General features: G+C 33.7%; 1 long non-coding RNA gene across 1 annotated transcript; it reads left to right on the forward strand.

The window, feature by feature from the left end:
* Nucleotides 1-15,759: 15,759 nt before the first annotated feature.
* On the forward strand, nt 15,760-42,694 carry LOC103890003 (uncharacterized). Its single transcript, XR_654356.3, has 3 exons — nt 15,760-15,943; nt 16,701-16,784; nt 41,366-42,694. It is a non-coding gene; the product is annotated as an uncharacterized LOC103890003 (long non-coding RNA).
* The last annotated feature ends 29,395 nt before the right edge of the window (nt 42,695-72,089 follow it).

Here is a 72,089-nt window from a genome sequence, read left to right on the forward strand (position 1 = left end):
TAATCTTTAGAGACTTAGTTGAATTCAAGTTCTACTTGGAAAGAATCTCTGGTAAATATAGGCTCACATTTTATCTATATAGTGACCAACTGTCCAACTATCTTTCTATTTTTATACATCTGAGCATTAAATAAATATTTGTGTTGAGTTGCTTTTATAATAAAAATGTTGTGAAGACACCATTATACCATATATTACTTCAAATCTTTTCTTTCTTATATCTTTTATAATACTTTTCATGATCCACTAGTTTTTATACTCCAAACAAACAAAATTACATTTATACCACTAGAAATTATATGGAAGCTTGCAAGTACAATTAAACATTGTTTACATATCTCACAGTAAAACTAGTTCATTAAACTCCTAAATTATAAACGTTGTCAGCCTATGAATAACCAGATAAAAGAATATAATTCTAACATCATCTTTAAAACATTTTTCATGGCAAACAGAATACACAAGCTGAAAAAAATGCATAAAACATAAACACATTGTAACAAACAACTATAAAGAAAATACCTGGCCGGGCACAGTGGCTCACGCCTGTAATCCCAGCACTTTGGGAGGCCGAGGGCAGATCATGAGGCCAGGAGTTTGAGACCAGCCTGGCCAACATGGTGAAACCCCATCTCTACTAAAAATCCAAAAAAAAAAAAAAAAAAAAATAGCTGAGCGTGGTGGCGCGTGTCTGTAGTTCCAGCTACTGGGAAGGCTGAGGCAGAAGAATCACTTGAACACGGGAGGTGGAGGTTGCAGTGAGCCGTGATTGCATGACTGCACTCCAGCCTGGGTGACAGAGTGAGACTCCATCTCAAAAAAAAAAAAAAAAAAAAAAGAAAAGAAAAGGAAAAAGAAAATACCTGCCTAAGCTACAATGTCAAGAAGTAGAACAATCTGAGAGTCTCAGAAGCACCTGTTGGTGTCCCTATCTGATTTTGCAACCCTCCCTTCATCCTAAAAGAGACCAGTATCTTTTCTTTCCTATTTAATTTTACTTCTACAAAGATGATTGGTTAATAATGTCTTATATACCTCCCAAACCACCATGTTGTTTAATTTAATTACCTTGAAGATTCTGATTTTTTTAAATTCAACTGTTCATTGGACATTGGCATTTTGATGACCTCCTGAAACTAAAACTCAGTATGGTCCAACATAAGCTTTTACATTCTACCCAGTAAAGACCACCCTCTTATATTTTATTGATACATCTTGTCTTTTTATTGATAGCATCAACTCCCACATTTCAAATTCTGAAGCCTGAATTTCTCCCTCTCCCTGATATATCTCTGTATAAGTTAAAGTTAAATCCTATTCTGCTTTCTTCTAAAATATTTTTAATAGTCTGTCTTTTTTTGTGTGTGTGCATAGGACTACCTGATAAAGGACTTCCTTATGTCTACTGGACTGTTGCATTTGCCACTCACTTCCTCTCCCTGCTCTAACCCAAGCACTTTAGTCTCTTCCGTTCCTGGACTTAACAGTCATTCTATGAATCACAATTCTAATAATGTTTTTTCTCTTTAAATCTTTACTGCCTCCCTTTCACTTGATAGATAATGCCCCAGACTTTCATTTTTCATACAAATCAACTCATCGGCTTGCCCAGTCTGGCCTCTCTCTCCTCATTTCCTGACATTCCCCTCCCCCCGACTTTACACTATAACATTACCAATGGTATTACACTGTATTTCTTTGGGCAAACCATAGTGTTTGCTGACAACACTTACCTTTTCTCTTCACTCTCCCATACTCCCTTCCCACACATAGTCACATTTCTAGAAACTTTATTATTCACCAGGAAAGACTATCTCCCCATGGGACAGCCTTCATCCTGGAAGACTCCCCTCCATGCTATCTTTGTATCTTGGATACATACTTCTATTTTTGCATGTATCACAGTGTCATAACATATTGTAATGCATTTCAGTGATATGTTTGTCACTCCTAACAGCTGTGAACTTGAAATTAGGAGAAAATGTTATGTATCTCTATATTTTCAGAGGTAACCATAATTCCTGGTGCACAGAAGATGCTCTTTCAATTCTTGTTCAATTGAATCTTTTCTTAAACTCTGTTTTCATGTCCTATTAATTCACATTTTATAATACAGCACGAGTGTTTTCCTGAGCTTCATTTCTGCATTCTTTCACTGTTTTATTGAAAATCCTGAAGGGGGCCCTTACAAGGTTGCAAGTGCTCAGGACTAACAGCTCAAACAACTACTAAATGACCTATAGTCAAACCATGTACTTTTATATGACTAGAAGGATTTAGGCCTATATTTATAAACACACTTTATTTTCATATTGTCTATTATACATAAGCCATTATGGAAACAACGGTTCTTTTTATCAGCTTTAAAATGTGTCTGGAGAATATTAACCACAGGTTTTCTCTAAGAGGTAAATATATATGGTCTATACAGATCATTAACATTTGCAAAATTGAGACGGTAAAGTCACATTTCCTTTGAACTTTCTCTGTTTTTTTTTGTCTAATTTATTTCCACAAATTACTCTTAGAAATGAGATATTTTAAACAGAAAATTTGAGACACGATTTTCTTTGTATCTTAATTCTATCTTTTTTTCCTGAAGTGAAAGAAAAACAAAACCTCTTATTTTTCTATATGCTGAAGAAAGATAAGGAGTAATGTTTATTTGTGTTTCTGCACTAAATTATTCTGACATGGAGATCTTTTCTTCTTCAAGGTGAGTATTTTTCTTTTTTGTGAACTGTCATGCATACTGCGGCTTTCTACTTAACTCCTTTCTTTAGATTTGATTGCATAAAACCACTATTTTATTGTGGATATTATGATCAAGCCTTGCTAATTGGTAAATTGTTTTTACTAGTTTAGTAAAATTATGAAAATAATAAACCTCATGGGAAGAGAATAAAACAGACTTTCAAAATCTTTTCTTGGTGTTCCGTTTTTCTTTAAAATACAGCATTAATATTGTATGGCAGTAAACTGTGTTATTCTAGTGCTGGTTTACTGCTGTAGTATTGGTAAGTATGTAAGAATTTCATATTCAATAGTGTTAAAAAGATTTCAATTTGTAGCTCGTCTTTGGCTTATATTTAATGGTACTCTATGTTGTAAAGGGAGGAGACACAGAGTAATAAATAGGCTCCTTACCACATTTCGTGAATTCGTATTTACCTAGGGGGAGAATTTAGGCAAATATGTAGGACAAACAACAATACCTTTGCTCATGTTTAAGACGATGCATGAATGTTATGGGAGCTGAAGTTGTGAGAGAACAGTAGCCTTTCCTTCACTTTTGTTTCTTTCATCATATTTTATAGCAGTTTATATATTTAGATTACAGTGTTGGAATATATGTAGCTGTTTCTTGGTGTCAATTTTGTAAAATTGACTGTCTATATCCCTCCCTCTCTCCCTTCCTCCATTTAACCTTTTCTTCCCTCCCTTATATTTATTGATTAATTATATTTATTTTTCCTAGAAAATATGGCTAAATATCTATAAATTCAGAGATAGCTGAATATATGTTTATAACTTGAGATATTCTCAAAATATAAAACAGAAATGCTTACCAAAGATGTGGATAACAAGCATGCCATTCTTTTTTACTGTATTTCTGTAAATATATGGTTGCTGAATAATTTCTTATGGCATACCACATTATTAAGTGTATTCACAATGTTGTACAACCATTATGACTATCCATTCCTAGAACTTTTTTATCATCCCAAACAGAAACTCCATACCCATTAAATTATAACTATTTTCCCTTCACCTTAGCCCTTATCCACCACCATTTCACTTATGTCCCTATTAGTCTATTTTATATATCTCATAAGTGGAATCACACAATATTTGTCCTTTTTTTGTTTTGCTAACTTCAATTAATATAATTTTCTCTAAGTTCATCCATGTTGTAGTATGTGTTAGAATGTCCTTTCTTTCTAGGGCTGGTAATATTATATTTTATGTATAGAGCACATTTTGTTTACTGATTCATCTGTTGATGGACATTTGGTTTGTTTCCACCTTTTCCAGAGTCTCACCCAAGCTTTTTTTCCATGCTTTGGATAGTCTATTTTTGTCTCCACGTGGAATCTCTTGCCCAAGGGTCTTAAGTTTTTAATCCCCTTATATCTTTAACAAGCAGTTTCTTCCTGATTTTCCACCTGCATTTTGAGTTATGTGAGCCAAAGATGAGCAAGTCAGTCCTTCAGGTGACTCTCAGGAGAGTTATAGCAGATACACACAATAATTTGCAAAGTCAGCTCTGTTCCCTCCAGTTTGAGGGAGAGAACCGGGGATCCTCGGCTACCGTCATTCAAGACCAAGACCAACATGTAACTAGAATGAAGGCAAGTAAAATACCACAACACTTTTCTACCATTTTAAAGATTTTTGTTTTTCTTGAGGTATTCTCATGGTTGCTATGAACCTTTGATTGTTTTCCAGAGCTCTGACAATGTTGGCTCAGACAGCCTGTGACATTTTTATTGTTGTGTCTTTCTGTAGTCGAGTAAGACCTTAAACTTCCTATTCTGCCATTTTGTTCCATGCTTCATATTTTTTCAGCATTGTAACTTATCTGGAAACGGCTTCTCCATTCCACACACTTCCCAAAGCTGCATATAAAAATCAGGACTTTTCTCCCTGAACATATAATAAGTTCCATTTTTCAATAATTTTTGATTTCCCCAATTCTTTCAACTATTAGTGACCCTTCATCTAGAATGTTTCTCAAATCGAATGTTGTTTTTTAAAAAGTAAGTCCTTCAATATTTTACCATTTTGCATTATCATAAATTACTCTCATATTTTCATTTTAAATATAGTTAATATTAGCAAACAAAAAATTAAATTATATTTCCTTAGTGGAGTAAGCATACAAGTATTATATTTCAAACATAAATAAAATAGATAAAAGAAGCTATGAAAATGACAAGCAGATACTAAATTTTATATTGACATGAAAGAGTCTTGGAATTTCTAAAGAAGTTTTGAAAAAAATGTTTGGAGTACTTAAACCTATCCAATTTTAAAACTTACTACTTACAGCTACAGTGATGGAGTGGTGGTGGTATTAGGATAGGCTTATAGATCAATAGAATACATTTGAAGTTTCAGAAATATACTCATCTAGTTATGGTGAATTTTTTTTTTCTTTTTAGATAGAGTTTCATTCTTATTGCCCAGGTGGGAGTGCAACCTTCACCTCCTGGGCTCAAGTGATTCTCCTGCTTCAGCCTCCTGAGTAGCTGGGATTACAGGCACCTGCCACCATGCCCAGCTAATTTTTTTTTGTATTTTTAGTAGAGATGGGTTTTCGCTATGTTGGCCAGGCTGGTCTCGAACTCCTGACTTCAGGTGATCTGCCTGCCTCAGCCTCCCAAAGTGCTGGGATTACAGGCGTTGAGCCACCGCGCCCAGCCAGTTATGGTGAATTTTTTTAAACAAGATTCTGCCACAATTCAATGGGGAAAAAACTTTTTATATCAAATGATGCTCAGATAACTGAATAGCCACGTGCCAAAGCATGAAATTGGAACCTTCCCTTACACCGTCTATATACATTTGCTCAAAATGGATTATAAGCCTAAATTTAAGAGCTAAAGCTATGGAACACTCAGAAGAAAATACAAGAGCAACTCTTTGTGACCTTAGGTTAGGCAATAGTTTCTTAGATATGACACCAAAAGCACAAGTGACAAAAGAAAAAAAAATGAATTGAACTATGTCAAAATTAAAAACTTTTGTGCTTTAAGTGATATCATCAAGCAAATAAAAGGACAACCAACAGAATGGGAATAAATATTTGCAAATCATATGTTAGATAAAGCTGTCCAGACACACAAAAACACTCTTAGAGCTCAATGGTAAATAGAGAAATAACTCAATTAAAAAGTGGACGAAGAATTTGAATAGACATTTCTCTGAAGTGCTTACACAAATGACCTACAATCACAGGAAAATATGCTCAAAATAATTATTCACAGGGAAATGCAAATAAAGCCACAATGAAATACTACTTCACACTAACAGTTTGGCACTCTGTAAAATTGTGAAACTTAGAGTTGCCATATGACCCAGCAATTCCACTCCTATGTATATATTCCAGAGAAATGATAACATATGTTCACACACACAAAACAAACACAAACGTGGTTAAGGGTGGCTACTTTAGATAGGGTAAAAAGATTTCTCTGGGGAGCTAATATTTAAGCTGAAGGCATAGTACAGTGAGAAAGCTCAGCATGTCATGTTCTGAAGGTAGAGTTTTACAGACTAAACGCAGTAAAATTATGTAACTCATGAGTGCATAGCATCTAAAATCATTTATTTAATGATTGGAAAAAATGTAATCTACATATAAGACAATGAACATATACTATTATTATCCCAGTTTTCTATTTTTATATAAGGATACTGAATTACACAGGATTAAATACCATTTTCCAAAATTATATAGGTTTTAGATCAAGTATTCACAAAGTGCACCATAGCAAAAGAGAGTATGCTACTGGGACTGTAACTGAATATTGTCATCCTCTGAATAGCTACTGACCAGCAAAATAAATAAAATATCAAAAAAGGGGAGTCTGAGCACTTCTAACACCTCCAACAACTGCAAATTTTCCAAGGGAATATTATTGTTCACCTGTATGAGACAATTTTGCAAACCTTATATTTAGTTTACCTAAACATAGCAATGTGCCTATTTTGCAAAAATATCTCAATGAAAATACTGTGCAGATGTTTTTATAAGCTGATTTTAAAAAGTTCATTAGGGAAGCAATTGTATAATAACATCCCTTTAAAGAAACAAATGGCATTGTACATACTGTCAAAGGGCTGAAGCATGAACACTGCTATAAAAAAGTTTTATTCTCAGAAGCTGGGTGAAAAACATTACTCTTAACATTTTTTCAGGAAGCTGTTAAGGTAATGAGCTCTTAAGAAGGGAGCAGAATATGTAGAAGTGGAACTACAAATGGGCAGTTCCAGTTTCTAAATAACAAACTTATACCCTTAAATATTGTAAACATACATACTAGTTTCAAGGCGAATTAAAATTGTAAAAGGGTAGACTTCTGGCATTTTCTGACAGCATGCCCCACATAAATAAGGAGTGTGGAAAGGGCAAGTAATGAACAAGAATTAGTTATTGAGAGTAATCAAATTGATTTGTAATCATGGGAGTTTCAACAAAACGTCAATGACAGATGGAAAAAAAACACAAAATACAAGTTTGTTCTCCGTTAAAAACAATCAGGCAAAATATTGAAAAAATGTTTTGTCTTAAAACAAAAATATCAATACAAGGGGTAATGCTTACTATTACATTCAAAACAATGGTGAAAGTGAGTTTTTATTATACATATTAATTAGGAATTTAATTAAATATCTACCATTAACAGAGTGTAATTTAACTCCATACCATGTTTTAGTTTCCAATGGGTAAACTAAATCTAAATAATTTTTAAAAAGAAAACAAAATTAAAAAGTACTTCCTCTATATATGGTTTTGGTACTTGAAAATGAATCTCATTCCATAAATTAAGGCGTGTATAAAAATTTAAATAAACTTAAATCTATCTTTCTATCCCACCATGTTTCAGGAAATTTTACCTTATTTATTATTAGTTCTTCTGCTTGAGGTCTGCAAAGTTCTGATGGCTTAACTTGCATGAAAGGCCCTAGATGGCCCCTGCCATTCATTCATATTGATGTCCATGCTGGTTATCGGTGAAATCCCCATCGCCCCTTCAGGCTGAATTGTCCTCCTGTCTCTAAATCACCCTCAAAGTTGTCAGAATCTTGAAAGAGACTTGTCTTTGGTTTATAGCTCCATAAGTCATTCTACACTCATTGTATGAGTCCCTGCTATCTCCCTGGGGCACTGCCACTGAGTTTTGCTTAAGTTTCTACAACCTGTGCTACAAACACCCTGAAACTTTTTCCAGCTTGGGAGAAAAAGATGACCTCCTATATGTGCCTATTGGCTCCCTCCTCTGGACACCTAATGTAAGCTCTAAATAGAGTTTAGCTTTTTTTTTTTTTTTTTTTTTTTCTTCCCCCAGAAGAGGCTTTTGTTCCCAGACATTACTATTTCAATTGGTCACATATACAAAAGTGATTCTTGAAATGTCTAAAGTATCATGCAGGGAGAGACTATTATAAGGTTCTTCTGAAACATTTCAGAAATTAATGGTTATATGGATACTGAAATATGACTAAAGACTTTAAATTGAGTTTGTATAACGAAATGAATAATTCTGTTATACACACATACACACACACACAAATCAAACCTGAATTTAGAATACAGAGAAACAAACATATATTTGCCATCAAAGAATAAGCTTCATTTTGCTTCATTTATAGGAGACAAATTGGTTTTATGAGAAAAAAAATAAATAAAATGATTTGGTAAAGCCTCAAGAGTCTCAGATATGTGCTCACTATTTGAACTCCTTTTCATTTTAAAATAAAAGATAAAATATTTTATGTCTATAAATATATTTGAAAATCGGAAATAAAAAAATTTAAGATAAATATTGCACAAGAAAAAAATTTTAAATGTTTTAATGTTTCAAATATACATATTTATATAAATTGAATTGAAAGATGATCTTTAAACATAAATATATATGTATATTAATGATAATACTGTTAAGAAAATTACTTTTTTTTGGTACTTAAGTATTAAAATAGAGAAAAACAGAAAATTTATAAAATGATAAAAATGCAATGTAACTAATTTGAAAGAAAATATTCAAGGTAACTCTTGCATTTTAATTAAGCAAACAAGTTTTAGATGAATTTAAAAGATGATATTTTAAAATAATACAACTTTTATGACTAAAACTGTTAAAAATATTTTATTACTTTTTAAATTAATTAATGTTACCTACATAAATACAGTACTGAAAATTCTGCAGGGCTCATTAGTTCTTTCTATTTTCTTAAGATATAACATTGGAATTTAGAACTTAAAATCTGAGATATTTCTTGTTATCTAATATGAGCATTTAATTCTATAATATTTTAAAACTTTCATAAATTAAAATTATACAAACATTGCTTTAGCTACATCCTACAAATTCTACTGTCTTCTCAATTCATTTCTAACATCTTCTATAGGTAATCAATTTCATTGTTTTCTTGTTTCTTATAGATATACTTTTTTTCATAAAAATAACCCCCCCAAAATTATATTCTTTTTCTTGTTATGGAAGAATATAACATGCTATGCAGTCTCTGTTTCTCCTCTTTTTAAAAAAATTTAAGGGTGTATCCTGGAAATCACTCTATATCAGTTTATATATATTTCCTTCTTCTAGTTTTATATTACCCAGCACTACATTGTGTGAATGTATCATATTTTAATTACTTTCCCAAATATGGGCAATGACATTGTTACCAATATTTTGTAATTGTGAACAAGACTGTAAGGAATAACCTTCTGCTTATGAAATTGTTTATTGTTGGAGGTGCGCCTTCACGATAGACTTCTATTTAATGAGATTTCTGGGTTAAAAGGCAAGTTCACTTGAGGTTTGTTAGGTCCTCTGGAAATGTTTTGCCACTGCATTTTCACCAGGATTGTGTAAAAGTTGTTTATTTTATTTTTCTGTCTAATTGCATTTGCTAAAACCTCTAGTAAAATGTTAAATTGTGGCAGAAATAGTAGTCAGACTTTCCTGGATTGACTAAAAAATGTCTCTAATGTTTGTTATGCATTTAAGATACTGACTTTAGCACTAAAGTATTTCTCAATTATGTTTTTAGATGACTTAAAAATTAAGAAATGGTTGTTAAAATTTATTGAAATTATTTGTAGCGTGTATGGGAATAAGCATATGTTTTTCTCCTCAGAACTATTGATACATTATATAATATTAGTGCATTTTCTAATATCAAACCAACCTTGAATTACTGGATTTAATTTCACTTAGTCCTTAGTCATTTCATATTATTTGTTATCTTATGCTCTCTTTTATGATATTATATTTAATATTTTTACATGAATATTTTTTCATAATATTGGTCTAAACTTATTTATATTTTCTTTATCAGATTTAAGAGACAATATTTTCCTTATTGTATAAAAGATATTAGGATTGTTTTATTTTAGAAATGTTTGGGAATAATTTATAGTGTATCAGTGCTATCTGCTCTTTGAAAGTTTGGCTGAATATCTTAACACAATCATATAAAGAAAAAAAACTTCATACGACAACCAAAACACATTTATTGGAGCAAAATGTTCATTTAGATACATACAATCCAAATAATCTATGAGCTTTGATTTCTCCAATAAATGATAAAATTAGCTAATCACAAAGATCATTTTAAAAGGGAGGTAATAGGTCAGGAAAGAGAAAATATGCTACCCTGCTAGCTTTGAAGATTGAGGATGGGCGCATGAGCCAAGAAGTGTAGGTGGCCTATAGAAATGGAAAAAGGAAAGGACAAATAGATATCTGCTAAAGTCTCCAGAAGAAACACATCCCTAAAACTTCTGACTTCTCAACCTATAACGATAAATATGACTGGTTTCAAATCATTAAATTGCAGTAATTCATTTTAACAGTCATAGGAAACAAATACAAATTTCCTGAATGGAGACCAACTAGATTCCCTATACATTTACCATTAGCTTCAAAAACTCTGTTGTGTAGTTAGGAAAACTGAAGGACTTGGTTTAGAAAGTGAGTGAATATATGCTATAAAAAATGATGTAATATTTTGTATAAGTGGTTTTCTCCAAATTAGCCAGAAACATAAGAAGATTCATCTAAGATTTTCTTTAACTTTACTGAGGAAAGAATCATGGAGCTTACAGATCCTAGGACTTTGCAAGACAACACTGAATGATTGTAGTTACAGTAAGCTTAAACAGGTGAAATTCTGAGTTTGGTCCTCATTTGTTGCCAAGAAAACAGATAAAATCTTTTGTACATTCATACTGTTGTTGCTGTTTTTTAATATTGCTTTTGCAACTGCACCTATAATTTTTAACATCCAGAATCTCAGAACTTAAGGTTTTATGTTTTTTGGAAATCAAACCACCTAAAAAGGCTAAATTAGATAGAAAAACATTGTTCACAAAGCAGCTCTTCAGTCATTATTTCGTTAAAGCTGATTTACACATTTCTCAGAATTTTAAAGAGTTAATGAAAAATTAATAGTTATTTAAGCTCAATTTACAAGAAAAATAATTAAACTTTTTAAAAATTAGATTTCTATGAGCAATGTGATTATGTTTGGATAGACTCATAAAAGTGCTACATTTATTATAATTTAGAAAACTGGTGGCATTTATATATCTAGGTATCACAGATACAAATATTTCCCAAGTCCTTTCTTTTGACAAAACTTCAAAGCAAATGCAGAACCAACTTTAAAGATTCCCTAGTGGCACAATTAACACTTCTAGATCTTCTTCTAATTAATCACTGGGGACACTTGACTAATGTGGATTTAACTCCTAATTCAAAAGTTTTCTTTAAACTATAGTACAACTTTAATTTTTTAAATAGTCACTAGTTAGAATTGCATAGCTCAATACTAATAACTTTATTTTTGAAGAGGTGAATTCATGTTAACATTTTACCAAGTGAAATGTCAACACCCCTTAGAGCTATTGTGTACATCAATGTCTACTATCTCTGGAGTCATTTTTTAAAAATCAGAGTTAAAATTAGTATTAATCATGCATTTTTCAAAGATGTAAAAGAACATATCAATTCACAGTTGATTAGTTTTTCCTTCAGAATTAATAAAAGCATCACCAAAGAGATAGTGCTACTTAAAATACATGTTTAAAAATTTGTGTTAATTTATTTGTAACTTGGTTAAAAAAATCCACATAGAATCATATTTCTAAAATAGAATTAAAGTAATTATAAAATATGACTTATTTTGTACTTTCTATCATTGTACATGTCTGAATATTAGATCAATATTTTTGTACTTAATGACTTTTAATCTACTATTCAAAGTAAGTTTATATGAGTAAACAGGAGATTGGTCCCTTATATCAATGACTTTCACACTTTTGAATATTCATCGATTCTATTTAGACTTTTATTTCAATTTTATATCCTTACACTGGTATATTCTGAGTCTTGAGGTTTAAGGTTACTCATAAGCAGAGGCAGGCATAAGTTTGCAGCAACAGGATTGTCAGTAACTTGAGAGCAAATCTAAATCCATCAATTCAAGGAATACAGAGCACCGACTATGTGGTGCTTACAAATCCTAAATCCTAGGACTTTGTGACTGTGTGAAAGGCACTTTTCTAGGATTTGGAGAAACAATGGTTAAAACACACACACACACACACACACACACAAACACACACACACACACAAAACATAGAGCTCCTGCTTTTATGAACCTTATATTCTAGTGACTCTGAGTAAGCAAAAGGACTCTCAGTAACAGGTTTGAAGAGAGCTACTGACCTCTGCATTTCTTCATGGATTAGGGCTTGTGCGGGCAATTCTTGCTCAAACCACACATAGATGATTATGGAATACTACTGTAATTCATAACATTAATTTACATTTCAAAATGAGTTATAAGATAATTTATATTAAAACAATTGCAGAAACAATCACCTGTGTGCAGTACTTCAAGAAAAGAATAAAACAATGTAATTACTGTGAACCAGAACATAACTACTAGTATCTAAACATTACTGCAAATATTAAAATAGAAGGCTATTTATGGTTGAAACCTGCATTATTCATTGAACCTTTTACCGTTTTACTATTTTATGGAGATTTAAAACTTCTTCTGGATAAAGAATGGAATCATATGTTGCAAGCCCTATTTTATAAGACAATAATCAAACAATACATAGACATTTATTTATAAATGTCTAATGTCACAGATAGTGTTATTACTTACAAAGTAATTTTTAACCTTAGATTTAGATAGCATCTCAGTATTAAGTGAAATGAACTGAAAATTAATTATAATCATTCTGGGGATAAAATTATGTTTTTTATAATATCCTCAGTTTATACCCACAATAACATAAATTATCTGGAAAAATCCCATTAAAGACCCATGTTATTCAACAAAAGTGCCTTACCAGTTGTTCTGCTAACAACAGTTATTTAGCAGGTTACAAGTGTAAATAAAACACATGAGTAAATTTTAGATCATAATGTGAAGGAATAATCCAAACAATGATGTCTAGTATTTTGTTGTATCAGTTGGCTGTCCTGCAATGATTCAACTAAGAACATTCTGTGCTTATTATCCAGTAAAGAAATGACAGAAGAAATTTGAGGGCAAAGGGAAACTACATTATGAGTAAAAGTAAAGCTTCACCCATGATAGAAAGAATTCCTAGGGCTTGGAAGAAGGATGAAAAATAAAGTAATGAAGCTGATAGGGTGTGAAAAGAGAGAGCTAACCCCAGTGGGACCTTGCCTTACGTGAGTTAACATTCAGAGAGACTGCCCAACTAAAATTTTAGCAAGCACCACCCATCTCTTAGTCTGTGAATTGCGTAAGTGTCAAGCTAGAAAACACACACCATTTAGTCTTTTTATAAGCATCACACAGTACTTTTACCAAAGTATTAGCGGAGTTAATTGGCTTTTCTTTTAGCATCTCTTCTTTCATGAACATTGAGAATAACTTGCATTGACCATTCAAAAGGGGTGATACTTAGGCACGTCTTGAGACTTTGCTGTATTCATAATAAAGTTATCCCATGAGGACACCCCTCATTTCTGCTAAACTGCCACTAATACTTTTAAAGTTTCAGGTTGTTGGCAAGTATCTGAGATAAAGAGAGAGCCTATGTGCTTAGTCCACCAGTGATGGCAGAAAGGAATGGCTCATGAACCTGTCTACATGTGGAGCTAAATGGAACCAACTCAGCATCATTCCCCCTCCCACTTGCCACACTAAAAATAAATAAATAAATAAAAGACTTATATTTCTGAGTCATGTTCAAAATTAATTAAAATGATGTTTGTATGAGTCCATTATGGCATTAAACCATTTCCACAAAGTAGTCTAGGGAAAACCTCATGTTATCAGATCCCTCTTGCATTCTGCCATTTCTGAAAAAAAGATGTTCATTGCAAAGTGATATGAGCACTGGAAACGTACTAATTTCAATTTGATTCTAATTGCATGAGTGACATGGGTAAGTGATTCTAAGCATTTGTTTTTTTTTCAGTAGTATGGAATTTAATTAGTTCTCAGTATGTTAGTGAAGATTGAATGAAAACATGCATATGTTTCCATGTATTATAAATATTTTAAAATGCAAAAAATTATTCTAATGAATATATAAATATGAAGCATAACAATAACAACACAATACCACCCATAAAGTCATCATCTAATTTAAAAACTAAAACATTAACACTTGAATCTCCCCCATTGCAACATCCTTCCCGACTTGTGTGTTTTTTTCTTTTGCTTTTAAAATTTTTGTTTTATCATATGTCTGCATAAGATTATATAGCTTTCCTTGTTTTAAGCTTTTTAAATAATATATTGTAGTTATATTATTTGTGCTTTGCTTTTTTTACTTAACATTATGGTTCTAAAATTCAGTAATGTGTTGGGCAGGTATAATTTGTTTATTTTTAATCTCTTTGACATTCGACTGTATAAATTTCAGTTTGTTTATTGACTCCTTTGTCTATAGATATTCCGCTATTTCTGTTTTTGCTGTTACAAAAATAATGCTGTTTTAAATTTCATTTTGTATACTTTTTTGAGGCATGTGTGTGAGTTATTCTAAGGTAAAAAAATAAGAAAAAATTGCTGGGTTATAAGATTGTCACATGCTCGAATTTACAAGATAATGCCAAATAATTTTTCAAAGTAATTGTACCTATTTATACTACCGGTATGAGTATATTGGTGCCCACATAGTTGCTTATCCTGCCAAAGTTTGGTATGATCGAACAATAATTTTTGCCCATCAAATGGCATAAAATAAAATCTCAGTGTGCTTTTAATTTGCATTTTCTATGTTTAAGAATTGTTTCTTTTTTAACCATTTATAATTTACTTTTGCTGAAATGCTTGCTTATTATTTTTGCTCCCCATTTTTTCCTATTGGATTGCTTTTCTCATTAATTTATAAGAATTTTATATGGTTTAGATACTAATTATTATATTACTGAAAATATCTTTATCAGTTTATTGTGTATTTTCTACTTTATGTCTTGTGATGGATAAAAGTTTTAAACTGTATTGTGTTGAAGTTAACATTTTTAAATTTTATAATCAGCATCTTTAATAATCTCTTTATAAAATTTTCCTTTACATAGATGTCATAAAGATGCATCTCTATAATTTCTTATATTTTTTTGGCATACGTACATTAAGTCATTTTATCATTTTTAGTAATAAATTGCAGTTATTTATGAAAAATTTTTAAAATTATATATGCTTTCTTTAAAAATTGATCTTAGCATGCTTCACTATGAAGCTTGAGGCTTCACTGCACATTGTACTGAAATTATGTATAAAACAGTGGTTCTCAAAATCTCTGAGTTCATGACACCTTTAGTGTCTCAGGTTTTTGTTTTTTTTTTTTTCACAAAACACCTAAGTTAAATAAAAACAAAGCACAAAGCTATCAGCTTCATGTATTAAGTAGTAAGCTCCCATGTTAACAGTTGTAACTTGCCTGGTGCCCAATAGATGTCACTCTGTTTTCCTAGAAACTTTAAAATATCCCTCAGTGCTCCTGTTAATTCATGGTAGTGTCCCAAGGCACTTTGGCACCTAGTTTTGGAACTGCAGTTTTAAAAGTCATAAATTGAATGAAAATGATAGCAAAGGTGGAGGTTTTTAAAGAGCTATTTATAGGTCCCTGGACAGCATCTTTTTTCAATTAGGCAGCAACCTTTTTGCCCTATGCCATAACCTGTGTCTGCAACTTCCTCTAATTGGGGTGAGTAAGAGATTTTGTTATGTATATAATAGCTAAGAATATAGTAATAATGGCTTAAATCATGGTTATTTTTAAACTACTAACATTTAGAAGACAAAATAAAAATGCTTTGAAAAGTATAGAGGTTTTAGTGTAATTGGCAGGGAATAATTAAATGATTTGATAGGGCCACTAAGTTTTGTATAACTTTGGTGTTTTCAGTCTGAATGCAGAGCATGGATGTTGTAATCCAGCCTTTATATGTTTTCCCTGAAGAAGATTTGATTTATTTGGCCTTTTGAGAAACACATTTGGCATTGTAATATGTTTTGCTTCCAGGTTCTATCTCCAAGGATAATTTGACAAAATCACACATAAATTTATTTTCAGGGCACACAATTTCCCTTTTAGGGAACTCACAGAGGTAGAGAGTAATACAATAATCACATTTGAATATTCAGTAAGTGAGGTCCTCATAGATCTTATGTGTATGTCACCATGTATATAATTTTGTTAATCACTAGATGTATGAGACAAGAAATTTGAGGAACCTTAACTAGAGATTAAAATAGGGATTTATGTCAAAGAAACATTTAAATGCCTCCTTTACCATTTAAATACCTGCATGGTGAATCATTGAAAAAAAATAAAAAGCATACAATTTGGGAATATTCTAAACCAAGAAGAATTTGTTATTCTGGTTGATTTTTTTTTCAGGCTCCCACAGGCAACTTACCTTTATCTCTTTGTGATTTTTATTTCTTGTTAAAATATACAGAAATAGTTAAGCAGATTCATAGAGCTGAATGATAAAATTGTACTACGAGATGCACTGGGACTCAATGTGACCTTATCAAGTGAGGTGAGCCATTCATTAATTCAGATAATGGAACTTATTATCATAATCTTTTGCTTATGCTATTGTTGAGCTTAACTACTTATTCATATTTGCATAGGCATATTGAGATAATATCATTTCATTAATTTCAGTACTGAACACTAATCCTCCTAAGAGTAATTGTGAAAGTTTCAGATTGCACTATTTTTAACTATATATTTGTATGTTATCTTCATATATGCTTGAATAACTTATAAGCAATTGAAACTTTCAATTACAGTATACTATTGAAGCAAATCAACTAATATATACACATATCCATTAGCAATAGTAGATAATTTTTGTAAATGTCCAGCACAGTTCTTCATATGTAGAGGATGTTCAAATTGGCTAAGTTCCTTTTCTGTCTTAATTATTAGTATTTTTCCTACTGCTGTTTGTATAATTATTCCTTCCTCTTTAGCTCCAATCCTTACAATCTATTCTTAACACAGCAACTAGAAGAATGTTTTTAAACATAAACCAGATGATGTCACTCCACCCCACAAAACTTCCACTATTCTCTGTCACACATAGAAAATAAGAAAAAGAATATTGAAAACCTACAAAGACTTGCTATGATCTGGTCCAGGCTCTCCCTAAAATTTCATGTAATTTCCAGCCACTAGGCCTTTCTGGCTCTCCTTCAATCTCTTTAGCCTTTTCACTACTATAAGTTAGACTGGGTTTTGGCTGAGGTATTTCTTTTTTTCATATTTTGCCTTTGCCTAGATTGTTCTTCCAATAGATATTCACAATTCCATCATCATTTCTACATACGTGCTAAAAGGTTTCCCTGTCCAAAATAGCTTCAGTGACCACCTGATCTAGAATAGTCTCGATCAAAAGTTTCTTTTCCTTTTCCTCACCACTTGATATTTATATCAAACATTTATTTGTGTAATTTACATGTTTGTTTGTTTTCTATACTAGCATTATGATGACCATACTATTTGATACCCCCCAAAAAATACTTTTGGGAGTGACAGGGAAAGCTAAAATAATTAAAGTATATAATTTTGACATAGGCACTATTGACAAAAAACAATTGGTGTTATGATAGTGTTAAATCTATGAAATAGTACTATTCAAAAGGTATTTTCTAAAACTAAAAGCAGCATATGTACATGAAACACCAAAAAACTTCCTTATATTTATCATTGGAAGATTTAAAATAGTATAAGTAGTAACTTATTTAATATATTTTTGATTATTTAATTAATTTTATAGTATCCAACTCTAATATAATGCCAGTGGTATTTGTTCAAAATATTTTAATGTTGTCTATTTATTTTTAATTTGCCTAAAAATTATCTTAAATGAAAATTTTTGGTTAATAAATTTGAAAATACTGAAACCCTCATCTCAGTCTCTGTGGATCCTAAAGTTTTTAATTGAGAAAATAATTTTTCTCTAGAGAATGAAGTAGCTTGTAAGCTTGGAGAAATTTCTGCTAAATAAATGATATTATCAACTCTATTTTCTTCAATATGAAATATATAAATATTTCAGCTCATATATTTTTGCAGGTGCTATGCTTTTGCCTCCAATTATAATTTTTGACAAATATTTTGGAAGTCAAAACTTGTCTTCTATTTTGTTACTTAAAATTATATAGACTACTTTTGTAAACCTTTATACGATCAAATCATAGACAATTTCAGTTTGATTTCATTCTGGTGCAGAATATAAGTTTATCCAAGTAAAACTGGAGTCACTTCAAAAGATTCTTCCCACTGACTGAGATACTCCAAAGCCAACTTTGCAAAATTTCAGAATTAAACATTATACTTCTTTGTACCCTTATTTTATTTGTTCAATTTTTCTTTGTGTTTGTAGAAAATTTTAATATTTTTCTGTTTTCAAGTTTCGGTTTTAATTTACTAATTTATGATTTTTAAAGGTAAGTTTTGTGAGGCTATATTCATTACATGTTTTGAATAAAGACATACAATTAATTTTGAGAACTGCAATAAAAATTATAAGACTATTAAAAATGCAGTAAGTGCACTACACTTAGACTGCTAAAAATGCAGTATCAGTAGACTACATTTAGGCTGCTTAAAGTTAGTTCTTCTAAGTACCATATACTTTAAAATTTTAGCTAATGATGGAGAACAAAGAAAGACTGTGTTACCATATTCTAGTTGGCCATTTTGTTTTGTTTTGAGAGACATCACATCAGCCTTGTCATAAAAATTATTTGGTTTTATCATTTTGACTGTGAGCAAAATATACAGCATAATATACAAAATAAAATATTTGTACATTTTCACAACTTCTTGTTTAGGATGATATTACATATATATATTTTTATTATTGTACTTTAAGTTCTAGGGTACATGTGCACCACGTGCAGGTTTGTTACATATGTATACATGTGCCACGTTGGTGTGCTGCACCCATTAACTCATCATTTACATTAGGTGTATCTCCTAATGCTATCCCTCCCCTCTCCCCCCATCCCACAACAGGCCCCGGTGTGTGATGTTCCCCTTCCTGTGTCCATGTGTTCTCATTGTTCAATTCCCACCTATGAGTGAGAACATGTAGTGTTTGTTTTTTTGTCCTTGCAATAGTTTGCTGAGAATGATGGTTTCCAGCTTCATCCATGTCCCTACAAAGGACATGAACTCATCATTTTTTATGGCTGCATAGTATTCCATGGTGTATATGTGCCACATTTTCTTAATCCAGTCTATCATTGTTATTGGACATTTGGGTTGCAATTTTGAGTTACATGTATAGCACAACCAATTAAGATTTCTTTCTTTCTTTTTTTTTTTGAGATGGAGTCTTGCCCTGTCTCCCAGGCTGGAGCCCAATGGCATGATCTTGGCTCACTGCAACCTCCACCTCCCAGGTTCAAACGTTTCTCCTGCCTCAGCCTCCCAAGTAACTGGGATTACAGGCGCCCACCACCATGCCCAGCTAATTTTTTGTATTTTTAGTAGAGATGGGGTTTCACCATGGTGGCCAGGCTTAGTCTCGAACTCCTGGCCTCATGTCTGCCTGCCTCAGCCTCCCAAAGTGCTGAAATTACAGGTGTGAGCCACTGTGCCCGGCCAACATTTCTTAACCTAGTAATTTAGTTTTTATAGTTTTATTACCACAGTGAATGCTACTCCAAAAATTTCATTTGAATTATTAACATAAAAAGAAATAATTTTGTGTTAAACTTTTAAACTGAATTTTCAATAGCATTCACAATCATATTAAATGTTTCACCTTTTACAGAATAAACTTCCATGAGCTTTATTTGTTAACATTTGTTGATACACACAATTAATAAAGCATGTAAGTAATAAACTGAAATTACTTAACTGGTTGAGAAATTTTTTTTTTTGCTAGGAGAACCAACACATTAACAGCAGTATCTTCAATTTTCATACATGAACAAGAAAACTTCGAAGCAAAAATGAATACATTTAATTTAGAACAATGATTTTTATTTGAAAAGTCATGTTGCACAAAGAGATATATAAATGAATTTTCTGAAGATATATGTGTTAAATCAGGGCTTTCAGGCACAGTCTGCTTAAAACTTTGGAAACAGACACTTTTTTTTTTTCAGTACATTTGTATCTTCTAATTTTCTCATAGTAATATCACAGGGTCCTCATAGGTGATGCTGAAGATGGACAACTGTTTTTTTTTTTTTTTTACCTGTTGTCTTAGTGTTCCCTAAAACAGGGGTCACCAAATCCCGGGCCACGGAGCGGTTCTGGTCTGTGGCCTGTTAGGAACGAGGCCACACAGCAGGAGGTGAACGGCAGGTGAGCAAGAATTACCACCTGAGCTCCACCTCCTGTCAGATCAGTGGTGACATCAGATTTTCATGAGTGTGAACCCTACTGTGAACTGTGCATGTGAGAGATCTAAGTTACACTTTCCTTATGAGAATCTAATGCCTGATGATCTGAGGTGGAAGAGTTTCATCCTGAAACCATCCACCTGCCCTGTCCATGGAAAAATCATTTTCCACAAAACCGGTTCCTTGTGCCAAAAAGGTTGGGGACTGTTGCCCTAAAACACAAACCCTAGGCAAATTTTTTACAGTAACTACTTTATTGATTGTGCAACCCAAGAAATTCTTGAGGTTGGGAAGAGGATGAGAAGTTAGTAGGGGAAGAAGGGAAAACAAATATAAGGAGTGGCATTGTTAAACAGGTCAGAACTTTGAGACGATTGCTCTGTCTACTGAGCCATCTTCAAAGGGGTTGCTTCTCTGACTGTTTACCTTGGGAGAAGCAGGGAGAAAAAAAATATCTAAATAGCTTGTATCATGCCTTCAGTGTTCACCCCATAGAGCATTAATTACTGCAGCATCTTATACTTCAGCAGTAATCAGGAACCCAGGGAAAGAAAAGGAAGGACTTCCAATGTAGGTTGAAAGTGAGGCACCCATAGGGCATATCCAGCAAGGTTTTCAGTCTGTTGAAATGAGAGTGGGCACAGGATGGGAATATTACCAGCCATTGAGTGCCACCCAATTTAGAAAGCAAAGCAAGTGTGCAGAGATGGGTAATGCATAATCTGAATTTGGTACAATCCATTCATAGTGCAGGTCAGATCTGCTCACACTGTACTACGATATTCAATCCTCACTTTCGATTCTTCCCCGAGAAGAAGCATAAAAATTCAGTCTTTAAGTATTATTGTTAACTGCTGCATCCTTAAACAAACAGCACACAGACAACTTTGTATGATGTTATCCAATCAAGTTACAGCTGGCCACCTTCAGCTATAATTTTGGGTCTTGCTGAATGGGGTGATCCAGACCTTGGATTTAGGGGTTATTATTCCTAAGTTACTTTGAGCTTCTGGACATGTGTTCTATGCAGTTAACATTTTTTATTATCACTGGATACAAAAGCACCAAGACATATCCCAGTGAATCTACTGGGTTCCAGACATATTTCTTTTTGCCCTCACTGTGTAGTAGCAACTATAGCTTCTCATGATTATCAAGATTGATGACTCCCACTAGTACATTCCAGCTGTACCAGGATTAGGAGCTCAAGGTAGTTCATACATTTCTTCTCCACTTGGAAAATAACATCTCTAAACTAGTAAAGTCTAAGGTGGGATTGAAAGCACTGTATTTTGAGCATGGGAATATGTTAAAAATAACTGGGAATAATGGCAAGCAGGGGATCCCACTTCTACTCCTTACCTCCCAGACCTATGCTTCAGTGCATATAATGTACACTAGAAGACAACACCCTGGGATTTTCTCTCTGAGCTGGCTTCTTAACTGAGTCTTCATTCTATCAGTGTAATAGAATACAAGTAGTAAGCCCTACGAATCTTGTGATTATCTATTCATCATCATACCTCTTTTGTGATAAAGTAGGCTCCTTGTTCTAAAGCAATCCCACATGAAATGCTCTGTTGAGATGTCAGGCATTTTTTAAGCCCTTAAATGACGAAGTTGATTGAAAAACTGTGCAAAAAAAGGCAAACTCACGTCCAGAATGTGCATTTGTTCTGATAAGGACAATCCTTATCCCCTTTCTGGTGGAAGGGGTTTTATTTCATAGACCTGTCACCGAGTGGCTGCTTAAACTCCCGAAAAGTAGTGTCACACAGAGGACTCTGCGATGGATATGCACTGCTCTCAGGCTGGACTTGCAGCAATGGTAGCAATGTATCAGCCTTGGTGAAGATGAATACATGTAATTAGCCTCATGCATAGCCTTAATCCTTCTGCTATGACCATCCTGGTCATGTGCTCATTGTGCAAGCATTGCAATAGTCATCCTGTCTACCTTGTTGAAGAGATGCTCCCTGGAGATGGGTTCTCTCTGGTAGAAACTAATATTAGTTACACATATCTGCATGCGTTGTGCCCACTCCTATAGGATCTTCCATATACTTCCTTCCCAGAGTTCTTTAGCCCCGACTTATTAGTCTTTTTCATTTGAGGACTCTGACCATTGAGTCTGGCCACTGCTACAACCCAGGAATCAACATATTATCTGTACCTTTTGTCATCTCTCATTTCATGCAAAATGAATGACTGAGTTGACTGCTTAAAGCTCTGCTCACGAGGAGAAGTTACCTTTGTTGCTGTCTCTAAGGCCAACCCTGAGTGGGGCTGAAATGTGGTAGTGGTCTACTTCAAGTTTGCACCAACATTTTGGGCTGTCTCTTCTGTTAATCAGATCAATTTCTTCCCTTCTTTGATGTTGCACACGAGGAACTTCCTGTTGCAAATTTTGCCTTCTGTGATTGTATGTCATTTGCTTATTTATAATATTTATTGCTTTTCCCTTTAAAATATAATGTAAGCTCTATGAGGGCTACTTTTTCAATTTTTTATTAACTGATAGGTCTTGCTTGCCTAAAAGGACCTGGCATATAGTGCTGTATGCATTCAATAATTGTTTGGTAACAGAAAGAATAAATGAACTCTCTCTATCTCCTTTCCCTGATTCAATTTTGTTCATAGTATGATTCACTATGCAACATTATACATTATAATATAATGTGGATTTTTTTCAGTCTTTCCTTCCTCCACTAAAATATAAAACACACAAGAGGTTGTCTGCTTTGTTTAAAGCATTATCCCCAACACCTATAGAAGAGCCTGCTTTGACAAATATTTGTTGCATTAATTAGCAAATAGACAGTGTTTTTCTCATTCCCTGTCACCAGGTAACACCTAGTGCCCTGTAGGTTATATAACAGGTGCTCAGTGAAAAAGTTGTGATACAAAATAAATGCATCAAAATTCTTGCCTCTGGCCCAGAGGTGGCCTCTCTCAATACTACTCTGATCTTTCAGAAGTAGAATTGACAAGAACTAACAAGATAACTTTGCCTCCTTAAACTTGTTCCTCAGGAAGTTTCAAAGGAAAATTCAAATAATTTATCAACCAAAAAAGACTAGAAATTCTCATTTTTTTTACACACATAGCTTTTATTTCGAATCCTGTCAATTTATAGTGTAAGGTTTCCGTGATTCCTATTACCTTATTTCATTGGGAAAACAAAACAAAACAAAACAAAGAAAAAACCAGAAGCCAATATCTTCTGAAGTGATGTGGGAAGCTAGGAGGCTCCTTTGTTACCTTTACTTTACCTCATAAGTATAAAGAATTACATTCTTAAAGGACATCACATTTTTTAAAACACTATTGTATTTTATTGTATGCATATCTGGAATAGAAAATCTGACAAGAGGGCAGCCCTGGACAATTTTCCCTATCATTACGTAGAAGATGAATATGGAGTTAATTTTCACTTTTGACACATTATATTGAGATTTTAAAATTCATTCTCTGTAAGTTGGGTTTGGAAGAAGTCTAATCTCACAGTTTCATTTGAGGACAGCTCTATGAATATTTGTGAAAAATGAATATTTTATTTGCCTTGAAAATTATGATTCAATTTGATGAAATGAAAAAAATTTATGGATAATGTTTAATCACGACTGTCATGTAAGAGCTAAGCTGTCAGCAGGATGCTATGACACCTAGCGTTAGTTACTTCCAGCTGAGAGAGGATCCACACAGCCTCTAATAGCTTAGGAAGCTGTGACTTGATATTCTGGCTCATTTAATAGATTCATTGTGCTTCATGTTCTATATGAAATTCTGTTTGAAACCAGCTTAAATGTGTTTTAATGTTTAATGTCATTATATTCTTTATACATCTACTTTTTAAAATGAATGCAGAAATATTTTTCCAAAATCTAAAAAGGCGTTAATTGACATGAACATCATTTTGACCATAAAGCTTAAAGAGATGGTTTGTTAAGTTAATCAACATGTGATCACTATGATAATGTTATATACCCAGTCTTTTGCTGGGAACTATAGAGTTACCAACAATATATGGTTCATGGCCTCTACTCCTGAGGAATTCCTAAGTGGAGAGAGAAAAACTATGTAACTCTACAGTGTAATGTATGGAACATACTTACTTGTGAATGTATGTGGCAAAGACTAGGAACGGTAGCACTGATTTTAAGTACAATAATTAAATAAAAGTGATTATTTTGCTTTTTTTCCTCCTTATTGTCTAGGAACTTTTGGTATTCTTCCCTTCCATTTATTAAGCTACATGCTCATTATTTCCTTGTTTCTTAGCAATAGCCAGACTTTAATCCAATTGGTCATTTATTACTTTCAATTCAATGTGATTCTTTTACTCTTCTCCTACTCAATATTTTTCAATATTTTGACAAAAATTTAGACAATATGCCTATTAACTTTGTAGATGCTACAAAACACAGTAATTTTTACATTTTATAACAAAATTCAAATTTAAAAATGAACAAGCAGTTTGCAGAGATTTAAATAGCAAATGCACATTTAACAAGTATAAGAGTAAGTTTGGTACTTGGTTACAAAATACCAATTTCACATGTAAATAAAGGATTTTTTAACAATAGCATTGTGAAAAAGAATTGAACCTGAGACCTCATATTCAGTTTAAGACTATGTGATATTTTGTCCAAGAAAAAAATATATATGTTATGCAAATGGAAACTGAGTGTTTAGAATACCGAGGAAGATAATTCTGTTCTACTATAGACTGCATATGTTATACCTGAAGTCTTATGTTTGGATATGGACTCCCTACTTTCAAAACACAGGAATATAGTATTATTCATTTAGAGGCTCAATATTATTATTATAAAATGCATGGTTGAAGAAAATATAAGTGTACAGGTTGAAAAAGAAAATTAGAAAGCACTCTAAGCACTGAACTACAATTTTAGACCTGAATAAGGAAAACATTTTTCAAGAGCCAGAAATATTCAAAAGCTGAGTTGACTACTGGAAGAAAATACTAATGTAGTGGCCTTGGGGTTTTCAAACATGGACCAGAAAACCAAATACTAGTTCTGTATTGTAGAAGAGACTTGGGCAATGTTTAGTTAGTTGAAATAAATGTCCTTAAGTATGAAATTCAGTGAGTCTATCATATCTTTTATACATACACATATATATATTTTAATTGCCCCTAACCAACAATAAATATGTCAGTTCTCATATCAAAACTGCAATCACTTCTTTATCTATTTGCTTTTTATTATTTTTGCATAACATTGTTAAACAGTGTTTTTCAAAACTGTAGTTACAGGGTAGAACACTAATACACTTCTCTCTTCCAAAACCCCCTTTGTAATTTATTATGTGAAGTTTGTTTTCTTTATAATACACAGTCTTTGAAACTTAGTTTCCACACTTTATTTATTTATATTAACACTTGAGTCATGCTAACTCTCTAATCACTGGTATTCAAACCCAAAATTTAAATTGTTGCTTTTCTTAGCCTATTTCACCTCCCCAAGCCCTCTGTCTCTATATTCAACCACCCTTCAAGACCTATCTTCAATTGTATAATTTCCAGAAAAACTTCGGGGATACTGACACTAAATTTTTTTCTCATTTTTGAACCTCTACCATGCTTAATAAAACATTATGACTACCCTATTTACTTTCATGTGCAGATCCTTGAATAAAACATTATCCCTGAACTTCATGTCCAGAGACCTGGGTTCTACTTATGACTCTACTTCCATTTAGCTGTGTAGCCTCTAAAGCATTGAAACTTTCTCTATGACAGGAACTTTATCCATACAATGAAGATATATTTCAATTATAATAAATAAATATTGAATGAATCTTTTTGCCTCAGGATTATTCTTATATTGTTGACTTGTTTAATTATTATAATATAAATTCCTCATGAGAAGAGTGGTCTTCCATTGCCTTGTTTCCCCATAATACTTACCATTTAACTATAGACAAAATTTCTACTTGCGTACTTTCAATAAGTACGAGGTCGAATAAATTTAAAACTAACAAGTATTTTATAGTTTCATTCACTCTTTGTATTTGCTGACACTTTGACATATTTTCATTCCTCAAAATAATTTCAGTATCTTGACTTCTAAATATTTTTTCAGGATATTAATGAGATGTCTCAATCTTAAATATTGTTTTCCTTATAAATGTTGTGTAAAGAATATATTTTATGCATCTTAAAATTATCCTTACAGTATAAACAAAGGTTTATTTCCCTAAACTTATCTTATGACCAAACTGAGCAAATAAGAGAAATGCAATGTACTATTTTACTCATTGATCACATGAATTGCCTCCAGCTTTAAATCTCTGACCTCGTTTATTTTTTATGTTTACTTATTTACTTTTGATACAGGGTCTCTGGGTCTTGCTGTCACCCAGGATGGAGTGCAGTGGCACAATCATAGCTCACTGCAGCCTCAAATTCCTGGGTTCAAGTGATCCTCCTGCCTTGGCCTCAGAGTAGCTGGCACATGGGACCACAGACACACACCACCACTCCCTGCTGATTTTTTTTATTTGTTTGATTTTTAGTAAGAGACAAGTTCTCACTATTTTGATCAGGCTGATCTCAAACCCCTTAGCTGAAGTGAACCTCCTGCCTCAGCCTCCAGGTGCTGGGATTACAGGCATGAGCCACTGCACTCAGCCTGGCCTTACTTTTTAATTCAGAAATTAAATATGCCACTTTGAAACAAGATAATGTATCAACCTCTAGTAACAGATTTCTTCTGAAAAGGTGGTCCTAACAAAACCTGGAAATGACCATACCCTGGCACCTGCTGAGGGGCTCTGCCTGTCAATGGCATGGCTTTAACTGGAACTCAATGATAATAGATACGTCATTATCCCTATGTGATATCCAGGATCTAACCCTGTCCATTCTAGTTGGTTCTGATGTTCCACTTTAGAATAATTGAATCCTAATGGATAATGACCAATTTCTCTTCACTCATTAGTGTGAGAAGTGGTGTCCTCACTTACATGAAATGGAGAGCTTGCATGCTTATTTTCAATAAACTAACAGGCATGGCTACCAGTCACCACTACTAAGGAGGAGTCTTTGTCAAATTAGAAGTACTATTTCAGGGATTTGTGCATGTAGATTCACTGTTGAAAGAAAATGATCTATTGTCATTCCAGACATCCCATCTTGCTTCTGCATAATATTTTCAGTCTACAGAAAAGAATAAAGAGAAGATAGATCTCTTTAGTGTGTTGTTCTTTTATAGCTGCCCAATGCTAAAGCAGATTTCAAAAGTTGCAGGCCATCCTTTTTTTTTTCAAGCATAATTAGAGCACTTAGCCAAACATGTATGCATATTGTAGCTGTCGACTATTGCCAAAAACCCAAAATTTCAGAGGCACAAAATTTCATTGGCATACAAAATAAACATTTGCTTTTTATCCATCCATGGTCAACTGGGACAGCTCATTCAAATCCCACTCTTGGAAAGGTTCCACAATTCCACTGGATGGCTCTGCTTTCAGGTCTGAGTCCACCTGAGCTTGGTTAGGGAGGCTTGGCTTCACGTAAGTTTATTATTCCTGAAGGGATAGCAGCTACCCCAGAGTATCTTTTCTCACAACGATAACAGAGCAAGAGGGAAGGATGAGATGTCTTTGAAGGCTTAGACTAAAAACTGGTTCACTTTCACTTCCAGCAATATTTTTTGTTTAAAAAGAAATCAAATCAAACAGCAGTGAAGTAAAGGGACAGGAACATGTACTCCAACTTTAGTGGGAGAAAGTTAAAGTGTGTGCATATGGTGTTTCTTAAAGTTTAAAGATCCTTTTGATAAAAACAACAAATCATAAAAACACTCTAGTAGATGAAAGACAGAATTCTTTTACTTACAACTCCAAATTTTCCAGGCAGGGCCACCTAGGGAGTTGCATCCAGAGAAAGGGTAACAGCAAGCTGAAGCTATGGCGGAGCAATTTATATAACAAGTATAGTGGACTCAACTAGCTTCCCAGGATCCCTGTGCATTGGCTAACTTGAACAATTTCTCAGGCTCCATGGCTTAGGGAGTGTGTCTAGTTGCCTGATACCTGGCCCTGGGGCAATTGAGGAGCCTACATAGTGCCCAAGAGTTTGAAAGCTCAATAAGGGGAGTGATTGGCTTGGGGAGTGGACTTAATCAGCTTCCAAGAAGGGAAACTGAGTACCCTCTAGCCTGGGCCTCAAAACTGGGTCCAGACAGTGATTAAACAACAGCAAAAACTGTACAATCTACCGCTTAAAGTCTTGACATCAGTTTTGAGCTTATTTGGCTTATTTCAATGGCCAAATAGTAGCAAAGACTTTCACAGAGTAGAGTATAAATTGTCCAAAAGAGCATAGAAGACATTTTATTATGGGAGTAAATAGGAGAAAAACACGTAGAAGAATAAAGAGTCCTTGTAGGTCAGTCCATCACCAAGATCTCCATTTTATGGCATTACTAAGAAAACAGAGCTGGAATTTCTGGGGTCCCTAACAATATCTTAGTGGAGCTGTAAATAGTTTTAAAAGTATCAATTATGTGGTTTTATGATAATAACATCTTGATGTATCCTTGGGTCAAGGTGGTAGTTCCAGTAGTTACATTGTAGAGGGTATACACTTAGTAAAGCATATGTAAAGGTTAGTGATATTTGTTTGAAACCAAGGGAAGAGGTGGTTGTGGTCATGTTCACAAATGCAGAGTGGGAGGTCATGCTGGCGAGTTGAAGTGGGAAGAGCAGGAGAAGGCACTGGGAAATGGGAAGTTCACTCCCCAAGGGAGTCAATGGGTGGACTGATATGAGGTAGTTTCCTTTTTGGGGAAAGTAATAATCTTCTTTAATGTTTAGAAAGGCACAGATGGTAGTAACTGCTACAAGTTCTTCCTTAAGGCATAGGAGTTTAGGAGTGTATGTTTTTACAGAGCGCCATGAGTACACACAGAGGTCATATGTACCTAACTTTCAAAATAGCCAAGGGAATTGGGAACAATATTTAAAATTAGTGTTACATATGTTGGGCCTTGAATTAAAAAATTAAATTATGGGGCAAGATACAGATGCATTTAGGAATTCATTTGTCATTTTGTAACTTATATAGTTCTTTGATAGGCCCATTTAGGTCTCCCAATTAAATTAGCTGTCTGGGACCTATCTCAGACAGAAAAGTTCCATTGAATGCCTTTTGTAAGAGCCCACTATTGTGTATTCTGGAATGTGAAATGTGTGGCTTAGTCACTATCAGTAATGTCTGACACTTCAAAGGGAATAAGTATTATCCCAGGAAGACTCTGTATTGTGGCCTTAGTATAAATAGCAACATGTGTAACCTTGATTTATATTTTGGATACTTCTGAAGCAAGAGATTCTCAAAGTTCTTTACTCTGAAGTGGACAACTCTCAGGCAATGGTTCAAAAGTTTGCAAAAATGTGGAGATGGAGCCATTTGCTGACCATGATATCTAGTGTTAAGATGACTACCTAGTTTGGCCAAGCAACCTGACCCTTGGGTTTAATTCTTTATCTGGAACATTCTGGGTAAAAAATGGAAAGCAGCAATATTTCCCTGTGCTCCATCATGTATGACAGTGACAATGCCATTGTACACTCTACAAACTCCCACTGCTCTTCACTCAGTTAATCATAAGTGGCTCCCAGATATCCAAAGGCTTGGAAGAGGGGTAAACTTCTCCAACACCATGGCACCTGGCAAGTGACTGAGGACATTGGAGGCCATCCCCTCTTGCAAGTGGAATATGCCAGAGGGCTGAGATTTACTCCATTTTACATCAAGAAGTCCTTTGTAGCTGTGCCCAGCTTGTCTGGTTCTGCTTCTGCAACTCAAAACATAATTGGCAGCTTGATATGAAGAGCCACAGACTTAAGGTCTATAAAAGCCTCTATTTCCAGAAGATACCAGTATGTGGCCAGCGTGTTCCTCTCTAATGGAGACTAGCACAAGAATGAGTAAGATTGGCCAATTTGCATAATTTCATTGGCTCAGGGACATAAAGGCTGTCACTAATTGTCTGATAGCTGGCCCTAGAGTGATTTAGGCAGGTGCTTACTGGTCCCAAGTGTGAAAATACAGTAAGGCAAATACTTAGCTCTTTGAAAGGGGGAACTGACCAGCCTCTAGTCAAAACCACAATACTGGGTCAAGATAGCATTTCAAATAAACTACATAGGGGTATGAGTGAACATTTGGAGCCAAAAACTCAATCTGTTATACACAGGCACTACTACAAAGATTCTTCAGTGTCCAAATTATTATAATTTAAGCTGAAGAGTGTGTTGGGGATGGTGGTAGAATAAACTCACCAAATAACTAACAACTAATGGCTACTAGGTAACAGAAACTATGTGAAACACTGAGCTGAAAATGACTGCTGCTTAACAATGAGATCTTTCCTGTTTTTCATAGCCCCTTTGAAAATATTTTATTGTTAAATCTTATATACTATACCGAAAATTAACAGGCTTTGAATACACATAATTATAGCCACTTTTAAAGTAATAGCTTAATTGACAGCAGTAAGATGCTTCCAGAATCTATCTAAACTATACTTTCTTGGCCTTTTTTTTTTTCTATTTTGACTTTTTAAAACTTCTGTATTCAGTCCCTCAGTCTAAACAACTATTACCTCAGTAGACTTGCAACCAGGTCTTTATGTTCTTGTAATTTGAAACTTTTAAATTTTAACAACTATTTGGAAAATCATCATCTCCTTTATTTGTTTACCATGAGTTACTTAATATAAATTTGTTTATATTTTATCATAATCAAATATCAAAATGACTTTATTATCCTTTTCACTTAATAATGTTTATTTCATTTTTTTCTTTACTAAATTAATTGAAAATTCTAGGCTTTTATTTACTGAGCATAGTTTGATGATTATATCATTACATGTACCCATGTTGATTTGTATTATGAAAAATTACATGAAGTCTGTAGCATTTGTTTACTTTTGAAGTAGGAAGTATGGGAAATGACAAGTCTTTGCTTGCTTTATAACATGTTATATTACCATGTGTCTAAAGACATATTTTCCTTTCATTCTATCAGAGACAGATCTTTCTTTAATTCTACAGGCTTAGTCAATCAAATGTCATAATTTCCAGTAATTCTGGTAAGTATTCCAACCTATCTACCAGTTCTCGAAATTTCACCCAATTTTCTATTTTTAAATAAAATAATGAGTTAAATATATTTCCAAACAAATAAAGCATTTATATATTTCAGTTTAAACAAAGCATTTATTCGTGGTGAAAAAGAAAGATGATGATGTATCTGGAATTCTAGCTATTCTTAACGACGTGGGACGAAGGAAACTTTCAGTACATGGGTTTAATTGTAGATACAAAGATGGGCTGCTCAGTCCTTCAAGGAAGGACTTACAAACCAGCTTGAAACTCCTGCAGGGTCTGCCTAAACCACAGACAACCTATTAGAGGTCACAGATGTGTCAGGGCAGCTCCTTCTGGTGAATGAATGAGACAGAGTACAAAGGCCTTTGCCATTTTTACCTTAAGAGTGTCACTTCCGAAGGCAATACTCCATAACTCGTTGCTAGCTTTTCTGATGTTTTGTCAAATCTGCATTTTGGTTTGACTTCTTCCTTAGCCTGATACTGATTTCTGACATCTCTCTTCATATGTAGTGAGTCCTAATAAACATCCTATACCCCATACTTTGCTTCTATTTCCAGAGAGCACAATTGGTGACATATCAAAGTAGGAACATTCTAGAGTCTATGATTATAGTCCTAATTCATATCTTGAATTTCAAGCATTAGCAACTTCAGGAAACTCAAGTGGTTCAGCATAATTTCACTATAAATCAAATATGCAAAGTTTATGTACAATCATTGGACCTTGTTGGAATTATTTAGAAAGTCCAAAGTCTCTTAGAAACCAGAAAATGTATCTATGGATTTCTGTTTATTAATGCATTCATTTAAATATCTGAACATTATTCATTCACTCACTCACTCATTCTTTCAAACAAATTTTATTCCCAGCTCTATGCTGGCTGTCTTGTTAAGTGCAGGGATACAGAGATAAATACATGATCTCTGTCATTAAGGCACCTAATGATGACAGAGATAGATATAATACATAATTTTGAAAGCCCATGTATTAGAATTAGTTTTAGTGTTTTATCCATTTTTGTTTTTGTTTTTGTTTTTGTTTGGCTGCCGTAACAAATTACCACAAGAATAGTGGCTTAAGACAACACAAATTTATTGCTTGCAATTCTGGAGGGATGGAAGTCCAAATTCATTCTCACCCGGCTAAAGTTAACAATTTTATGGAGCTGGTTCTTTCTAGAGGCCTTGAGAGAATCTGTTTTCTTGTCTTTTCCAATATTCAGTAGCTGTCTTCATTCATTGGTCAATAGCCTCTTCCTCTTATTCCTCCAGTCTTTCTTTCACTTCACATCTCATTACTTACCCTGACCCTCTTGCCTTCTGCTCATATGGACTCTTGTGACTACATTGGCCTACCTAGATAACCAGGATGATCTCCGAAACCCAAGATCCTTAATTTAAGCACAGCTGCAATGTCCCCTTTGCCATGAAAGGCAAAATTTATAGATTCTGAGGATTAGAACATTAACCTTTCGGGCCATTATTCAGCCTACCACACTACTTAACTATGTGGGTAGAGACAAGAGCAGGTACGAAGTCAGAATACTGCTGCTAAGAGCATCCTAAGGTATTGAGGAAGGTGCTGAATAGTAGGTCAGTAAACTTTGCCAAAACACAGCTTTTAAGTAGAGTGTTGAAAGATAACTAAATGTTTGTTAGTGAAGGGCACAGCAGAGGTGAAGTGTACCTTCTAGGATGACAGAGTAGCTTCTGCCAAGGCATGGAAATGACAGGAAATATAAGTATTCATGGAATTCTAGCTGTCAGCCATAAGACACATACTTTTCTTACACTTTATTTCTGAAAAATAGCATTTCTTACAATTAATGAGTATATTTAATATAGTCATTAATTATTCCTAAATATTTTATATTTTCTATTAAAATATGAATATAATGTAATTTAATAAACTTGGTTTATAAGATGCTAAGAAAAATATTGAGAGATGAGACCAAAGAACAAAACATGTGTCAAACTCATTACAGGTTGTAACCATGATAAGGAACTTTTAAACCATACTGGTGATCACACAAAGTTTTTGATTTCCTTGAATAAGTTATTTCACATAGTTTGATTTTAGTTTTAGAGAAATCACATTGACTGCATGGAAGAAAAGTATGGGAGAGGAGCAATAGTATAGACAGAGAAAAGAGATGTTTGCCATAATCTGGCAAATATTGAATCCTGAAGGAAGAAGGTGGTAGGCTGTTGATTGAGAGGTGGTGAGACATAGAAACGACCAATTTTGGTAAATGATTTGTTGTAGGTAGTGGGAAGATAAGAAAAGGTACAGTAATTTCAACGGCTCCCTGATTTGGGCAATTAGGAGAATGATTGTACTTTTTTTTGAGAAAAGAATTGAGGGACCGATGTTTTTTCAGAGAGGAACGGGTGAATAACAATATGTATGCATTGTATTTAGTTTTTGAGGCATGTGTGAAATATATAAGTTTAAATATTCATCAGTATTTGTATATAAGTGTATGAAGCCCAGGAATGGGTTTGTAGATGAAGATACAGATTGAGCAATCATTCAGTGGTAAGTTAAATCTAAAATGAAAAGCAAACAAACAAAAACTCTTCTATGTACTGTCAACATTTTGACACCAAATATGTGGGTTTTCCAACCAAGCAATTATGACATTGGCTGCTTAGAGTTAACACAGATCCCATAGGTTAGGGGCTCAGACCCCCAAGACTGCCAACTCCCCCATACACAATTCAGATGCCAACTGAAATTTCAGGGTGTCATCTGTGCTTCTGACCAACTGTCTCTAAATCAAGCATTCCCATGACCTCCTCCTTGGGTTGAATAATTTCATAAAACAACTCACAGAAATCAGGATAAAAGCTTACTTGCTAGCTTATCAGTTTATTACAAAAGAATACAACTCAGGAGTAGTCAGATGGAAGAAAATAATACGGCAAGGTGTCCAGGAGAGGTGGAGCTTCCACGCCTTCTCCCAGCACCTCCACAGGTTTGCCAACCTGGAAGCTCTCTAAATTCTCTGAACCCTGTGCTTTTGAGTTTTTTACAGAGCCTTAATTCTTAGGCAATATTGACTAAAACCATTGACCTTTGGTGAATAGGGTCCCATAGTCCCTCTTCCCTCCCAGAAGGTCAGGGGTTGGGGCTAAAATTTCCAACCCTTTAATCACAAGATTGGTTCTCCTGGCAACCAGTCACCATCCTGAGGCTATCCTGGAACCCTCAGCTACTAGTCATCTCATTAGCATACAGTAAAACGCTTATTATTTTGGAAAGTCCAAGGATTTTAGGTATTTTGTGTCAGATAATGGAGACAAAGACCAAATATATATACTTCTTAATATATCACAAAATCACAAAACCTTAAGCAGTGACGACACAATATGAAAGAATGGCATGAACATTTCACTTTGCGTATTTGGGCTGTTCTGGGGTCAGCTTTCTCTCATTTTGGAGGACTGTCCAATTTTGTGTATTAATATGAGATGCAGTGTTCTGCTTCTCACCATGGTAGTATAAGTTGGACTAACTTTTAGTTCTCTGCCCACTGATGATCAAAGTTTTGGGAATGTGACTTGGGCTCAGCTAATCAGTTGCTCTCAAACAAAACTTTAATCTGGAGTTAGAGGCACGAAGAAGAAGGGTTAGGGCTCATTTATAACAAATTTGTTGTGTTCAGTGAGAGCAGCACCAGGACCGTAGTGTGAGATTTCTACTGTGGTAGGGTCAGAGTGCTAACCAGACTGTTTAATACTTATTTCCTGACCTACTTTTAATTTTTTACCTCTTTTCAAAGTCTGATCCTATAGTTTGTCATTAATTCTCAAATTCTTAACATTATTCTCATAAAAACCCTTTGCTGCCTCATCTAGCTATAGTTGACTTTTCTTACAATCATGATTCATAAAGAAGATGTATAGAATGAAAAAAGAAATAGGAGGAGAAATTAGAAAAAAAAACATTTGGTGATTACAGATAATATGAAGAACCTCATATTTGATGGTTACTATCGGTCTGAGCCTTTTACATTTTCCAGTAAGAATCTTTTACTTTTAACATAACAACAGTGAATTGCTGTACTTCCTTCAGACAAAACAGCTTCACATGCAAAGAAACAAGCAATGATAGTCTTGGAATTTTCCAAGCTGGTTTGATGAAAAAGTATAACTGGCACTACTGATTTTATTGCTTAGGAATGGATTAATCTCTTTATAAGTTTGCTTTCACTACCCATGCATATATTGACAAAAGTGGGTGTTTTATTCAGTTTAATACAGAATTTTATATGTGCTTGTGTGTGTATATAAGTACAAAAAGGCTTACTTAATGTATTTATATTTTTCCAATTCTGAAAGACCTTTATGGACTATAAATATTGATTAAAGTGATATTTTTTCTCAGAAAAAAATTGCTTAACTATACCCATAAAATGGCAATTTGATGGAGTGTATGGATCTTCTGCAAATATTGCTACACAGGATTAATTTTAAAACATAATCCAACTCATATATCATTAAAACTTTTTCTTCAATAGTAAAAAGGTCCCATTTTCACATTACAAAGATCAAAACACATAATTTTCATATTGTTTTAAATAGAGATGAAAGATTTCCTAGATAAAATATAAAGAATACAGAATTGGAATATGAATTATTTCATGTTTATGAAAGCATCAAAACACAATATGAATTTTCTAGTTTAGTAGATCATGTTGAGATTTTTGCCCACAAATAAACTTTTGGGTTATTTAATACAGGTATATGAACATCTAATCATTCCTTTATTCACTTCTGCCAGTTTTATTTTGTGCCTTCCATGTGGCAGTAACTGCATTAAGTATAGAATTATACATATATAAAGATTTTTCTAGTGAAGGGCTCAAGGTTTGAGTTGATGGTAGAAATTGATTCAGTTATAAATAGGTATAAGGCAAAATAGAGAATGAATGTATAGTCAGAAAATTTTTAAAAATAGAGTAAGAAACTGTAATATAAAACTTAAATGGTTAAATGGATTTTATTAGTCCATAAAGTCAAGAATTTGTCTATTTAGAAAAGGAGCAGGCTATACCATTTGTCAATATTTTCCTACTTTTATTTCAAAATAATTCACATTTATTAGAGTGGATATAATATATTCGCACAAAGGAAACTTAACATGAGGAGAACTCCTTAAGAATTATAAAGTATTATTCAATCACAAACCTAAATGACCTAAAAGGTAAAGTGCAGAGAAAGCAAAAGGCAGGTGACCTAGAAGGTAATAATACTTAAGGGAAATATTCTGTCAGTTTCTAGGTGCCCTTGAATGCTCACACTCTTATGTTTTTGCCGTGAGCAATAAGCTGGAGACTCTATTTTTTGTTCTTTCTATCAAAACAAGGCTGATTTTCTAAGTTATAATTCCCATTGCCTTAGAATTTCATTACTTGAGTTATAGTAGTTAAGCAAGTCTTTTAATTATAGCATAAAATGCTCTAGTTACAATAGTTTAGGGAATATATTAATTACTCACTGACATTTACATATTTAAATGTCTTGTGCTCCACACACAATTCTAAAAAGAGAAAAGAGGTTTTTTAACATTTCTTAACTGAGTTACTTTAAATACGGTGATTTTAAGAGCCGTATCTGTTTATATCAAGCATCAAAACATATTGGTGGTGACAAGTTATATGAATGTATTTAGAATAAAGGTTAAATGCCATTTCATTTTTCAGATTTAATAAGTAGATTTCAAGAATAAAAAATTATTATTGAATAAAGCCACATATTTTAAAAGTCTACTTAATATCTCCACTGAGAGCCTATATTTAAGTGGAGAACTAAATACTTAGATTTCATAATAAATAAACAATGCTTTACATTTGATTCTTAATTCTAATATAGTTAAAATTAAATGTAATATAAAAGCTGTGTAAATATTTTTAAGTTTACATAATGAGGCAAATGAAATTGAGTACTGTGTATGCATGTAAATGTACACGTGTGTTTTGGTTGCTGTTTATTTTTTTTCTTCAAAATCAATAGACAAATATCAAAGCTTTCAGATTCATTGATGTGATAACATTTGATATTTCACTTCAACGTGTAAATAATTTGACTGCAAATTTATAAGTGTGTTTTATTCAAGGGTTTTCTGATTTTTAAAAAAATCTTGCTGGGCCACAAATATTGCCAGGCTTTGTCACAATTTTTTGTTTGTTTGTTTTGTTTTTTGTTTTTGAGACGGAGTCTCGCTCTGCTGCCAGACTGAAGTGCAGTGGCGTGATCTTGGCTTACTGTAACCCCCGCCTCCCGGGTTCAAGAGATTCTCCTGCCTCAGCCACCCGAGTAGCTGGGACTATAGGTGTGCACCACCATGCCCAGCTAATTTTTGTATTTTTAGTAGAGACGAGGTTTCACCATGGTGGTCAGGATGGTCTCAATTTCTTGACCTCATGATTCACCCGTCTTGGCCTCCCAAAGTGCTGGGATTACAGGTGTGAACCACCAAGCCCGGCTTGTCACAAGTTTTTAGTGTTCTATTTTAATACAGAAATTAGATAAATCCCAAGAGAAAGACATTTCATATGTGGTAGAGTTGTCAGAAGAAATGAGAGTCTTATAAATAACTTTAAAAATTGTGAAGAAATAAAGACAAAATAGTCCTATGCAGTTTGATTTAAATATATATTCTTAATAATAGCTACTTTTGTGAAAACCAGAATATTGAAACATGTAGATATGGATTTTCATTAGTGACTGACATAATATACTGTTATTGTTACTATTTTATTGTATCAGCCAACTGATATTGAGTGCTTTGTGTATCCTCAGCACTATGCTAAACACTGTACCAGTATTACCTGATATAATCATATTAATATTTATTATTTCACTTTTCATATGAAAAAATTGAAGCACAGATTAAGACACTCCAAAATCATACCTCTATTGATTATCAGTACCAGGATTTGAATTGAGGCACTCTGATCCAGAGAAGCTTTTGTTTCCATGAAGCTTATGTTGGGGAAAAATAATCAAATTGCCTGTACTCAGTTGTATAAATATAGGTTAGTTGTAGATGATTCTGGCTGATTCAACAGAAAAGAAATTTATTCAAAGGATATCACACAGTTTTCATAACAGGTAAGAATACAGAGGAAACAGGGCACCAGGGTAAGTACAGACCAAAGTCCAAAACCACTGCCAAAGTTGCAGCAAGGAGAACAGCACAAATTTGCTTGCTGTCACCCGCCACTAGATGCTTGTGTTTAGAGCCTTGAACTTGACTTACACTGCCACTGACATCAGCACCAGTGCTCTCTGTGTACTAGGAAGTGGACCTTGTGACCGTTGCTGAACTCAAAAGTCAGATGTCTCTGCTGTGAAATAGATACCTAATACAGAATCTGCTTCCTCATTCATTCGCTTCCAAATCATATGCTTGTAGTGTGGCTAGAGTTTCTGTTTCTCCTTTGTCCAGGCAGAATTTATGAAGCTTGCTATTTATCGCCTTAAAGATTAGAAGAATATTCATAAGGTATTAGATTGCCATAAGGTTGAACAAATCAACATTCAACTTCAAGGATTCAACATTGTTTTGTTTTCTTTTGGGATACCTCTGCAACAGTTCAAATCTTATTTCTGCCCTTGGACGACCAGGTTTATAAATATTGCAGATTCTCCACTGACTGCTTTGATCCTATCTTCTATATTTATGTATACTACTTAGCATATAATAAAAGATTATGTTACAGAATCTGAAAATTAGTAATTATGAATTGAGATGGTGTTATACAGTACACTAACATCTAGTGACTTGATTATTCCAAGGAAAATATTTAGATATATTAAATGATATTTCTATCCTTTACACATATACATTTTTTAGCTTACAGCCTGCTTTAGGCAAGCAACAGACTCTCAGGATCTGCTCCTACCAGGGTCTGAACATTTCTTCCCAGTTTTTAAAGAAACAAATTCAAATAACATTGTAGCCTCCAGAGGAAAGTTCAAGCTCTTTTACAGTACTGTTTAAATAGCACAGCTGAGGAAACTAAAGACAGAGAAGTTAAATGCCTTGGCACTGAGTCAAGATTTACAATAAACTCCTCTCTACTTAGGACCCACTAACAGGGGCTGCATTTACACCAAAACCATGAAGGTGGCCCAAGTCATCACTGAGAAGTAGTACAAGCACCAAGGGAATGACTTCAACAGGAACAAGAAAGCGTGGAAGGAGATCCTAGCAGGAAGCTCCACAAAAAGATAGCGTGCTACGTCTTGCATTGGATGAAGCAGGTTCAGAGAGACCTAGTGACAGCTATCTCCATCAATGTGCAGAAGGAGAGATCATTGAAGTAGATTTTCATGCAAAAAAAAAAAAAATGTTGAAGTCTTTGGACTTCAGCAGTCTGTCCAAACTGCAGGTCACTCAGCCTACAGTTGGGATGAATTTCAAAACACCAGTTGGAGCCAGTTGAATCTTTCTGCTATGCTGTAATATTTTCAGTAAACCTGGAACAACAACAACAAAAACAGAATGGAGGAGAAGCAGCCAAGTCTCTTAGTTTACAGAGTAGCTCCTAATACCCCTTGCTGTCTGTCTCAGTGCCCAATGGGAGGATAGTCAAAACAATATTCACATCTGTTATTCATCTCTCTACATGCAGTGTGTGTGAATCTTTATATACTGCATATTAAGGATCTGTCTTTACAGATAAAAACTAAAGCATTGAAGGAACTCCTTGTTTTGACTTATCAAAGTCCTTAAGAAAATACTAGAAAATCATAGCCATTGTTTCAAATTTTAGCTTTATATTATCACTTGAAATGTGATGAAATCTGGCTGATAGATAACAATTCACTGATACCCTACAGACAATTCCCATCTTAAAATGGACCACTGGATTGAAGAATTAAATAAAATTGAGGGTTTTCCTTACATGTTTTGTCTAAAGAGCAAAGTAGAAACAACTGTTCATAGATCTTCACTGAGGATTCGCATGTGAAGTAAGTACTCCTAAACATAAACATAATCAACCAGTTCCATAAATCATGAACAAAATATTTGTCCCAGAGAGACTATTTTTCCACCACATCTCTTGTAATAAACACAGAGCCAGTTCAGTTAAAATAGTTTAAGGGTGGATGCTTCAGGGCTTGCTGAGTGGCACTCAGTAAGAAAACCCAGCAGAACATTTACTTCTCTCTTTATTCCAGAGCATCAATGGCCAAGGCTGGCAGATCCCAGAACACTGAACAGACATTTGGTCTCCTATGGCCTGCCAGTTTTCACAGTGGGTTCCAACGCTTTGAGTCAAACCAAAATAGACCTGTTAGAAAAATGTCGGTTGGAATACGCTAACAATAAGACAGAATAAATGTGATTATTTGGCCTCATTTTTCTAGGACTTGAGTAATTTTATTATAACATTCTTGAGGGCTGGAAAATCTGAATGTTAGGACACCAAATATCTCCAGAAAACAAGTTTTATATTTCTAATCCTGCATAATAAGCCTGGGGCCACTGCAGGCCTCATTAATAAAAACCTAATGGTATAACAATAATGAGGAGGAAATGCCAATGCCGCACAAATCTGTTGAGACTAAAATATTTCTCACCCCAGCAGGCTTGGTGAATTTGACACTTCATGAAATCAGCTAAAGTGGAACTAAAAACAGCTCCTGGAAGAGGACTATGACATCATCAGGTTGGGAGTCTCCAGGGACAGCGGACCCTTTGGAAAAGGACTGGAAAGTGCAAAATCTATCAGTCTTCGATATGAAATTCTCTGTCTCCGTAAAAGCATTTCATATTTACAAGACACAGGCCTACTCCTAGGGCAGCAAAAAGTGGCAACAGGCAAGCAGAGGGAAAAGAGATCATGAGGCACTTCAGACTGCACTCTTTTCATATATTTCTCAATACCGTATGTTTGGTTTTATTTTGGCCAAGCATAACAATCTGCTCAAAAAAAAAAAAAAAAAAAATCTGGAGAAAACAAAGGTGGCTTTGCCAATATTATGTTTCTTTTTGACAAGCCCTGAGATTTCTGAGGGGAATTCACATAAATGGGATCAGGTCATTCATTTATGTTGTGTGCAAATATAATTTAAAGATACAACCTTTGCAGAGAGCATGCTTTCCTAAGGGTAGGCACGTGGAGGACTAAGGATAAAGCATTCTTCAAGATCAGTTAATCAAGAAAGGTGCTCTTTGCATTCTGAAATGCCCTTGTAGCAAATATTGGTTGTATTGATTAAATTTACACTTAATGGAAACAACCTTTAACTTACAGATGAACAAACCCCACAAAAGCAAAAAATCAAAAGCCCTACCTATGATTTCATATTTTCTGTGTAACTGGACTAAAGGATTCCTGCTTGCTTTTGGGCATAAACAATTATGGAATATTTCCAAGTATTATTTAAAATGAGGGCCCATCTACAAATTCTTAGCAATACTTTGGATAATTCTAAAATTCAGTTGGACATTGTCTAATTGTTTTTTATATACATCTTTGCTAGAATTTCAAATTTTAAGTACGTGAATTTAGTTAATTAGCTGTGCTGATCAATTCAAAAACATTACTTTCCTAAATTTTAGACTATGAAGGTCATAAATTCAACAAATATATCTACACATACAATTATAGATTGTTTTTCATTATAATGAATTCACCTTAACAGAATTGTCTTTGTGATTGTTTTTAGAAAACAGAGAGTTTTAATTCATAATTACTCGATAAAAAAATTGTGGGAACAATTCAGCATTAATTGTATGTGATCGTTTTTATGTACATAAGGAGTCTTAAGCTTGGCCTCTTGAAATCTTTTGTACTTAGTCCCATGTCCAGAATTACTATTTTATATCTAAAGCATTTATATTTTTCTATTCAATTTATATGATGCTAATTATGGCAATTATAACAAATATTAAAGATTTTGAACTAGAATATGTGACTTGTTCACATACATAGAAATGAAAAGTTCATTTCATAAAACAGGATGCTGGGTGAAAGAGTGCTTTTGATTGAAAGATCACTAGATTAGTAGAGGGCAAGACTTCTAGTCCCCAATCTACCCTTAATAGCCATGTGGTCACGTGTAAGTCAGTGAACCCATCTCATTCTCCTCATACTTTTTTCATCTCTAAAATGAGGGTATAATTTAAGCTTTTCATTTTTATTTTTTTTTGAGACAGAGTTTTGCTCTTGTCACCCAGGCTGGAGGGCAATGGCATGATCTCGGCTCACTGCAACCTCCACTTCCTGGGTTCAAGTGATTCTCCTGCTTCAGCCTCCCGAATAGCCAGGATTACAGGTGCCCGCCACCACATCTGGCTAATTTTTTGTATTTTCACCATGTTGGCCAGGCTGGTCTCGAACTCCTGACCTCAGGTGATCCACCCGCCTTGGCCTCTCAAAGTGCTGGGATTACAGGTGTGAGCCACCACGCCCAGCCCAATATCAGTTTTTCTTTTTTAACACAAGGCTAACACAATTAAAATACTAGCTAGGGAAGAAAAAAAAGTTAGGCACTGTTTATGTGTTACAGGCTCTTGTAATCATGGAGCAGACAATAAACAATAAGAATTAATCCTTTTCATATATCCTTTTTGCAGAATACATAAAATGCCACAAATGGCTATCTTCCTTTTTATGGTATTTGGAGAATTGCAGCTAAGTGACAGATATTTTGCTTGGCTGTATAGACCACAAAGGACTGTGTTTGATGATGGTTTGCATAAAATTATACCTTAGTTTTTACTTTGTATGTTACCTGTTAGATTTGAGTATGAAAATTAGTAGGGAGGATTATTAACAAAGAACAGGGCAAGAGTAGTAGAATTAAACCTCTTCTAATACCTGTGCACAAGTAGCCTTTTCAGAAACTCTACAACCCTACATAAACCTGATAGTTAGAAAAGCACACTCCCAAGGAAGGAGGTTATGCATTGCAGTTTAAATCAGAAGAATAGAGCTATAACAATCTTCATTCTATGGTAAGATTAAAGAGCCTGGTGTATATTATAGCAGAGTCATTAAGATTTAAAAACTTACACCTTGCCATTCTTCTTACTCACAGATTTTCAAGAGGTAATGTAATGATCCATGAGGTGAGAATCACTGCCTTTCATAATTTTGTTAAACTGCATGAACAAAGTTTCCAACAAATAACAGTAATAAAAAGAAACATGTATTAGCACTTAATAAGCCAGGTGCTGTACAACGTGTGTTACATGCTTTTAATCCATGAACTGGTAAACTGGTACTAGTATCTCTATTGGACATGTGAGGAAACCAAATGGAGTTGATAAACAGTAGAGTCAAAAATTATCCTTCATATATTATATTGCCTCAATCTCACAGACACCTCTGCTACCAAAAGCTATCATATCTAGATATGTGGCATAAGAATGACCTTGGGGCACACTAGAATTCTGTGAGAGAATTCTGGCAGAGAAAACAAATATTTATTCCTACAATAAACCCAGCATTTTACAGGTTTTATTTTTAACTATGAAGTATTGTTATCTGTATCTTTCATATAAGTGTGCCCGGAATTTATTTCTTCTGGTGGATTCTTGGTCTCGCTGAATCCAAGAATGAAACCGCAGACCCTCGCGATGAGTGTCACAGTTCTTAAACATGGTGTGTTCAGAGTTTGTTCCTTCAGATATTCAGACGTGTCCGGAGTTTCTTCCTTAAGGTGAGTTCGTGGTCTCGCTCACTTCAAAAATGAAGCCGCAGACCTTCACAGTGAGTGCGACAGCTCTTAAAGTCAGCGCGTCCAGAGTTGTTTGTTCCTCCCGGTGGGTTCGTGGTCTCGCTGATGTCAGGAATGAAGCTGCAGACGCTCGCAGTGGGTGTTACAGCTCATAAAGGTAGTGCGGACCCAAACAGTGAGCAGCAGCAACATTTACTATGAAGAGCAAAAGAACAAAGCTTCCCCAGTACGGAAAGGGACCAGAGTCGGTTGCGGCTGTTGTGGTGGCCAACTTTTATTCACTTATTTGGCCCCACCCACATCCTGCTGACTGGTCCATTTTACAGAATGCTGATTGGTCCATTTTACAGAGTGCTGATTGGTGCGTTTTTACAGTGCTGATTGGTGCATTTACAATCCTTTAGCTAGACACAGAGTGCCGATTGGTGCCTTTATAATCCTTTAGCTAGACACAAAAGTTCTTCAAGTCCCCACCCAACCCAGAAGCTCAGCTGGCTTCACTTCTGGTAAGGAAATTGAGATTCAAACAAGTTTCAAAGTGCTAAAATTACAGTTTCTCATTCTCTGCAACTGGATTTCCACTCATGTGTTTGAATCCCAGGTTCTAAGACTTAACTTGCCATTCCGTGACTTTATGTTCCTGCAATTTATGCAAAGTCACTATCTGTCACATCTCTGGTGTTAACTTCAGACTAAACTTCTTTTTGATTCACAATGACCACACACTTTTTGGTTGAGGTTTTGCTATCAGTTTATTGTACTGGTTAATAGAGAGCTTCTTCCAGAAATTTGAGTAGATGGAAGAGGAAGTAGCACATTCCTAAAAATGTACCATGCCTTTCAAGTCACAAGCATGCCTTTCAAGTCACATGGCTGGCAAGGGTGGCTCAGAATACGTAGAGTTAAGAATTTAAAGTAAATTGGTGTAAGCGATGAAAGCTTCAACTAAAAGCTTGTATTACATCAACTGAAATGTAAAATAATTGGAACATTTTCCAGGCATCCCTGTTATTTATTAGTCTCTCTTTCCTTCCTTGTCTACTTCAAAAGTCATATGGCATGGTGACTAGAATTGTGCTGCCAAAGAGTTTGTCAATATAAGATTCCTTTCTTTGTAAACATTCTACTATGGGGCTTCATTTATAATCAAAAGGAGTACTGTAACCTGTCAAAAAAAAGCTACTTATGACAATATATTATGTGATGGTAACCTGCAGTAACGTGATGGCAATAAATAAATAAATAATCACAGAATGAAACCGAGCAGAACTGTCAGAGAAATGGTCAGAATTCACACTCTGAAGAATATGGCTATACAGTAATAATCATAATAAATAGCCACTCAATCCAAAACATCACTGGGTGACTTACTTGTCACATATATAATCAGTGGAGATGTGATTGAAGCACAAGGCTTAAGTGAATGTCTAGAGAGCCAATTGGTTGATTTTTATGGAAATTTTACTTATTTTAAATGTCATCCCTGACCATCTTGAATTTTTACTTGAAGATTTATTTATTTTTTTTTAAATCACTGTTTATTAGATTTGGGTATTCTGGTCTTTGTTTTTCTTTTTTATCTATGTATGATTTTTATTTTTTTATCCAGTGTCCTTAAGCTTCATCAATGAGAAGAAATGTATTAAAATCCATTCATTTATTCCTACCCTAATTCTTATAAGATTAATTTTTGTAAGATGAAGTCACTCTTATGACTCATTCTCTATTATTTTTAAACAAACAATACTTTTCCTCAAAATGTAATGCCATTATTTGATCTGTTATTGGCAATATTACTGTGCCCTGATCATTTTGGTAAGATAATCAATCATTAGTTTATGGAAATAATACAAGTGAAACATATATCATTGATATTTTTACTACAGCAAAACTTTTCCTGTGTGTAGCTACAGTTGTTCTGTTCAAAAAAATTTAATAGTCATTTTCCCTCCTTCTAGATGTGTCTTGATTTCACTATATATGTCTAAACTTGACTTATGTTTATTTTAGCATACTATTATTATACACAAACTATAATGAGTCTTAAAATTATCAGGTGAGTTAAGTATCCTGTGTTTAAATATTTTCTAGGAAATTAACCCAGGGAATTGAGGTGGACAATGAATTTAATGATGTTATCTAGGAAAACAGAAATGATACCTTAGAAGAAGAAACTACTCCATATCGTGCATATACGTATATAGCACAAAAGCAGTAATTCATTTAAAAAGGATATTGTGACATTTAAAACTACATATGGTACTTTATAAAGTTATTAATTTTTATTTTAGAAGATATGAAAATGCATAGTTCTAAATGGTGTGTGCAGCTAATTTAAAAATGGTCAAAGTTATCAAGATTATATATAAATATGTAGCTTTACAAATAGCATAATTCATTGAAACATGTTGAAATTCCATGTACTGTCAATACATTAAATAAAAATTGTAAAAGATGTTACAATATTTAAACAAATAAGAATAAGCTAAAGAGTCACTCACCTCCAATTTGCATGTACAGCTTTATTTCTTCTCCTTTGATTAACTGAACTTTCTCAAAGATTAGTTCCTCATTTACTGTCTTGACTTCTGTTGTTTTCCTTCTATTAGAAAAAACCTATGCTTGTGTTTTTCTACGACATGAATTAGTCTACATGGACAATTTTGAGAACAATGTTGAAAAGTGTAAAGAAAAAGGACTAAATAAAAGGCCTTTTATGATTATGACATGAATTAGTCTACATGGACAATTTTGAGAACAATGTTGAAAAGTGTAAAGAAAAAGGACCAATTAAAAGGCCACCCATCCCACTATATCCAGTGTTAATGACAATAGGATATGTAACAGATATTATCAAATATATTAATAGAAATCCAACTTCTTGCTGGATATTTCTCATTTGATTTTTGGCCATTTCTCAAAGTAAAATATCTGATTCTGAACTCATTATTAGTTCTGTCCAAATTACAATTCATAAAAGATGAACTTTTTATTCATTTTGCAACCCATCATCTTCAAGTCAGAAACCTGTATTTCACTACTTTCTTTACATTTCCTGCTGTATAATCAATACCTCCTTTCACTTTCTGCTGCTACTGCATTCGTTCTAGACTTACCATTTCTTGCATAAACTTTTTAATTAGCTCCAAACAATCATTATTACTCTTCTGGACAGTATTTCCAGATTTTTCCCAGTGAAAATTAGTTCTGCCCTAGTATATGTTACATGTTTTATAAAACTTACATTGTGGTAAATATGTATGCTATAATTTTATTGCACACTAGAATGTGAGGTCTACATTAGAAAAAGGGAAAATGCCTTTTACATTATCCAAAATCATAGCTCAGTGTCTGGGACATACATATTAGGTGAGTAATAGATTTATGTTGAATGAATTAAAACATTGATGGGAAGGTGAATAGTTTGGAATTCATGTGAGGTCATGTAAGGAAAATAATGCATTGGAATAAAAAAGAAGAGGTTTAACAGAGCAGATGTTAGATGTATGAACTAAGATGACAATAGTAAATTCAGGTTGGTGGGCAGAAATACTAAAATTGACACAGAGGTAAGTAATCTGAAAAGCAACATACCCTACTAAAAAGGAAAATTGTAAATTCACATATTCATTAATTCAATCTATTTTTCTTGTGTATTTATTGAGTGCCAAACAATATTCTAAGTGTTGAGAATGACTTAAAATAAAAGTCTGCCATGCATGGAAGTTATTAATACATTCCAATTAGAGTAAAACTGAAAATTAACCAACAAATGAATATGTATTATGCGCCATGACATAATGCTGTGGAGGAAAATAAAGTGCTATGGAGAAAAATAAAAATAAACAATTTGCACTAAATACAGAATGATCAGGAAGAGTCTTTCTGATAGGTGACATTTGAACAGAATATTGAAGGATGTGAGAGAATGAGCTTTGACAAAACATTGAAAACATTGTTCTGTGGGGAACAGCAAATTGCAATGTCCTGAATGGAGAGTCATTTGGGATCTTCATGGAAAACAGCAGGGGTCTGTTGTGGCTGGAGCTGGAGATAGAGAATGAGTGTAGAAGACTGGTGGAGAACCACAATCTTATACAGCCCTAAAGGTAATTGTAAGGTTTTTGGAGTCTGAATGAAAAACAGTTCTCTCATTTGAGGGCAGTGAAGTGGCAGGTTTTGACTTTCCCTTTAAGAGGCTGACCCTAGGAGCTCTGTGGAGAATACATTTTAGGATACTGAGCTTGGAAACAGGGAGAGTAATTGGAAGGTATCCTAACAAATCACGAAGGAGATGGTGTTTCAAACAAGTGGTAGCAAGGAGGTGCAAAGAAACTATTAGATTTGGGATATACTGTAAAAGTAGAGCTGCCAGAGTTTGCTGGTCAATTGTATGTGGAATGGAAGAAAAAGGAGGGCAAAAAGATAGCTCTAGTATTTTTAACCTGCACAGCTGGAAAAATACTGTTTCCATGTATTCCCAGTTTAGAAGGAGCAGATTCGGGTAAGGATGATCAAGTTGTTGGTTTTGGATTCCTATGAGATACCAAAATAGAGATGTTGAAAGTACTGTTAGTGGCTGGGCATGGTGGCTCATGCCTGCAATCCCAGCACTTAGGGAGGCCAAGGCAAGAGGATCACTGGAGCTCACAAATTTAAGGCCAGCCTGGGCAACATGGAGAAACCTCATCTCTACAAAAAGTACAAAAATTAGCAGGGCATGGTGGTATGTGCCTGTAGTCCCAGCTACTCAGGAGGCTAAGGTGGAAGGATTGCTTGAGCCTGAGAAGTGGAGGTTGCAGTGAGCTGAAATCACGTGACTGCACTCCAACCTGGACAATAGAGTCAGACTTTGTCTCAAAAGAAAAGAGAAAAAAATGCAGTTAGAAATACAAGCCTGGTTACAGGAGAGACATTGGGGCTAAAGACCGTTGACAGATTTCAGCATATACTTGAATAAATAAAAGCAGAAGAAAGTAAAGGAAAAGCTAAAAATAAACTAGAGTAGACAGGAATGTACAAGGTCTAGGACAGGTGTTGGCAAACCATAGGTTGAAAGCAAAATCCACTACCTGTTTTTGTAAATAAAGTTCTACTGGAACGCAACCATGTTAATTTGTTTCCATATTGTCTATGGCTGATTTCACCCTAGAATTGCAAAGTTAAATAGTTGCAACAGAGATTTTATGGCCCACCAAGCATAAACCATTTGTTATCTGGTCATTTATGGAAAAAGTTTACTGACCCCTGACCCAGGGGAAGGTAGTTAACATAATAAAAGTTGGATTAATTTTTACCATGGTTTTCCCAGTACAGCCCTGGTTTATACCTACTATCCCAGCCTTTGGAACAAATGAATGACTTCCTCTCTCCTTCCTTCCTTCCTCCCTTCCTCCCTCCCTCTCTCTCTCTCTTTCTTTCTTTTTCTTATTTTCTTTCTTTCTTCTTTTTTTCTTTCTTTTATTTAGATAGAGTCCCACTCTGTCACCCAGACTGGAGTGCAATGGTGTGACCTCAGCTCACTGCAAGCTCCACCTCTCTGGTTCAAGTGATTCTCCTGCCTCAGCATCCTGAGTAGCTGGGATTACAGGTGCACGCCACCACACCCAGAAAATTTTTGGATTTTTGGTAGAAATGGGGTTTCACCATTTTGGCCAGGCTGGTCTCGAACTCCTAAACTCAGGTGATCTGCCCACCTCGGCTTCCCAAAATGCTGGGATTACAGGGCTGAGCCACTGTGCTGGGCCTAGACTTTTTCAATTTCCAATGGGTTTTTGGGCAACATACTATATAATCACCCAAATTAAGATTAAAATAAGAAAAATTACACCTAGAACACAACACTTAGTACTATACCAATATATTTTATCTTGGCTAAATGGCAAAAAAATGTAAAATCATATGTAATAATAATTTTATTAGACTGAATTAACCAATAATTTTATTAAGTTTAGTCAAGTGTTGACAGTGTCTGTGTGCTATATCATAATAGAAAAGAAGGAAAAGCACTATAAATGAAGTCACACAATAAGGAAAATTAATAAGCCTAAGGTTTTTACCCTGGAAAGCGCCTATCATTTTTGTACTACGATGTAGCAACAGAGAATAAAATCAAGAAGATTGTAAATATATTAGATAGACCCAATTATTCGGTTACAACTTAGAGTAACTTGAACTATATGAATTAGCCTTCATTTTATTTCAAAATCGCAGTCTACATTTCAAATTATTCTTGTTATACTATGTAGGACAAATTGAGAATTCTGTGTGTGTTATTGGGTTTCGTTTATGAATTTCCCTTCAAATTGCTACCCCAGAAAATAATTTCTACTTCCAATGTGAACATATTTATATTAATTTTGTATTATATTTTAAGACACAAATGGGAGGTAAGCTAAGCAAAATTTAAAGTTTTAAAATATGTAATAATTTCATATTTTTATCCATATATATTTTAAAACTTTGGGGTATAGGTTGTGTTAGGTAAATAGAGGTTAGCAACTGGGAGAGGTAAGAAAAGAGAGAAGAAAGGCTATCACTAACATAGTCCCTGGCACACCTAAGTTCAGCATTAGAACTGCCCTAACTCCACCCTAAGGACATCTGTGGTAAAGTCTGTAGCCAGCACATCCCGAAGGTGGAGAATCTAGGACACAGGTAGAAAGCTCCTAAAATGGCGCGTGCGCAGTAACACAAAATCATGCCCCCAGGTCACCCCAAGTTCATAATACCATCATTATAATAGAATTTACATGTGGTTTTTCTCCCCACACCCCATCGTCCTGCAGGTTTTTTCTTAAAGAATTATGGATAAGAACATGCTCAGTTTTAGTTATATAACCATAAACAGCCGATCAAATGATATCATCTTGTCATTCAGACACAGCCCAAACCTCAACTCCTTTCCCCAGAACCCCATAAAAGCCCCCTGAGTTTGGTAAAGCGGGGCTGATTTCCCTTCACAGGAATCAGTCTGCACTCCTCCTGAGAGTTTATCACTGTGCTTCAATAAACTTTGCTTTGAGCTTGCACTTTGATGTTAGTTTGCAATTCTTTGCTCACTATCACAAGAACCGAGATTGCTGCTCCAGAGCTCCGACTCTGTTGATCTCCTTGGTTGAAGAATCTGCCCAATGCAGAATTCCTGGTAACAGTTTGAATAAAAAATATGTTAAATAAATATGGCCATATTTGTTTAAAAGTTTTGAAGGAAAAAGAGCAATGTTTTTTAGAAAATCATAAATAGTTTCAAATGTCATGAACCAAATAATATGAAATTTTACTCAGTCCATCAAAGGCAATCGAATCTATAGCAAACTAATTGACCTTAAGCTATGATTTCCCAAAAGATATTTACAAAGCAGTTCACAGTATGAACTGGCATAGACACTAATAAATGTTAGTTTTCAAAAACTTATGTTGAAGACTATTTTATTCAAAACGAATTGTGAAAGTTCTATAAGTCAAGCAAATCAGATCAATTCTGCAGCATCATTATATGCAGTATTGCCTGCTGGGCCCGTGGTGTAGGAGCTGTACAGAAGAGCTAGAGGATAAGCTGTTTAATGTTATGATATCATGAGTTTAGATTACTTGAATTATTTGGCAAGAAGCAGAAAGGGAAAATGATACTGTTGGTCCAAAAAGACAACTAAAATAAAGAGAGTGATGGTCCATGGAACACTTTATGAGATATGTTTAGCAATTTTAAAGTAATTAAATATTATAAGACAAAAATTATCAAACAGCAATTACATTTCCCTGTGTTGTACAATTTTTCATATTAAATAATTTACATTTGAATTCAATAAGATAGAACAAGACTTTTGAAAACATTAAGGTTAGCTTTTAAAATTTATATGAATCTGCAGTTTGGCAGCATTATACTTTTGTGTATTTCTATTAAATTTTTTAAAGTCATATATTAAACCCTTGTATATGTATAATTGAGTTTTTTTCTTAGTGAAAAATATTTCTTGTCTTAATGAAGGTGAAATAAGGCTTTTTAAGTAAAACTCACAGAACATTTCTATTTTTGTTCTGCTTTGTTTTCTCAAAAAGAGTATGTTTTTAGTTATATTCACTGTCTAATTTTCATTTGCTGTACACTTCCTTGTTGATACATTTAGTTTCAATTTTGATGATGGGCATCTTTCAATATAAAAAGGTAAACTGGAATTGGATGTGTGAGTTAGTAAAGAATGTAGAAGTAAATTAAATATGTAAAATTCATGTTTACATATAATATAAATAACCATATGGAGCACATAATAGAAAAAATATATTAAGGTAGCATAAATAACCATAAAGAATGATACAAAATACATGTGTAGAAATATTGATTATTTGAAAAATTATCCAGGTATATAAAAATATTTTTAGTAGTGTATAAAATGATATAACATGATTTGTTGTAAATGGTCTCAAAGGCTTCCTGAGAGGTTAATTTTTAATTTGGTTGTAAATTTTACTTGTTAAAAACTGATAAGATTTTTTTTAGAAAGAAGTATAATGAGGCGAAAACTTTGCACATTGATTATTAAAATTATTTATAAAAATTACAATAAACAAACACAAATTCTACTAATGAAAAAAGAGGAAATTAGTAACAGATAATTGATAGTTCTGAAAGAGTAATATCAATTGGTACATGTGAAAATGTAATATATATATGAATATGTTTCATAGGTTAATAGCAAATGGTTTGGGAACAAATCATTTCCTAATTATTATAGAAGAAGTAGTTTACATTCTTACTAAAAAGACATTTTAAATAACTTCATATTAATGTAGGAAAAAAACCATCATTATCACGAAAAAACATACAGAGCGCCTGGACCAGTGTGAACATGTAAAGAGCTGAAAAGAAATCAAGCTTGCCCTTACAACAAGAAAGAACAACGCAAGCTGAAAATCAATGACTTTGTTTTGAGAGAACTGAAATCACAAGCCACTATGGCAAAATTTGAAAAGACAGGCACCTACCTTAAAACACAAGACCTGAGCATTTGCTTACCTGGGGCAGAAGGCACCCAAAGCCCTATAAACAAGTAGTACATTAAAGGAGCACATTTGACAAGTTGCTGGAGGTTGAGTGTGGGCTGGTGTGAGTGAGAAGGCCTCCTGGGGGCCACGCTCACTGACAGTCCTCACACTTTCATACTTTTCCTCCAGGAATCCCTCCAGGTTCTTACAGGCAGATAGAAAGAATCCAGAGAAAACTTCTCCAAGGTTCAGGACAGGGAAGAGAATAGCAACCACCATGAAATCCACCACAACTCCTCTCCTGGAACAAAAGCTTTACTTTGCAGGGAAAGGACATCACAGAAAGGTACAGGTAAAATACTGCGGCTAGGAGATGGGAACTTCACCTAACCCTAGCCTCCCTTTCTCAACTAAGGAGGAGAGAGAATCTTAATTTCTTTTATTTCTGAGAACAGAATAGGAAAAGTGGAAGATATCTGCTGAGACTAAGTAAGGTATTGGGAGGAATGGAAAGCAAGCTCCACCTCTGCAAGAGGGGCAGAAACTTTATTTAAAATTTCTGTGGAAAATGACATTGCTATTTTAATCAGAATAGCATAGAATCTGTAAATGGCTTTGGGCGGTATGGTCATTTTAACAACATTCTTCCAATCCATGAGGGTGTAATATTTTTCCATTTATTTCTTTCAGCAGTGTTTGGTAGTTCTCCTTGTAGATATCTTTCACCTCATTGGTTAGATGTAATCCTAGGTATTTTATATTTTTTGTGGTATTGTGTTCTTGTTTTGGCTCTTAACTAAAATGTTACTGGTATATAGAAATGCTACTGATTTTTGTACATAGATTTGGTATCCTAAAACTTTACTGAAATAGTTCACCAGTTCTAGGAACTTTTTGGCAGTGATTAGAATTTTCTAGGGTAGAATCATGTTTTCAGTGAAGAAAGATAGTTTTGAGGTATGTTCCTTTAATACCTAGCAGCACATCAAAAAGTTAATTCACCACACTGGAGTAGGCTTTATTACTGGGATGCAAGTTTGGTTCAACATACACAATCAATAAATGTGATTCAACAGAATCAAAAAGAAAAAGATAATGATCTCCTTAATAGACACAAAGCCTTTGATAAAATTCAACATCCATTCAAAATAAAAACCAATTACTTTTAAAATAATTATTAGAAAATTATTTGTCCCAAATCATTTGCCATTAACCTATGAAACATATTTGTATATTCCCTGAATTCTTGCGTGTACTAAGTTCTTTTTCTGAATTACCAGTTATGTTTGTTGTTGGGAAGTGGCCATTTCATGGCCTCTGTCAGTGGATAAGTGATGGTATTTCAGCAGCCTAACATGAGTGATACTGAGTTAGTTGGCAGAGTCATGGCTCCTTAAAATATTCACATCTTAATCTCCATAACTGATGGATCTCTTAGGTTACATTGCAAAGATGAAATTAACATTACAGATGGGTAAATTACTTAATCAGATGGCCTTAAATTAAAGAGATTACTCTGGAATAAGTTGGTGGGGCCAATTTAACTACAAGAGTTCTTAAACAGGGACAAAGAAGGCAGAAGAGTCAGAACCAGAAAGAAGACATCTTGAGAAAGACTTGGCTGACCACTGCTGTCTTTGAAATGGGCTAGGGCCAGGAGCCAAGGTATGCAGGCAGCCTGTATAAGCTGGAAATAGTGAGAAAACTAATTTTACCCTAGAATCTCCAGAAAAGAATACAGCCCTGCTGACACTAATTTTACCCTAGTGAGACACATTTTGGACTTCTGACTTGCAGAAGTTTAAGATAATAAATCTGTGTTATTTTAAACCACAGAGTTTGTGGTAACTTGGTACACTACCAGTAAGAAATTAATTTACTGATTTATTTCACTTTGAAAACAAACAAAACAGATTTAGAAATGGATGTCCTTTCTCTAGTATCTCTTCCTCTTGCTTGATGACCTTGGAATTCATGTGTTGATGATTTGGTACCTGAAGGCATTCTTAACATCCTCTTGGACTTGGTATGAATGGGAAATACACATCTATTTTGTTAGGCCACTAAGATTAATAAATTGCCCAATTGATGAAATCTCCACTAGAGTCATAGCTTTGCTAATATCAATTAGGAAAATCATACTGTAAAATGAATAAGTTCAAAATAGAAAACATCCCAGGCAAATATCTTTAATAAGTAAAACAATAACATCTTATATATGAAATAGTTATCAAGTTATTAAGTTTGTGAGCCCAAAACATTTTAAGTAAACATAAAAGAATTTTATGTAGAAGTCACATGAGGGAGGAAAGTAAAGATCTCAGTAAAGTTAAAACCAATAAGGAATATAAGTGATTGATTATAAAAGTATGATACATACTCCTAAAGTACTAATAATTTAATATTAGAAATTTATAGAGACTGTGTTGCTTATATATTAACTTTAACAATTGATTTGTTAACTTTACCCAGATTACTAAAGTTTAAGGTTAAGATTATTTTAATGACACATTTCCTAGAACCAAACATTATTATTATTACACATTAGTCTTCAAATTATAAGCTGGTCCTCAGACAGTATTAAATAATCAAATCTGTACTATCATAAATAATGCAGAATCTTCTCTTATATTCAAAATTATTTTAAGCTTAACAGGCACTATAAGTTGTTTTGGGAAAGGTTTTGTTTCTAATAATTTTGATATTTAAATATGAATAGTTTATATCCCATTCCTTATTGTTCATCAATGTGTAAAATAAACATTCACGTTTTCACTGTGCTGTCATTTCCAAGTAGAAGAGAATAGTTTTAGGCAACATATGACCAAGTAAATGGAAAAGCTTTAACTTACCATTTGATATAGAATGATACTATACCAATATTAAAACTACAGATATCACTACATCATTGAAAGCTGTCTCAAATAAGTAAAACCAAAATTTGCAATACTTTTTTTTTCCATTATAACTCCCAGGCCATAAATAGTCATTTCACAGAACCAGCTAACAGAAATATTAACAAATCTAGTAAACTGGAGAGTATCTTCTTTTTCCCAGTTTTAACAGGCAGCAGAATATATTTAAAAGATACATGTGGGCATCTTTTGATGCTTGGGTAGGAGAGAGTAAAATAAAGTATGACAGAGGGAGAAAAAATAGGGTTGCAAAGAGATCACACAGCCAAGCATCATGCTCTGGGGTCACTATTACAGGACTACCAAATTCACATCTGTATGGAAATGTGTCACTTGTAAACAGCAGACATAGGGAAGCAATGTCTGCAAAGCAATATTGCCAGAGGGCCCTTCAGTTTTAACTTAGGTACATAGAAAGCTTAAAGCTACCTGCTAGAAAACACCTAAAACTAGCTAGATTAGACGAAAGAGTTTACGGGGTTAAACTAAAAGGTCTGATATTATAAAGAAAAATGTTCAAATTCACTGTGAAGATTTTATAAATGTAACAAACAGACAAAATATGCCATAGTTCTTTCATCTCTAATCGTTTAATTGTAGAGTAAATTATGTTGTTCTGTTTTCAGCATTTAATTTTTAAATTAGCTCTTGGCTGCAATGTCCTTGATTACAGAACTTAATTAGCTGAGCCTGTTGAAAGGAATTATGCTATATACAGGGTACATGATCACATGACAAAGCTTAATACAAGCAATCAGAGTCATAGGGAAGCCTTGTTGACTGGTTCTAAAAGGTGAAAGAACAGTTGCAAAACAGTCTGGATTTAAAAACAGAAGATTCAAGGGAGAAAGAGCAACAATAAAATTAGATAAGTCTGTATTCAATTTAGGCAAATGTTATGACTGAATGTAAGAATAGAGTTATAGAAAAAATGACTTATTATTTATGTTTTTTGTATTAGTTCACCAGTATAAAGAGTAAACAACATGAATATTCCTTGATGACAAAATTGAACAAAAACATTCTGATTTTTAAAAAATTTTCTAATCTACTAGCTTCTTAAAAAAATACCATTTTACCCACATTGTGTAAACTTCTTTGTGTTTCCACTAGTCAGTAATGCTAGCTTCTGATCTTTTATAATGGAAATTATATACATATATACAAATTTTCTATAGTAAATTACATCTAAGCCAGAAATGGCATTTTAACAATATCCTTTAAAGTGGATGAGTTCACAGAGCTAATTACATCTAAGAATTTTTTTTTCTCTCCCACAACTTTATGGAAACTTTTTGAGATCTTAGCTAAATGTATATATTCAACACAATTTCCAAAAGAATATCATGAATTTAAGGCAATCAAGAAATTGTGTAATGTTAAAATGTTTATTTTGGATAGCTTGGGGGAAATAAAAGAATAGTTACTATAGAAAAAACAGATTTGAGCACTATGAGAGGGTAGAGTTGGTACACTGGCAGTTATTTCTCCAAATTAGTTTTTAAGTTTGTTATTTATGTAACATGGGGTAGTCACCTATTCCTGCAAAAGTAAACAACCTCTTTTTCTATTCGGCGAAGAAAAAAGACATGCATTTGTTGCTCACATCACATGAAGGCTGTAGGCCACCTGTTGGGCAGGTCAACTGAGCTCAGCAATGCTCAACTGGGTTCTGTTGGGTTGGACTTAATTGTACGCTAAAACTCATTGTTTACAAACACAGCCACTATCTGGGAAACACAGGAATAATAGCCACTATCTGGGAAACATATTTTCACGGTGAAAGAAAGGAAAAAAAGAGGGAGAGTCTAATATGCAATTTCATTTAATTCTTCTACTGGGAGGTAGCAAACTTTAATCTTGCTAACATACCATTGGCCAAAGCATGTCACTTGACCAAATCAAAGTTTAAGGAAGTGGGAGAAAGTAATTTTTTCAAAGAATGCACAGACAATTCCCATGAATATAGTCATGGATGTATTATTTTTTAATGAAGACAGAGTAAAGAGTTGGGAAAAATAATCCAATATGCCACAAGGATCGGCATTATAGTGTCTTAGAAATAAAAGATAATATGCTTCTATTAATCATAATTATATCAGGAAGCCACACAGAAAGTCACATCTTGATTGATTGGTTGTCTTGCCATACTTATTGGCTGTCTAATTTCCTTTGACTAGAATGTGAGCACAATGAAGGCAACTCTTTCCTCTGTTTTGTTTCCCTTTGTATAACCTGGCATGTCATAGGCACTCAATAAACCTTGACTGACTTAAGAGACATGTAGAGCACATTTAGAGAGAAATGTTACTGGAGAAAAAATTATGGCAGAATCTAAAGCAAGAAGCCAAAACATGTCTAGAGAGGACGTCTCTTTTTTTATATACTTTTTACATGTTATAAAAATTTCCAAATGAGAGGGTAGGGTAAAATAATAGCAAAGCCTATTGAAGTATAAAATAGCGAATAAGTGCTTGTATGGTCCAGATTTCTAGAAGATAGTTTACAAATAACACTTTATGTAATCACACATTTGTAGGAGAATTAAGATGTTATAATAGAATGACCTTCATCTTTCTAGTAAACTATTAGAAGTCTCCTTAGATTCGGCTAAATTTAAAAGTATACAGTAAATATAGAATAGTGCATAAATTATAGGAGTACATTTTAATCAGCTTCCCAAAGAGAACAACTCCATGTAAACATCCCACCACATCAAGAAAGAGAACTTTAGGAGAATGTTAGAAACCTTATCATGATCCCTCTATACCACTATTTTTTTCTGATAAACATTATCCTGACTTCTCAGTCACTAGGTGAGTTTTGATTATTTTTGAACTTTGTATAAATACGGAACAAATTATATAGTGTCTGACCCTCTCACTTGAAATAGTGTGTAAGTGGCATATATTGTGTTTTAAGTGGCAGTAGTTCATTCATTTTTCTTGCTGTACAGTACTACAATACAGTAATATACCATTTATTATGAATATTTTGCTTGTTGATCTGAACATTTGGATGCATGTTATTTGATGAACATATGTACATTTCAGGGGTCTAATTTTAAGAGTGATATTGTTTGGTTATACAAGTGTGCATGTGCATATACAAATTTAGAGTATATGAATATCTACATTTTTAGTAGAAAATGTCCAAACATATTCCAAAGTGCTTCTACCAATTTATATTGCTAGCAACAGTGAATGAGAGGTACTGTTTTTTATATCTTAAAATTGGACTATTTAAAAAACTAGCTTGATGAGTATTTAATATTAGTTAGCTCTTAATACATAGAAAGCTACCCCAACATTTATTGGCCTTAAACTACAACGAATTATTTGACTACAAACTATGAGTCTCATCAGGTCAGTCTTATTGATTCTGGTCTCAGCTAGGCTCACTAATGCTTTTGCAGCTAGCTGTCAGTTTGAGCTGGTTGATCTGGGATCCCCTCAGCTGCGACAGTCACAGACCAAATTCAAGTCTGGGGAAATGAACTCTAGTTTTTGATGGGGGGCTTTAAAAAATATCATTGTAAAGTAGCACGAATATAAAAATGAAAATAGTTACAACTAACTTTACAAACAGCCTACAATAGTACCTTTATCTAACTAGCTTTACTTTGCGTTTCCCTTGTGCATAACAGTTGAACAACTTTTCATATTTTTATAGGCCTCTGAATAATCCCTTTATGAAATGCCTGTTCAAATCTCTTAACCATTTTGAATCAGATTACCTGTCTTTTCTTTGACGTATAAAAATTTCCTTTATTTTCAGATAATAATATGAATCTATTATTCTCTAATTTTGACATATATATTTTTTTCTTTCTAGTAGTGCTAAATTTTAACATTAAAATGTACCAATATTTTCATTTTGAGGTAGAATTTTTTCTCTTTCTATTTAAATAAAAAATTTCTTATCATAGGCCCAAGTTTTATCTTCAATTCAACAATAAAATATAAAATTCACCCAGAAGTAATTCTATACATGATGTAAAATAGTGGTATAGTTTGCTTAAAAATTTTTTATAGTGATATTGCAATTGACTCAATATTTTAATGAAAATACCTCTGTTTGGCTTTATTTAGACACCGCTATGAAAGTCAATATTTGTCATAAATCAAATGTTGATATTACATAGGCCCCTTTTGGATTATTTATGGAGTTCCATTGATATCTATGTCTTTTCTATGGCAAGACTACACTGTCTCCATTACTTTAACATAGCAATATATTTGTTACCCAAAGTAGCAAGTCCTCCCTCATTTTTTCATTCTCTTTATTTGCCTTATATTATTTCTTCAACAATTTTTGTTATTCTTGTATTTTGCTTTCATGCATAAATTTTAGACTTGGCTTTTTTAATTGCCAGAAAAATAGTTTCTTGAAATTTTAATTCAGATTGCATCCAAACTAGAGAACAATTTCAAAACAATGTTTTTTCTTAGTTTTTCCAGACTTTCTTCTACAAATTTAGTCTATTTACTTAGCTTTTTACAAAAACTTTTTGTTTTTTCATTTTTTATTATTTTTAATTATTTTTATTTTTTTATATTCTTATTGTTATACTTTAAGTTTTAGGGTACATGTGCACAACGTGCAGGTTAGTTACATATGTATACATGTGCTATGCTGGTGTGCTGCACCCATTAACTCCTCATTTAGCATTAGGTATATCTCCTAACGCTACCCTCCCCCCTCCCCCCACCCCACAACAGTCCCCAGAGTGTGATGTTTCCCTTCCTGTGTCCATGTGTTCTCATTGTTTAATTCCCATCTATGAGTGAGAACATGCGCTGTTTGGTTTTTTGTCCTTATGATAATTCACTGAGAATGATTTCCAATATCATCCATGTCCCTACAAAGGACATGAACTCATCATTTTTTATGGCTGCATAGTATTCCATGGTGTATATTTGCCACATTTTCTTAATCCATTCTATCATTGCTGGACATTTGGGTTGGTTCCAAGTCTTTGCTATTGTGAATAGTGCTGCAATAAACATACGTGTGCATGTGTCTTTATAGCAGCATGATTTATAGTCCTTTGGGTATATACCCAGTAATGGGATGGCTGGGTCAAATGGTATTTCTAGTTCTAGATCCCTGAGGAATCGCCACACTGACTTCCACAATGGTTGAACTAGTTTACAGTCCCACCAACAGTGTCAAAGTGTTTCTATTTCTCCACATCCTCTCCAGCACCTATTGTTTCCTGACTTTTTAATGATTGCCATTCTGACTGGTGTGAGATGGTATCTCATTGTGGTTTTGATTTGCATTTCTCTGATGGCCAGTGATGGTGAGCATTTTTTCATGTGTTTTTTGGCTGCATAAATGTCTTCTTTTGAGAAGTGTCTGTTCATGTCCTTTGCCCACTTTTTGATGGGGTTGTTTGTTTTTTTCTTGTAAATTTGTTGGAGTTCATTGTAGATTCTGGATATTAGCCCTTTGTCAGATGAGTAGATTGCGAAAATTTTCTCCCATTTTGTAGGTTGCCTTTTAACTCTGATGGTAGTTTCTTTTGCTGTGCAGAAGCTCTTTAGTTTAATTAGATCCCATTTGTCAATTTTGGCTTTTGTTGCCATTGCTTTTGGTGTTTTAGCCATGAAGTCCTTGCCCATGCCTATGTCCTGAATGGTAATGCCTAGGTTTTCTTCTAGGGTTTTTATGGTTTTCGGTCTAACGTTTAAGTCTTTAATCCATCTTGAATTAATTTTTGTATAAGGTGTAAGGAAGGGATCCAGTTTCAGCTTTCCACATATGGCTAGCCAGTTTTCCCAGCACCATTTATTAAATAGGGAATCCTTTCCCCATTGCTTGTTTTTCTCAGGTTTGTCAAAGATCAGAGAGTTGTAGATATGTGGCGTTATTTCTGAGGGCTCTGTTCTGTTCCATTGATCTATATCTCTGTTTTGGTTCCAGTACCATGCTCTTTTGGTTACTGTAGGCTTGTAGTATAGTTTGAAGTCAGGTAGCGTGATGCCTCCAGCTTTGTTCTTTTGGCTTAGGATTGACTTGGCAATGCGGGCTCCTTTTGGGTTCCATATGAACTTTAAAGTAGTTTTTTCCAATTCTGTGAAGAAGGTCATTGGTAGCTTGATGGGGATGGCATTGAATCTATAAATTACCTTGGGCAGTATGGCCATTTTCACGATATCGATTCTTCCTACCCATGAGCATGGAATGTTCTTCCATTTGTTTGTATCCTCTTTTATTTCATTGAGCAGTGGTTTGTAGTTCTCCTTGAAGAGGTCCTTCATGTCTCTTGTAAGTTGGATTCCTAGGTATTTTATTCTCTTTGAAGCAATTGTGAATGGGAGTTCACTCATGGTTTGGCTCTCTGTTTGTCTGTTATTGGTGAGATTTTTGTACATTGATTTTGTATCCTGAGACTTTGCTGAAATTGCTTATCTGCTTAAGGAGATTTTGGGTTGAGACAGTGGGGTTTTCTAGATATACAATCATGTCATCTGCACACAGGGACAATTTGACTTCCTCTTTTCCTAATTGAATACCCTTTATTTCCTTCTCCTGCCTAATTGCCGTGGCCAGAACTTCCAACACTATGTTGAATAGGAGTGGTGAGAGAGGGCATCCCTGTCTTGTACCAGTTTTCAAAGGGAATGCTTCCAGTTTTTGCCCATTCAGTATGATATTGGCTGTGGGTTTGTCATAGATAGCTCTTATTATTTTGAGACACATCCCATCAATACCTAATTTATTGAGAGTTTTTAGCATGAAGCGTTGTTGAATTTTGTCAAAGGCCTTTTCTGCATCTATTGAGATAATCATGTGGTTTTTGTCTTTGGTTCTGTTTATATGCTGGATTACATTTATTGATTTGCGTATATTGAACCAGCCTTGCATCCCAGGGATGAAGCCCACTTGATCATGGTGGATAAGCTTTTTGATGTGCTGCTGGATTCTGTTTGCCAGTATTTTATTGAGGATTTTTGCATCAATGTTCATCAAGGATATTGGTCTAAAATTCTCTTTTTTGGTTGTGTCTCGGCTTTGGTATGAGGATGATGCTGACCTCATAAAATGAGTTAGGGAGGATGCCCTCTTTTTCTATTGATTGGAATAGTTTCAGAAGGAATGGTACCAGTTCCTCCTTGTACCTCTGGTAGAATTCAGCTGTGAATCCATCTGGTCCTGGACTCTTTTTGGTTGGTAAGCTATTGATTATTGCCACAATTTCAGAGCCTGTTATTGGTCTGTTCAGAGATTCAACTTCTTCCTGGTTTAGTCTTGGGAGGGTGTATGTGTCGAGGAATTTATCCATTTCTTCTAGATTTTCTAGTTTATTTGCACAGAGGTGTTTGTAGTATTCTGTGATGGTATTTTGTATTTCTGTGGGATCAGTGGTGATATCCCCTTTATCATTTTTTAGTGTGTCTATTTGATTCTTCTCTCTTTTTTTCTTTGTTAGTCTTGCTAGCAGTCTATCAATTTTGTTGATCCTTTCAAAAAACCAGCTCCTGGATTCATTAATTTTTTGAAGGATTTTTTGTGTCTCTATTTCCTTCAGTTCTGCTCTGATTTTAGTTATTTCTTGCCTTCTGCTAGCTTTTGAATGTGTTTGCTCTTGCTTTTAGAAGGTAGACAAATGAAGTGAGTTTTATAATCACATCACCTTTGCTTCCTGAGGAAATTTTGGGATTACTTTGCAGACAGAAAAAAAAAAAAAAAACAACTCTATTCTTCCAGGACATTTAATAGAGAGTGGAGAGGAAAGGCACACCTTAGTGAACTAGATTGAAAACTTCTTTAGATCCAGAAAAGCAAAGCTTTCAAATAGGCCTCGCAGTGATCAAACTAATAATAATTTAATTGCACGACAGACAAACATAAGCCAATTATTAAAAAACAACAAATTTCAAACATTCAACAAAGTAACAATAAAAATCAGTAAGCATGGCAAGAAGCATAAACATAGTTCCATAACCAACATAAAAAGGAGTTAATGGACACAGAGTAAAAATGATAGAGAGGATGTAACTAGAAGAAAACAAAATTTTAGTGTTGTAGCACTCATATCTTGGCTTAGACATGTACAGAGATGAGACTATAATCACATATACCTATAAAAAAAGATAGACAGATTTCATGTTAATGACTTTATTTTGAACTAATCAGAGAAATGAAATTTAGGGCAAACAACTAACCTGAAATCTAGAGAAAAACAAAACCATGCAGAAATAAGCAAGACTCAAGCATTGGCTCTCATGGAACAAATATTGCTGAATGCTATATAAGCCAGGAAGACTAAACCATACATTTTTAACAATCTGCCGGAGGCCACATGTGGATTAGAAAGAGATTTTGAAGCTGATGTGGCTACAGACATTGAGATATTTCCAGTTTCTTGCAGAATTTCCTGTAGAACCCCACCAGCTACCTAGGGAGAAAAAAACTCCCTGAAAAATCTCCCCATGGTGCTAGCCATGATTCCTTTCCTCTCTCCCATGGGAAAAATGACTTAATTTTCAGGGGCAAGGGTAGCAAAGGTGTATATTGAGAATGCCATTAGAAACCATTGCAGGAGAGTGGGGGCTCAGGGGTGGACTCTACACATAGAAAAGGGGCAGGAATATGTGCTAATATACTAGGCCTAGCATCACCACTCAAAGAAGCGAATAAACACTTTTGAAGACCATGCGCCTGAGATCCAAATGAACTGTGCCTGCTTACGACTGAGGTTCAAACATGGCACCAGAGAACTATCCTTAACCATGCTACCAGATCTCAAATTGAGCAGTAGAATATAGCTCTGAGACAAGTTAAGAGTTGGGTTTTATCTAGGGAATAGGAAAATGGTAAGGCCAAAATCCAACTGGGGAGAAATAAACAAAGTTTCACTAGAATTTGAAATCTCTAGTTACAATAAAGATAGCTGCAACAACAGCAGGCTTCAGTCGTAGCCCGATTTCTGATGAGGTTAGTACAAACCTTTACACCCAAGATGTAGAAAGAAAGATGTGCTTTTTTTCTAACATAAAACATCCTTACCTCAGCATCTACTCTCCTACCATAACAACTTTCATCAAAGAAACAAGACAGGAAAAGAGGCAAAACAAATGTGGTTTAAAGAAATAAAGTGGTCATTAGAATCAGACTCAGATATGAAACAGATGTTGGAATTATCAGACAGAGAACATGACATAATTGTGATTAATATGTTATCAACTATAACGTAAAAGGTAAAACAAATGCAAGATCAAATAGGTAATTTCAACAGAGAGATGGACACTGAAGGTAAAGGTAAAATGGAAATACTAGAACTCAAAAGCACATTAACAAAAATGAGGATGTCTCACCAGGCTTATCTGCAGTCTTGACACACCCAAGAAAAGAACCAGTGAACTTAAAGAAAGATCAATAAAAATTGCCAAAATATAAACACAAATAGAAAAATAAAGAATAAAAACAAAAACAGAAAACAGAGTCAAGCATCCAATTTACTGAGATAATAAAAAAAGGGCATAATGTGCATAATTAGAGTTCCAGAAGGATAAGAAAGAATGGCATGAAATATTTAACAATAGTGAAGAATTTTCCAAAATTAGAGGCAGATGATGTGTTCAAGAAAATCAAAGACCACCAAGCAGGATCCATGAAAAAAACAAGCCACATTTTGCCATATTATTCAGTCTGCTGAAAAACAAAGATGAGGATAAAGAACTTGAGGATAGATGCAGGGAAGAGGTATACATTATATTCAGAGGAACAAGTATAAACAGTACCTAAGAAGCCTTATAAAAACCAACTAATCAAGAGGACAACATAATGATATATTTCAAGTACCAAAAGAAAAAAAATAGTATCAACCTATAATTCAATACCAAGTGAAATATTCTTCAAGAGTGAGGAAAAATAAGCAATTTGTTAGACAACCAATACTGGGGAACTTATTGCCAGCAGATCTAGGCTACAAGAATTAAAGCAAATTTTTAAGCAGAAAGTATTTGAAATATCTGAAATCTACTCAAAGATATTAAGAGCATCATGCATGAAATAGAGGGTTAAAAAAATAATTTGTGTCTTCATTGGCCAGAACTGCAGTAATAAACCACCATAGATTGGCGGCTTAAACATCATTAATTTATTGTCCCATAGTTCTGGAAGCTAGAAGTTCTAGATTGGGGTGCTAGGAAGGTTGATTTCTGGTGAGGTCTCTCTTCCTGGCTTGTAGACAGTCCCCTTCTTGCTATGTCACGACATGCATGGAATTTCTTTTTGCGTACGAAGTGGGGGAAGATAAAGTGCTCTCTGGGTCTCTGCTATTCTTTCTTATAAGCACATTAATCTGCTTAGGTTAGGGCCCTACCCTTACGACCACATTTAACCTTAAATTACTTCCTTAAAAGCCCTGTCCCTGAATATAGCCATACCAGGGGTTAGGGCTTCATCATATTAATTTTGGGGGTGGGGCATATTCAGTCCATAATATTACCTTTTCTTATTTTCAAAGGCTCTAAAAACTGAATTTTTGAAGCAATAATAGCAAAAAGTACTGTGTATTTACAGTATATGTAAAAGTGAAATGTATGACAATCACGCAAGGAAAAAAATTAAGACTAAAAGGTTATAAGGTGTGTATGGTAAACACATAGTGGTACAAATTATTTTGAAGGTAATCTCAGATTTTTTAAAGATTTATATTGTAAATCATATGTCAAACACTAATATGGGTTTTAAAGAGTGTAAATAACAAGTTAATAGAAGAGATTAATAGAAGAGATAAAATGGAATATGTTAAAACTATAAAGCAGATAAAGATGAAAATAAAAACATAACTAATAGAAATAGCTAGTAATATGCTGTTTTACTTCAAATATATGAATTACTGTAAATGTGAATTGTATAAATATAACAGTAAAAATTCAAGAATTTTCACTTTAAATAAAAAAAAGACTGAGCTATATATTCGCTATAAGAAACTCACCTTAAACATACAGATATGTTAAAAGAATACAGATATGTCAAAAGTAAAACATACAGATATGTTAAAAGTAAAAGTAAAAGATATGTAAAAAGTAAAAGAAACATACAGATATGTTAAAAGTAAAAGAATAACATACAGATATGTTAAAAGTAAAAGTAAAACATACAGATATGTTAAAAGTAAATGAAGAAAAGTAAAAGAACATAAAAGTAAAAAGATATGTTGAAAGTAAAAGTAAAAGAAAAGAAACATACAGATATGTTAAAACTAAAAGATTGAAGGTAATACAATCCAAGTACTAAACAAAAGAGCCTTGGTCTAGCTGTATTAACTTCAGATAAAGATTAATTTGAGACTTCAGAACAAACAGGATTGTTTGAAACAAGAAGGTATTAACTAATAATGAGGTAGCCGATTTTTAAGGAAGACCTAGGCTAGATGTACATGCAACGTAGAAAGTAAAACAGTAACTGATAGAACAAGCAACCACAGAAATAGTAAGAATACAGATGACCTGAACAGCAATTGTCTCAAGGACAGAACATCCTACCCAACAACAGAATACACATTATATTAAGTACACATGAAACATTTACTATGATGAACCATATCCTAGGCCATTAGAAAGAAAAAAAAACACCCTCATATTATTTAAAGTATTTTTGTTCACAGTAATAGATTCAAATTATAAATCAATAAAACCAAAATATGAAGTACTTATACATAAATCTAACAATATATCCAAGGTATTTATGCAGAAAACTAAAAAAAGTTTATTAAAGAAATCACAGATTTAAATAAATGGTGATATATACCATGCCCATAGATTTGAAAAATCAATGTGGTTAAGGTGTCATTTCTCTCTCTATTAACTATTGACTCATAATAATCCTAATCAAAACCTCAGGAAGCTTATTCGTTCTTTTGGTAGACATTGGAAATTTAACTTTAAACTTTACACAGAAAGGTAAAGGATCTAAAATGGCTTAAAGAACTCTATGGAAAAATAACAAAGTTGAAATTCCCATTATACAATTTCAAGACTTATTTTAAAGAAACGGTATAAACTTATACATAAAAACAGTGATATTGAAACAGAATAGAGCACCCAGAGTCACGCACATAGAGTCAACTATTTTTTTAATGTGGCAATGACAACTTAAGGTGAAAAACTAGTATTTTCAAAACATGTTGTGAGAACAAAATTGGAATTCCATATGAAAAAAAAATTGAACCACGTCACATATCTCAGGTTCTACAAAAAAATTAACTCAAATGAATTAGACTGTAAATGCAAAATATAAATATAATTCTTAATATAAATGTAAATTTCATTCAAAATTTTAAAAATCTGAAAGAAATTATAGAAGAAAATCTACATGACCTAAGGTTTGATTATGAATTTTTTAATGTAACACAAAACACATGATGCATGAGATGAGAGGAAAAAATGGTTAAGTTAGACTTTATTAAAATTGTTTAAATTTGTTATGTTAAAGACACCGTTATGAGAATGAAAAGCAAGCAACAGACTGAGGGAATATATTGCTAATCACATATCTGATAAAAAGACTTGTATCCAAACTATAGAAAGAATACTTAAATTTCAATAACAAGAAAATGAACAACCCAAGTTAAAAAATGGGTCAAATATCTTAACAAAGAAGACATCAAAGGAGATATATAAATGGCAGACACATGAAAAAATGCTCGTTTTCATTTGTCAGGAGGGAAATGCAAATTATAGCCAAATGAGATTCCATAAGATACTCACAGAAAGGCAAAATCCACAAGACAGACAATGTCAAATGCTGGCCAAGTTATGAAGCAATTATAGTTATCATTCATTGTTAATGGAAATGCAAAATGATGCATAAAGTTAAACACATGACCCAACCCCTACAATCCTAGATATTTAAGTGACTTGAAAACTATTTACACAAATACTTGTACGCAAATGTTTATAGGAGATTTATTTGTAATCACTAAAGCTAGAAACAACTAAAATTTTCTTCAACAGGGAATCAATAAACAGTGGCACAACCATACAATTGAATCCTAGTCAGTGATACAAGGGATAGGATATTGACTTATTCATTAATGTAGAGGAGTCGTAAATGTATCTTACTAAGAACCTACATCAAAAGGTGTTATATTGGATGATTATTTTCATATGACGTTCTGGAAAATGCACGATTATAGAGAAGAAAAACAGGTCAGTGTTTGCCAGGGATTACTGGTGACTGGTGGTGTTTGACTACAAAGGAAACACAAAGTGAAGTTTTTAGTATGTTGGAACTGTTCTGTATGATGCTGGGGTACTGGATACATGATTCTACGCATTTACCAAAACCTATAAAATTGTACATCATAAAAAAGTGAACTTTGATGATTGAACTAAAAAGTATAATACCTTTTGATATTCACGGCAATAATATATAAGGGTGGAAAAAGTAAAGGGACATAAACAGAAGTAAGGTTTCTCTCTCCAATCAAAATGATTAAATGTTGATAACAGTGATATATAAATTGTTTATGTGTGTTGTAATTCTCAAAACAACTTATATGAAAACTATACAAAAAGATGCACACAAAAAAACATAAAAAGTCAATATAAGATGCTGAAAAAGAAACCCACAAGAAAAGAGAAACAAAGTAAGAACTAGAAACAGGACAAGAGGTAAACCTAACATATCAACAATTACCTTAAATATAAATGGACTAAATCCACAAATCAAAAGCTTAGCAGAGAGGAAAACATAACATTGCCCAACCATATGCTGTTTAAAAGAAATTCACCTGAAATTATTCAAGTTAGTTGGTAAAATGATGTAAAGATATACTATGAAAGTATTAATGATAATTTAGAGTAAAAGTAGCTCTACTAATATCTGATGAAGTAGACTTCAAACAAAAGAAAATTATTACAGATAAAGAGGTACATTACATAATGAGAAAAGGGTCAATCCACTAAGAAGACATGAGCATCCTTAAAGTTGTATACATCAAAATACAGAGCCTCAGAATAACTTGAAGGAAAAACTGATAAGCTGAAAGATGAAATAGACACATTCAAAATTATAGCTTGGACATTAACTTTAAAAATCAATAAATTTCACACTTCAAATGAAATTGACTAATTTATTACTAGACACAAATTACCAAAACTGATGTAAGAAGTGTTAGAAAATCTGAATACCCCTATAGTCATTAAAGAATATGAAATCTTAATTAAAATTCTGCATTCAAAGAAAATCCCAGGCCCAGTTGCCTTCAATGAGTTCTAACAAAGATTTAATGAAAAAATAATATAGATCTCTACTACATTCTTTCAGAAAATAAAGTAGAACATGAACACCCTTAAAAAAGAACTCTGTCAAATATTAGCCAATTGAATCAAGCGGTATTTTTAAAAATAATATACAATAAAATTGTGATTTATCTGAAGTGTGTAAGCTTGGTGTAACATTCAAAAATTAATAAAAATGATGTACATAAGGACGGATAATAAAGGAATACGCAAATAATCAACTCAATAGATCCAAAAGAAAAAAATGTACAGAATTCAACACTCATTCACAATACACAAATTGATTGCAGATACGTTGAAAATGACTGATTCTGTGTATGCTGAGGTTCCATACTAACATTTATAATGACAAACAATTATATAGCACATGCTGTATGTCAGACTCTGTTGTACATGCTAGTATTTAAGTCATTTAATGCTCACAAAATTGCCATGAAATAGGCACTATTATCTTCAATGTATAAATGGGGAAACTGAGGCACACGGAAGTTGAATTAGTTCCTCAGGATTAAAAAGTTGACAAGTGGTTGAGCCAGCATTATGTAACCCAAATTGATTTTCTTAATCATTTAGCATGCTATCTTTAAAATATCGACCTTGGTTTTTGCTCATGTTACCTAATTACCATTTTGTGATCTTACCTCTCCAATACTGGGCATAGGGTTTGGGGGAGAGGAGTTTAAGAAGACAAAAAAAAAACATTGTTGCTGAATATGTTTCACTGTTTAGTCAAATTAGATTTCTCAGAATTTCAGTGATTTAAGTTGTTGAAGTTAGAAACACACACTCTGGATTCTTTTTATTCTTTTTTATTCCAACTTAAAAATTTATATTTAGTGTTCTCTAATGCAAAAAAAAGTAAGCAACACTGTTTAACAATAAAACACAATATTAAAACCATTATTTTGGGTTCTGCTACACAATATAGGAAAATGAATATGACCAGTGCCATTGAATAGTTTTTATGTCCTTCATGGATTTTATTGAATCAAAAGGTAATCAATATAAGCAATTTGAGTGAAACCAAATGATATACATATTTTAAATAGACATATATATGGTAAACTTTTATATAGAATTTGTGACAACTTTGGTGATTTAAATGATATAATGTAGTACTGTATTATATACAATATATTGGGATTTGAACAAAACAATAACTGTTTTATGTATTTTCAAGCATGTATGTCAAAGCTCTAAAATTTTTTTTAATAAATATGTCAATTTACTCATTCTCTTGTTAATGAACAAGGTTTGTTTACGTAATAATGCTGATAATAGTATATTTGTAGATGTAGTTAGTTACATATTTGATAAAATTTGCCTGGGAGGTGACAAGATAATTTCAAATTGTTTTCAAGATTGGCTATATCAACATTTTTGCCTGCAATGTAAAAGAATGAGTTTGCTTCTTTTCTTTGCAATATTTAATATTCTCAGAGTTTTAAATTATTACC

The sequence above is a fragment of the Pongo abelii genome, chromosome 11, assembly GCF_028885655.2.
Source record: "Pongo abelii isolate AG06213 chromosome 11, NHGRI_mPonAbe1-v2.0_pri, whole genome shotgun sequence".
NCBI lineage: Eukaryota > Metazoa > Chordata > Mammalia > Primates > Hominidae > Pongo > Pongo abelii.